Here is a 72,089-nt window from a genome sequence, read left to right on the forward strand (position 1 = left end):
AAATTGAGGCGCATTTTTAATATTCTAGTTGATCAATTAGAGATGAATCATTTCAATCCTTTAGCTACAATAATTGGATGCATTGATAGCACTAATCACTATGAAAATCCTATCTTTATCGAAATAGTAACAGTGGTATGTGTAAGTTGATTTTCCAAGTGACACATTGTTAATGACCTATAATTAAGATCAGAACCCTCATTTCAGAATCAATAAGTATTACTAACGGTTGACAAATAGAGAAACTGAAATATGTGTGGATTAGATTTACTGTATATGTGTTTCTCAAAGTAGGTTGAACCTTAATCAGTCATATGTAAACAAGATGAAGTTGAATTTCAGTTGACACGCTATAATTGATATTTTGGAGTATCATACTTCCTAAATTTTACTTCTATCACGCTAGAAAAATAAAATACAGGGAATCAATAATGATCTATACTACTTACCCGTTAAAAATATTAAGCAAAACATATTCACTCCTCTAGATGATAGCTCATCAACCTGCACATCACATATATTTGAGATATTAAAAAGACAAAAACTGCAATCACACAAGCGAATAAAATATATTTAGAGTTAATTAGCAACGCAAATTTAAATGACATAGAGGCATTATTAAAAAAGAGAGTAAATATTCAATTTCAATGCTACCTGACATAAAGTCAAGAAAGGCAACTACTTAAATTAAAACCTCTCAAGTTATCGTTTCTAATTTTCTTATTCCTTTTAAAGAACTTTCCTTCATAAAAAAACATGTTTCCAAGAAAAAAAGTTAGCATCTAATTATTGTTGAGTTAATAATTTGAAAATTGAATAACGTCATAGATTCTTGGCCTCATAAAATCTCCACGGATGTCATAAAAAACAAGGTGTCCTTCCCATCCGAAAAAGATACAATTTTAGTCCTTTTCTCAGCCTTTCTTTCTTTTCTAAATGAATTAAATAAACAACAATGGCATAAATTTCAAAGGAATAGAAACTAATTGAACATCTTCTAGAATGATGATTTTCAATTATTTTCTGACAACGCCATTCGGGATGCGATCAACAATGCAGGGATAGTTAAGTGCAGGGTCCCAATGAGTTTTTTATTAGGAGACAGGCCCAGGTTTACTTCAGGAAATTTTACATGGCATAACTAATTTTAAGAGATATTTATAGTTAATAACTACTAGTTACAACAATTTTATTTTGTAGCTATATTTTCATTTCGTAGCTATATGCAGTTGTATATATGTATTTGAGTGTATTTGATTTTGAATGAGTTATATGTAGTTGTATATATTCTGGAATGTCTTATATCCTTAAATGATATGTTTTTTTTTAATACACTCTCTCTCTCTCTCTCTCTATATATATATATATTGATTAAAACAGCTATTCTTTTTGTCCCAATTTATGTGGCATCATTTCCTTTTGGTCTGTCCCAAAAAGAATGTCACGTTTTTATATTTAGAAACAATTTAACTTTATGGAATAATTTACAGCCACACATTTATATAAGACTTAACTTGTTTTAGACCACACATTTCAAAAGTCTTCCTTTCTTTCTTAAACTCCGTGTCAAGTCAAATGGTGCCACATAAATTGAGACGGAGGGAGTATATTGTATTGAAATTTTGTGTATTTAGTTTGATATAATTCATTAGTATCAAATTCTGATACAGTCAAATACATCAATATACTATATATATATAATATATATTTGCTTTGAATGAGTCAAATGCAGTTGTATTGGATCATTGTTTTGGGAAACGTCTTTTGCAATGATTGAATACATATGTATGTGTATTGATATACATATGTATATGGCTGAATACATATTTTGACTGATTTTATGTGTTTTTTGTTTCATTTATATACATATGTATTTGCATGATTTTATGTGTGGTTTGTTTCATTTATATACTTATGTATATGGCTGAATAGTGTATTCAAATACACCCAAATATACGTGTCTGCTCCTAAAAACTATACGAAATATAAATACATAAAAGGTAGCTACGGGTAACAGCTCTTACGTATATTCCTATAAGTTTATTATTGTAAAATTTTCATAAACAGCTACCTTAGAGCTCCTTCTAACAACCTATAACTACATGTTATATATTTACAATTCGTAGCTAGATCTCTCTATATTTAGCTAGTCGGCGGTATACTAAAATATAGTGCAAATATAGCGGAAATACGGTATTTGGAGCCTAGCGAAATTGCTATATTTATGGAAACAAAATCTGTTCCAATTTAAATTAAAATCGCCTTTATTGTTCACGATTCACGCAAATATCCTCCCATTCCATATCGATCACATTTCGCATTCAAACGGCTAACAAATTCAAAAAAATTTGAATTCAAAAAAGTACATTCATATTTTTAACCAAAAATAAAAGATTCAGCGATTAGTTCATCAAAAATCTTTGAAAAATAACAATATCAAACCAGTGAACAGAGCTCGATTAGAATGACGAATATATATTTGACTTCATCTGTTGAAATATCGAATTCAAGTTGATTTCATAATTGAGGTAACAATGTTTTCGCAAATCTTTATTTTTTTCGCCTTTTGAACTTTTGAATATACGAAAACTCGCATTCATAGATTCAACATATAATTTTATCGGCTAAATTGAATATAACACATTCGTATTCGAAAACAACAGATAATGACAAGCATAATCGCATTGATCCGTCATTCCGTTTTTGGAACGATCGTAATCATGTTTTGTGAATTAAAAAATTGATGTTGTTGTATTCACTGATAATTGCAATTACGATGAGTTAGTTTCTACGATTACAAATCAATTAGGCGTGGATACTGTCAGGAAAACTATTTCAATAAAATATACTGTTGAAGGCGATTTTCAACCAATTGAAATACACAACGATATGGGAGTTCGTGTGTACGTTGAGCTTAAGAGAGAAAACGAGTTTTGGGATGTATCCAATGTGTGTTAGTATTCATGATTTTGATGTTGAAGATGATGCTGTAATCGTATTATTGGAGATGATGTCTTGCAAATTGGATATAGCGAGAATCGGATGGTATGGAAGTTTGTGATTCTACAGGAAAGACTGTTCTTTTGTTTGAGAATGATAACAATTTGGTAATTTTGAAACCGGAAGCGAAAGAAGTTTTGTCGATCAAATTTACCAGGATAAGGAAACTTTGAAAATTGTGATGACGAAATATGCAATTTGTGAAAGATTCAATTTCAAAACAGAGAGATCGAATGCTATAAGGTATGTCTTTCTAAATGTAGTAGCGAAAGTGCAGATGTATTTTTGTTATATTTGTACTATATTTAGATGATTTGTTAACTTGTTTATCAACCGTTTATTAAAAAAAGTCGATGCAATATATTTCGATATATTTTTTGTATATTTCTCGTATTTAATGAAAAACAAGAACAAAAGTCGCAAACCAACTACGCTATTGTTCAACATGAAAATCAAAAACACAAAAGACTTGGTGGCCTAATCAAGATCCTCTTTATCAATGCATCGTAATCAACCGACGGTCTAATTGGTCTTGAGGCCTCGTTATCACTTGATGCATTGTTGTTTGACTTATCCCATGCATAGTCGCATAAAAGGATACGGTGCCACTTTGCATCGAATTCGGTTGGGATGACTTGCTTGAGCTCAAGTATTCAAGAAAGGTACGCCACATACACACCACAATCCTCGAAAAAAATGATCAAAAACTTTACTGATCAAAACCCAAGAAAAAAAAATAAATGTATTTATTGTGTTTTTTGTTGGAAGAGAAAAAAATACGAAAAAGACAAACATATAAATTTTGTAGAAAAATGAATGATTTTTTCAAAGGATGAGAGCACACTTGTCAGTGAAAGATATCACAACCAAAATCCAGTGATTTTCCTCTTTTACGTTGATAGGAATTAGTACGTTGTCAATGTAACGGTATACCATGGTACATTAGCCAACAAATTTCGTGCCCGTTAATGTACTCACACGAGCTCATCTTCCTATCGCGACGCATGTGGATGAATCGGGGTTTTCCCAAGATTTGTAAATTTCAGCAACTAAAGTGTGAAAAATACAGCTGGCAGTGGTGAATCTATAATTGTTGTTATTGTGATACTTCCCCTTCTTGCGTAGGTAGTAGAAAATAACGTCAATATGCTGTAAAAACATCAATTCGAGTGACTATAATCAATACTATGTTCAATAAAACTATTCTGCCGTATATATATTAACTATAGTGAAATATACTCTTGAATATAACAAAAATACAATTCCGTATACATAATCGCACTCCACACCTCTAATAAAATAATGGCTCAATATTAAATATAGTGCAAATATAATGATGAAAATATTTTTAAAATACAATACATCTTAATGTAAGTACAAAATTGTGATATATATATATATATATATATATATATATATATATATATATATATATATATATATATATATATATATATATATGTCAAATATAGTAAAAATATACTCTAGATACATCACAATGTAATTCTATTATAAAACATAAAAAACTTAAGTAACAAGCAGAAAGACATCAAAACCTCATCAGTCCAAATTTGCCCATCCATAGATAACAAGTAGAACCAGTTTTTGTCGGATACGGCTGTAACTCCTAAATGTAACCGAAGTTCGGCATCCGCAGGATCCAGTCCTTCCTTGTTCTTTCTGTAATGATAAAAATACAGATCTGGTGAATTGAAAAAACAGGAATAAACTGAAGTTCAAAACACAAACTAATTGAAATAATAAAAAATACGACAAAAATATAATTAAAATGTATGCAAAATATAGATCCGTGAATTGAAAAAAACGGGAATTAACCGAAGTTCATCAAAAAATACGATAAAAATATACTTAAAATGCAAGTAAAACACATATCCGGTGAAGTGAAAATGCATCTCCTTCCTCACGTATCTCCAACATTTATGTGTTCGAACCAAAAAATTTCTATAATCTTCGGACGTGAGTTCCTTTTCCACTACCGACTTCGAAAAATGGAATCTCCAAAACAAAAAAAATTGGAAAAGCCCCGCAATTAAACTCCAATGCTTCGATTTTTACCAATTAAACTCAATTTAAACAAGTAACTCATCATCAAATTCGAGCTTATGAACTACAAATCTTATTGTGTATTTGAGTAAATACCAATTAGACCCAAATTAAGCAAAGAACCCATAATACTCTAATATGCAATCAATCGATTTTGTAAGAAGAAATTTCCAAATTAATAGCAATATAATCCTTCACATCATAGAGCTAATAGTACCCTAATATTTCAATATGAAATAGGATATGTAAGTAAATAATGAAGAAGAGAAAAAACGCCATACCAGAAGAGAATCGACAACACCAAAATTGGAAGGTCCGCAATGAGGGAGGCGAGTAGGGTTTATGTTGAGCAAAAGTAGATTAGGAGAGGGAGCGAAAAATTTTAGATTAAAAAGGAAAAGGGAGAAATTAATGAGCAGTTAATACAGAGTAAAAAAAGGTAGTGAAAGAAATCAGAAACTGATTTGAAAAGCACGAAATTAGGGGAGATGGGAGTTAGAAACGTATATTTAGGAAAAGGGGAGAGAGAGAAAGTGTGTAAATTAAAAAATAGGGGTGTGGGGAGTGGTAAGTTAATTGGTAGAAAAGTGGGTAGCTATAAGTTGTAAAAATATAATATTATAGCTACTAAACTTAATTATTAAAAAGTATAGTTATGTTCCATAAATATGTAACATAGTAAGCTATGCCAAGTAAAAATTCATTTATTATTTGGAAAGGCCCAATTTGGATCTGTGCTAATTAAATCCTTAGAAGTTAGTTGACCTTCAAAATCAGGCTCCCATGTTTTTAAAATACATTTTGGTCTAATGTAATAAAAAGTAAATTACTATAATAAACATTTTCCACCCATCATCTCTTCCCCATTCCCGCTTTGTTTCTGAGAAGTCAATCCTCAAGCTCTTCTCCGCTCTTTCAATCTTCACCTAGCAGCTTTCTTTCCCCTTTTCTCCTCTCGTTCATTCTCCCTCTCTTCAGCTGTCATTGTTGTACCCTTGAAGCTTTTTAAAACAAATTCAGATTTTGGCGGTGCTTTATGAGTTTATTGGCTTGGGCATTAATCGCTCGAGCTCTAGTTTATGATTTTTGACCTGGTAAACTTTAATTCTTGTTTTACACGGAGTACGCAAGTATCTGTTCTTCAGATTTCTAATTTTCGATAATCTGCGTCTTGTATATATAATAGACAATCCTTGGTTTTGTCTGCTGGGCTGAATATTATTATAGACCACTCAAAATTTATAGACGGTAAAAAGGTAGCAACTGCTGATTATGGTGGTTAGTGGGTTCGTACTAAAAAGGGCTGGAGGTGGACTTCTCCATAAAAATCCAAACTGTAAAATTGGATAATGATTACACCTGTAAAGATTTGGTGCGCCGCGTGATTTTGTCTGTAGATTCCGAGTTGTAGGACGTGTCCATTAGCTACATAGCTGGTAGTGATGCTCCTAAGAAAAATATAGTTCCTACCTACATCGAGAATGATGTGCATATCGATGAACATTCCAATGGACATGAAGATCTTGGGGAATGTCCCATGGACAATGATTGTCCGGATGTTCATGGAGATGATTTGGAGAACTATGTTTCCAGCTGAGTCCTCCAACAACGGCCATAGCTTTGATAAAGAAACAGGTTAGAAGTTTGTCTCGCTTCCCTGGTTTGTCTTTCAACCACAAAACGAAAAGGAACCAATTTCGAATACCCTTCAACCGCCGCTGACACCTTCACCATTTCCTTAGCGAGTACTAGTGCGTACCCTTCTAGATCAAGATTTCCAGTAGCTAATTTTACAGCCAAAATACTCATTAATATCCTTCTGGATTTCTTTGGAAGAGGGCCCTTTGCCTTAAAAAATTTACTCATCACGTGCTTACTATTACTTCAGCTGTTGCATTTTCATGATTGCAAGTAATGTGTTGTATTTCGCATGCAACCACACAGATATGTGATTTGTTATTCACAGTCTTAAAATTGAAGTGTTCTTTCACGGGACGCTAGCCCAAGTGCAATGGCTAGCGTCTTCTTATTCTTGAAACTATCGCCACTCTTCCAACCCGTTCCATCATAAAAGTTATGGCTGCTGGAGGACTTTTGCTGCAACACAATTCTCCAAATCATCTCCATGAACATCAAGACAGTCATTGTTCATTGGACATTCTCCAAGATCTTCATGTTCATTGGAATGTTCATCGATGATTGGTGAGGCTGCCTTTGATGGATTTGGACTTCCGACAGACCTCTCGTTCACATTTACATATACCATAGGCGTGGGACCATCCTTAGCAAAATCCATAAGGTATAGACAAAGATGCACATCATTCGGGATGTAGGTAGAAACTTGTTTTACTTAAGAGCATCATTACCAACTATGTAGCTAATGGACACGTCGTACAATTTGAAATCTACATTACCTGCCAAAATCACACTATGCACCAGATCATTATGTGTAATCGTATCCAATTCAACAACTTGGATTTTTCGTGGAGAAGTCCACCTCCAAATGTTTTTAGTACGAATCCACTGACCACCATAATCAGCAACTTCTACTTTTTTACCCTCCATAAATTTAATGTGGTCTATATTAATATTCAGCACATCAGACGTAATCAAGGATAATCTATTATAGACTCAAGAAAAGAATTATCAGAAATTAGAAGTCTGAAGAACATATACTTACAAACTCCGTGTAAACAAGAATTATAGCTTACAGGATCAAAATATCACCAAATAGAGCTCTAATGCCAAGCCAATAAACCTAGAAAGCACCACCCAAATCTGGTGTGTTTTCAAAAGCTTCAAGGGTTCAACAATGGTAGCTTCAACAATGTCAGTTGAGAGAGAGAGAGAATGAAGGAAAGGAGAAAAGGGGAAGGAAAACTGCTAGGGTTAAGATCGAAAGAGAGTAGAAGAGCTTGATTTGGGAGAGCTTGAGGATTGATTTCTTAGAAAAAAAGCGGGAATGGGAAAGAGACAATGGAGAAAAACTTATTATAGTTAATATATTATTATTTTACTTTTCATATTTGTTATTACGTTGGACCAAAATGTATTTTTTAAAAATTTAGGGACTGATTATGAAGGTCAGATAATTTTTAAGGATTTAATTAGCACTAATCCTAATCGAGGTCCTTCCTGTGGAGTCCATCCCCATGATTGCAAAGAAAGAATTTGGCACAAGCCAAATTGCAAGTTTTGTCAAAAATAGTTGCAAAAGTTGAATTTGGCACCAACCAAATTGCAACTTTTGTCAACAATAGTTGCAAAATTTGAATTTGGCACCAACCAAATTGCAACTTTTGTCAACAATAGTTGCAAAAGTTGAATTTGGCAACAACCAAATTAAATGCAAGGATGAAAAATGGCACATTTCATCCCTATAAATAGCAAGCTCTCCATCATCTTTAAACACACCAAAAAAAAAAAAAGGGAGAGAAAAAATTGTAGAGAGCAAAGTGAGGTATACCATAGACTGTGTAAGAAAATAGTCTGTGAAGAAAAATATAGTGTGAGTGATATTGTAGTGAGGTGGAAAAAATCAAAAGAGTGTTTTTTTTCTTTTTGAGTGTGTAGTGGTCTTTGGAGTATTTATACTCGTGACTACACAGTGTAAAATTCCTTACTATAGTGATATCGAGTACTCCTCTTCGGGCCGTGGTTTTTCCTTATTCGGAGAAGGGTTTCCACGTAAAACCTTGGTGTCATTATTCTTTGCATTTATTCTTGCCGATTTAACCAAAGCTAGTGTTCCACGTTTATCACTAATACCGTGAATATTATTTTTACGGGTTTATTTTATTACCTAACAAGTTGTATCGAGCCAAGGTTCTCGTCTAAGTATCTTTCTGTGGTTGCGACGGTACCGAACTTCCACATCGTAAAAGAATTACTTTGGTCTCCGAATAAATAGTATTTGTATTTGTGATAAACGATGGAAGCCAATACTAGTAGAATGGTTACTTTGAGTGGCGTAAATTATGCCATTTGGAAGGGCAAAATGGAAGATTTGCTCTATGTCAAGAATTTTCATCAACTTTGTCTTTGCCACTAAAAAGCCTGATAATAAATCAGATGAAGAGTGGAATTTGTTGCATCGGCAGGTTTGCGGCTTTATTAGACATGGGTTGACGATAATGTGTTGAACCATATTTCGGGGAGACACATGCTCGGACCTATGGGAGCATCTTGAAAGTTTGTATGCTCGGAAAGCGGTAACAACAAAATGTTTTTGATAAAGCAAATGCTGGGTTTAAAATACCACGATGGTTCTGCAATGACAGATCATCTGAATATTTTTCAGGGGATCATGAACCAGTTATATGCTATGGGCATTAACTTTGATGAAGAAATTCAAGGCTTGTTTCTACTTGGTTCCCTACCGATTCTTGGGAAATTATTAGAACTTCATTATCAAATTCGCTCGGATGGTGTGATCTATGGATCTTGCCAAGAGCGATTTTTAAATGAAGAGATGAGAAGAAAATCTCAAGGTTCCTCCTCATCGATGTCTTGGTGACCGACACTCAGGGGAGAGGCAAGAATCGTGGTTCTCAAAATAGAGAGCATCATAGAAGCAAATCCAGAAGCAGACTTAAAGATATTGAGTGCTATCACTGCGGGAAAAAAAGGCACACAAAGAAGTTCTGCCGGATTTTGAAAAAGGAGAATAGAGATAAGGAGGAAAAGAAAGAAGATGGCAATCGTGTTGCCGCCGTCACTACAGAAGATCTTGTTACTGTCCTTGATGCGGATCTGATAAATATTGCTTGTGATGAGTCAAGCTGGGTTGTGGACAGTGGTGCCGCATCTCATGTGACATCAAGGAAGGAATTTTTCTCATCCTATACTCCGGGTGACTTTGGAACTTTGAGTATGGGTAATGAGACTGTATCTAGGGTGGCTGGTGTTGGAACGATTTGTTTGGAAACTAGTATTGGAACTAAACTAGTTTTAAACAATGTAAAGCATGCACCTGATGTTCGTTTGCACTTGATCTCTGTCGGTGTTTTGGATGATGAGGGATATGTCGGTACCAATGGTCTTTGGAAAGTGGAAAGCTCACTAAGGGTTCCATGATTGTGGCTCGGGGGCGAAAAGCGTCGTGGTCTATACCGGACTACGCCTCTTACACTCGTGTTGATATAGTGAATGCAATTGAGAGCAATAGCTCTTTAACATTATGGCATAAGAGGCTTAGCCACATTAGTGAGAAAGGACTAAATGTTCTAGCCAAAAAAGAAATTATTGTCAAATTTCAAAAGTGCTAAATTAGAAAAGTGTGAGCCCGCCGGAAAACAAAATAGAGTTTCTTTCAAGTCTCATCCTCCTTCAAGAAAGACGAGTTGCTTGAGTTGGTGCGTTGATTTATGTGGTCCAATGAAGACAAGGACTTTGGGTGGTGCACTTTACTTTGCTACCTTTATTGATGATTGCTCAAGGAAACTTTGGGTCTACGTCTTAAAGACTAAAGACCAAGTGTTGGGTGTCTTTAAGCGGTTTCAGGCTTCGATTGAAAGAAGCTGAAAGAAGGCTGAAGTGTATTCGTACAATAACGGTGGTGAATATTGTGGACCGTTTGACGAATACCGCAAGCAACGAGGTATCGAGACACGGAAGACTCCTCCTAAGACTCCTCACCTTAATGGTTTAGCGAGAGAGGATGAACAGGACCTTGATGGAAAGAGTTAGATGTTTGCTTTTTGAAGCAAAGTTGCCGAATTCCTTTTGGGGTGAGGCATTGTTGACCGCCGCACATGTTATTAATCTATCCCCTGCGGTTGCTTTGCAAAGTGATGTTCCAAACATAGTTTGGTATGGCAAGGATGTTTCCTATGACCACTTGAAAGTATTTGGTTGCAAAGCTTTTGTACATGTGCCTAAAGATGAGAGGTCAAAATTAACTGCCAAGACAAGGCAATGCATCTTCATTGGTTATGGCCTTGATGAGTTTGGTTACAGGCTATATGATCCAATTGAGAAGGAGGTCGTGAGAAGTCGTGATGTTATCTTCGTAGAGGATCAAACCATTGAAGATATTAACAAAGCGGAGAAGATAAAATCTTCAAGTTCTGAAGGTTTAGTTAATCTTGATCAAGTCTCTCATACAAATGTTGATGATGTTGGTGGGCTCGATGACGATGGTGATGCCCAGAATCATGTCCCAGATCAGCATGTTGATGATGATAATAATGTTGTTATTGATGAGGTAGATGCTCCTACTCATGAAGTCGTGGATGACTCAGATATTCCACTTAGAAGGTCTACTAGACAGCATGTTCCTTCTTCCCGTTATTCACCTAATGAGTATGTATTACTCACTGATGGAGGAGAACCTGAATGTTATGAGGAAACCATGAAAGATGAGCACAAGGATCAATGGATTGAAGCCATGCAAGATGAGATGAAATCTATGAGAACCATACTTATGAGTTGGTGAAATTGCCTAAGGGCATGAGAGCTTTGAAGAACAAGTGGGTGTTCAAAGTTAAAGCCGAAGAACACAGCTTGAAGCCCAGATACAAAGCTAGATTGGTTGTTAAGGGATTTGGTCAAAGGAAAGGTATTGACTTTGACGAAATATTTTCTCCTGTCGTGAAAATGTCCTCCATTCGGACAGCTTCTTGGTTTGGATGCTAGTCTTGATTTGGAGATTGAGCAGATGGATGTAAGACCTTTTCTTCACGGTGACTTAGAAGAGGAGATTTATATGGAACAACCTGAGGGCTTCAAGGCAAAAGGTAAAGAAAATCTTGTATGCAAACTTAAGAAGAGTCTATATGGATTGAAGCAAGCTCCCAGACAGTGGTACAAGAAGTTTGAATCTGTTATGGGGGAGCAAGGCTACAAGAAGACTTCTTCAGATCACTGTGTGTTTGTACAAAGATTCTCTGATGATGACTTTATCATCCTTCTACTATATGTGGATGATATGTTGATTGTAGGCAGGAATGCTTCCAAGATTGATGAGTTGAAGAAACAGTTGAGTAAGTCTTTTGCAATGAAAGACTTGGGTCATGCTAAGCAGATTTTGGGCATGAGAATTACTCGTTCGAGAGATGAAAAGAAGCTTTATTTGTCGCAGAAAAAGTACATAGAACGTGTACTGGAGCGCTTCAATATGAAGAGTGCTAAGTGGGTTAGCACACCTCTTCCTGGTCATCTGAAACTGAGCAAAGAAATGTGTCCTACAACAACGGAGGAAAAAGAGAAAATGGCCAAGATTCCTTATTCCTCTGCCGTCGGAAGTTTGATGTATGCAATGGTATGCACTCGACCAGATATTGCTCATGCAGTCGGTATTGTTAGCAGATTTCTCGAAAATCCAGGGAAAGAGCATTGGGAAGCTGTGAAGTGGATACTCAGGTATCTAAGAGAAGCTCGGATGAATGCTTGTGCTTTGGAGGATCAAATCCAATTTTGAAGGGCTATACGGATTCGATATGGCGGTGACCTTGATAACGTAAAATCCACTCCGGATATCTATTTACTTTTTCAGGGGGAGCTATATCATGGCAGTCGAAGTTGCAGAAGTGTGTCGCACTGCATGTCTACAACTGAAGCGGAGTATATTGCGGCCACTGAAGCTGGCAAAGAGATGATATGGCTCAAGAGATTCCTTCAAGAACTTGGATTGCAGCAAATGGAGTATGTTGTCTATTGTGACAGTCAGAGTGCAATAGACTTGAGCAAGAACTCCATGTACCATGCGAGAACAAAGCACATCGACGTCAGATATCATTGGATTCGTGATCAGGTAGAGAATGAATTGTTCCAGTCGAAAGATTCACACGAGTGAAAATCCTGCAGATATGTTAACCAAGGTGATTCCCAGAGACAAGTTCGAATTGTGCAAAGAACTTGTCGGCATTAACTCTATCTGAGAAGACGGAGATGCCTCCTTCAGTTAAATGGGTCTGGAGGGGGAGATTTGTGGAGTCCATCCCCATGATTGCAAAGAAAGAATTTGGCACAAGCCAAATTGCAAGTTTTGTCAAAAATAGTTGCAAAAGTTGAATTTGGCACCAACCAAATTGCAACTTTTGTCAACAATAGTTGCAAAATTTGAATTTGGCACCAACCAAATTGCAACTTTTGTCAACAATAGTTGCAAAAGTTGAATTTGGCAACAACCAAATTAAATGCAAGGATGAAAAATGGCACATTTCATCCCTATAAATAGCAAGCTCTCCATCATCTTTAGACACACCAAAAAAAGGAGAGAAAAAATTGTAGAGAGCAAAGTGAGGTATACCATAGACTGTGTAAGAAAATAGTCTGTGAAGAAAAATATAGTGTGAGTGATATTGTAGTGAGGTGGAAAAAATCAAAAGAGTGTTTTTTTTCTTTTTGAGTGTGTAGTGGTCTTTGGAGTATTTATACTCGTGACTACACAGTGTAAAATTCCTTACTATAGTGATATCAGCTGCTCCTCTTGGCCGTGGTTTTTTCCTTATTCAGAAGGGTTTCCACGTAAAACCTTGGTGTCATTATTGCTGCATTTATTCTTGCTGATTTAACCAAAGCTAGTGTTCCACGTTTATCACTAATACCGTGAATATTATTTTTACGGGTTTATTTTATTACCAACACTTCCACCTAAAAAAAAGAACTTGGAGCCTTGTCTCGCAATAAAAAACTGTTCCATAAAAATGAACTACGCCGAGAAAGGCGAAAGTGTCTTCACAAATTTTAAAAGAAACCATGCTACAATCATTACACAAGCAATAAGGCTAACTAAACCATTCCAAATTACAAAAACATCCCTGGTTGGTAAGGTTAACAAAAGTGGTGCTTGCTTAGTATAAAGTTTAATATAGTAAAGTAAATAGAATAGAAAATAGAATAGGTTGATTTGGATTTTGGATATGCGGAAAGGTTATCTGCACTAGCTGTTAGAATAGGTGATTTAGATTTTGGATGCTGAAAGATTATCTGCACTAGCTGTTGTCTATAACATCCATGTGACACATGTGACATTATTATAAGTACCAATAAGGGTTGCGGCGAAGTAGTAAGCACTTCATCTTAATTAGAGATTTCAGCTTCAAACTTTTTGTGTATGCAGCCGCTTTTATTAGGAAGCGATTTATCCCCCAATATGAAATTTTCCAGTATGAATTCGAATTTAATTGAGTCTCAATTCGAATATCAAATACCGGATGTGAAACCAAATATAAAAAGTTAAGCCATGTGAATGTAGATGTAGCACAGCTAATTTTTTCAATTCAACGGGGCCCTTTAATTTCCCTTATATTAATAAATTAATAACTAGGTCCTTTGACATCACACGACATAGAGTAAGAATCCGCGACTTTTGTAGGAAAAAAAAAAAAAAGTTGAACAAAACTAACGAAAAAAAAAAAAAAAAAAAAAAAAAAAAAAACATAAGTAGGTTTCATGCACTAATTTAGTACGTGAAAGAACCAAAGTGCAAAATAAAAGTTTGGCCTTTCACGCACGAAATTTGTGCGTGAATGCCCAACAAAATATTCAAGTCTATATGGATATGTAACCCACATCTTCAATGTGATAACAAGCTACAAACAATAAATTTTATGGTATATAGCAAAAAGAACGATAATTTCTATATCTATAAACAATTTAATTTTAAACTTTTTATTTTATCTTTAATGAGATTATTTGTAACTACACAAGTATATATAGCTTGTTTTAGAGTACAAATTTTAAAAATTCTCCTTTCTTTCTTTTTAAAAATTTTATGTCCAGAAAAAATGCATCACATAAAATGAGACGGAGGGAGTTGAAATTATTATATATTTTATTGTTCTCGATTACTATATATGATGATAAGCATTCCACGAAAGACTTTTACGACGACATCGTCCATGTTAATTTTTCTTAACCACAACTTGGATCATTTTAGTTGTTGTGTTCAGTAGCTTCGACGAATTAAAATGCGTATAAAGCTATTAATTTAAGGATCAAGGTTGAAATCTTGGAATTCAGCGGTAACGTATTCATAGCTTATCACCATCTCCATGCATGCTTAAGTTTCTTAATTATTTTAATACATCAATCAACATTCAAAATTAACTTGATTGATTCGCGTGTCATCATTATCTTTAATCTTCATTAATTATGATAAATACAGCAATTACAAGTAAATCTCTCGCTTTAAAAATTAAACTCAGCAAACTTAAATCCTAAATTCGCCTCCACAACGTATATTAATATAAGAGTTAGAGGTTGATGTGGTTAGGAAAAAATGCAGGCTTGTGAATTAGGTGGATACTGAAGTTGACTTGGATTTGAAGAAGCAAAGGAAAGGGACCATTTGACACTTATATAGCTTGTTATCACATTGAAGATGTGGGTTACATATCCATGTAGACTTGAATATTTTGTTGGGCATTCACGCACAAATTTCGTGTGTGAAAGGCTAAACTCTTATTTTTGCAGTTTGGTCCTTTCACGCACTAAATTAGTGCGTGAAACCTACTTTTTTTTTTTTTTTTTTTTTGTGTTAGTTTGGTTCAACTTTTTTTTTTTTGACCTACAAAAGTCGCGGATTCCATAGAGTAATGGGTAATATTAGTAATTTATACGAAACTATGATCCATGTGGTGGCTTTAATTGTTCTAAAAAGGCAACTGGTTAATTTGGTGTTCCAAATCCATATTGGGATCCGACTGATTCAAATTTGCGTTGGAAAATCTTACTCTAGGGTAAAAACTTTCCTACTAAAAGCAACTTCATTCCCAAAGCTCGAATCCAAAAATTTTAAGTAAGAATGGAGGAGTATACTTACCACTCCATCACAACGTTCGATAATCTGATCCTTGCTATGTTTTTAGCTTTCTTTATTTTTCCTTTAAAGTAACCTCTTGAGTCATTAGAAGCAACCATTTCATTACGTCCATTAAAGTAACCAATACACTTTGTGAGTCTCTTAATAAAATTAAAGCTAATGGCTTTAGTGATTGAGCAGTGTCAAGTTGCACCACCTCCGGGCAGTGCATCTGAACTAAGACTTCCACTCACATATTTTGATGTTCAATGGTTATCTTTCCACCGTATGCGGCGGATTCATTTCTACAAGCTTCCCATTTCAAAAACAAGTTTGATCCGATCCATCATTCCTAGTCTAATAAATTCGTTATCCCTCGCTCTCAAACACTGCATACCCCTTGCTGGCTACGTTGTTTGTCCACTAAATTCATACGGTTATCCTGAGTTACGATATGTTACGGGAGATTCTGTATTCGTTACTTTTTGTGAAACGGATATGGATTTCAATTTCCTTGTTGGAAATCATCCACGAAATGCAAAGGATTTTTATCACCTTGTGCCCCAGCTGGCGGAACCTAAGCATGCACCGGGGGTTCAGTTAGCCCCGGTCTTGGCCATTCAAGTGACACTTTTTCCGAATCATGGCATATCCATTGATTTCACTCACCATCATGTCGTTGGTGATGGTCGTAGCCTTGCAGGGTTCACAAAATCATGGGCTCTTCTCAATAGATTTGGTGGAAATGAGCAATTTTTAGCCGATGAGTCTCCGTATTATGATAGGTCCATAGTCAAAGACCCTTATGGAATAGGGATGTCTATATTGGATGAAATGAAGAAAAAAAAGTTGGAGATGTGTGATATTGTGACTCCTCCTGATGATAAGGTTCGAGCTACTTTTATTGTAGTACGGAAGGATATCGAGAAGCTCAAGAATTTAATATTGTCAAGACGACCGAGCCTCACTCATGTAACATCTTTTACAGTAACATGTGCTTATGTATGGACTTGCTTAATAAAATCAGAGGCCGCAATAGGGGAAAAGATAGACGAGAATGGGATGGAGTTCTTCATGTGTGCTGCAGATTGTAGAACGCGGCTAGATCCGCCACTTCCTCCAACTTTCTTTGGAAATTGCATAATGCCGTACATTGGGAAAACAAGACATGCTGACTTAGTTGGAAAGGAAGGCTTCACAATTGCTGTGGAATTAATCGGAGAAACCATTAAGAAAAAGATGAAGGATGAGGAATGGATCCTGAAGGGAGATTGGTATTTTAAAGATTATAGTACGTTAGATGAGAACCGAGCGCTTTCAGTTGCCGGATCGCCAAACTTTGATTTATATGCGGTTGATTTTGGTTGGGGAAGGCCGGAGAAGTTAGAGTTCATTTCTATTGATGGTGATACAGGAATATCGATGTCCCTAAGTAAGTCCAAGGACTCTGACGAAGATTTAGAGGTTGGTTTGTCTTTGCCCAAAACTCGAATAAATGCTTTTGCTGCTATATTCACTCATGGGCTCAGCTTTATGTAACAACCCCGCCCAAAATTATAATTTCATCACAAAATAGAGTTGCATTTACATATTCTAGTGGAGTGATTAAAGACGAAGTACTTCTAGTTGTAGTTGCAATAGTTGGGTATTTTGGTACCAGTAAAGAAAATAGTACTTTATTGAAAAGCTATTTGTTTTATCTTGATTTCGTCCAAGTGTTACTTTGTTACTCAATTACGTGATATTCTCTCTTTATTGAAAATTTTCAGTTTAACTTCTTGAATATAAAGTCATGTTTCATTTTGTGATAAAACTCTGGAGTAAAAGATAAATTGGATGGGCTTGGATCTTGAATGAAATTCTAAACGGATTTGGGCTAAATAAAAAACAGATTTGGGTAATAAAATAGAAAAAAATTAGACATGATATAGATAACATCTAAGAGATATTTACCTGCAGTAACTATAATTTAATTTATTTTAATTACCTACCGTAGCTATACTATGTATTTAATTACCTACCGTAGTTATACTACATATTTAAAGAAGAGTACTACACCAGATAAAAATTGCATTGAGAACAAAGTCTCCTTCCCCCTCCACCGCCGTCGTCATCTCCTACATGAAAACTCGAGTTCTAGCGCTATCGTCATCTCCCTCCACCGCTATCATCTCCTTCTTCTCCCTCCACCGTGTTAGAAAAAAATATATATATTACTTTTCTTTAGTATCTCAAAATAATACCAACGGTAATTGACAAAGTTTTATTAGTATTTTATTAGCCTTAAATGGCATCATTCATTTGATAAAATATGATTGTTGACCAAACGGTCACATCATTTGATGATCACATCCTTTTTGGTCAAATGTATTTGCGCCAACGTATGTTGCAATTCAATTTGTTGCTTTATGGCTTTTACTTCATATTATATATTTGGAACGTTGGCAGATGACAGAGGACAATGAGAAATCATCTCTTTCTTGGAGTGTATATATATATGATCTTGTGTCATCATATATGGCAGAGAAAAAGACAAAAAGCAAATAGTTCTTTTTATTATTATTTCTTTTCTTTGGGTTATTACTTTGTGAAATCTTTGTTGGATTCTGGCTTCTAGTTTTGTACTAGAAGAGCTTGTTGAATCCTGGGGGATATACCTATACCGGGTGAATTATCCTTAAGGACAGTGTCTTCGACACGCCTCAAGCTTTCAAGAATTTCTTACTATTTCCGTGTTTTTTACAACAATTTATAACAATTTTAAGGATAATTCTTGTTGTCATGAAGCACGGAAAATCTAGCCTTGGTTTGTTAAAGGAAGTCTGGTTTATGTTCTTGATGATTTTGATACTTTATGGTGTATCCCAGAGTGAAGTATACAAGATTAGTGATGTGATCGGGTGGACATTTACTTGTTGTTGTGATTAAAAATCATGGATCGCTGGTAAAACTGTTGGTGTTGGAGGTTCTACTCTTGTTATACTTTTAACTATAATTGCTTTGCTAAACTACTCAACTTTTGGAATTATGCTACTAAAGTAGGTAAGTATATCTCTACTCTTTTTAATGAAAATAAACATGGTTACGAGCCCAAAATTATTAATAGAACTTTCAAGGAAATTTTTGGGAAAATTGACAATCCTGTTGAATCAAAAATTAATTTGGATAAAGTAGATGATATTATTTTTGCGGTCATTTCCCGAGAGAACATTGAAATCAATGTGAGTGACTGGGTAATAGACTCTGGTGCTACTAGGCATATTTGTGCCAATAAAAATAATTTTATGTCTTTGTCACACCCCTACCAGGAGTATGACGGGCTCCGACCCGTAGGCCGGGAACCACCTGACTTATCCGTTACTTTGAACATTATAAACCATAACTCAAAGAACACCTGCACGCAGAAAAGGCCCAACATAGAAATATCCGATCATTCAGCACATATGTACATATGCGGACCGACAAGGTCGCCACAACACAGCGTATATCATAAAGCCGGCAAGGCTAACAGTAAAGTATCAAGAGCTCAAAATAAGGCTGACAAGGCCACCAATATATTATACCATAATATGAATTGGTGGAGATACAAAACATCTAACTGTACACACACGTCTACGAGCCTCTACATAGATTTCAAATGATTATAAGGACAATACCAAATAGACTGCAGCTCCGAAGAAAGTGGAGTGCTCCTGAGAATCCGCTGATAGAAGACCTACGGGTCTGATCCGTCTCCCTGCCTACCTGCGGGCATGAGCGCAGCGTCCACAAGAAGGGACGTCAGTACGAATAATGTACTGAGTATGTAAGGCATGAATAACAACATAATATAGATATGAAAGGTAACATGGAATATGAGAGATAACCTGTACATCTGGATGCCTCATCAAGCGAATATCATACATGCTCAGCTTTTAAAAAAAAACTTTTTCTTACATACATATATATAATATCATCAGAGTAACGTACCCGGCCCTTTCGCGACTCGGTGTGTAACGTACCCGGCCCTTTCAGGACTCGGTGTGTAACGTACCCGCCCCTTTCAGGACTCGGTGTGTAATACCAACTGATCAGTGGTTGCACAATAGGTGCCGTACCCGGCCGACTATACGCGGCTCGGTGTAGTAAAATACATATATATATATATATATATATAAAGCATGCATGAGAGCCAAATAAAAGCTATAACTACTTCGGAGTGACGTAAGGTCGGTAACCTCCGATTTTCATTATGGAATTATCATCATCGCTATATCTCACCTTGAAGGAACAATTATTATAAGGTGAGATCAACAACAATAAATAAAATCGATAAAATCATGAAATAATCTCAATATACTCATAATAGTATTAACATCATAAGCTTTGGAATTTCTAGAATTAAAATCATCATCATCATAATCATCATAGAAACATTCTCATCTTTAACATCGTTATTCATATTGTAAAAACATGTCCGTTGTTGTTATCATAAAAGCTTATAGAATCATAAATCTTTGACTCGGAAAATAGGGACATTTTGGAAAATATTTATGGATTATCAAGAAAGAAGTCATGCCTTTGAATCGTGAACTCTATGAATCATGAATTTCTAGCTTTTGAGAATAAGAATATTCTTGGAAAACATTTATGGATTCACATAAAGGGATCATGGGACATTTGAAAATACCTATTGGATTCATAAGAAAGGAGTCATGCCTTTAGAAGAAGGGGACTAGCCTTAACATACCTTTGGAGCTTACTCTCCAACTTTCCAACTTGCTTCCTGTCGCGCGATTTATTTAGGATCGTTCGTCATCTCATAATCTACATAGGCAACCTTTCGTATTATCATTACGCTCATTGTCACGAGTCTTATCTTAAGTCTCTAAATAAATTCCTTTTAAGTGCGAAATTCGAATGATCTCCCTATTTATATGCCTAGCCCAAATTCTCAATACCAACAATCAACAACCAATAACAACAACAGAAACAACAACAACCTCATTACTACCAAAATATTCCATCAAATACTCCACATGATATTTTCTCCAACTCCTCCACAAACGAATTCGCTACATAATTATTCCATAAATTTATCTCTCGTAAATAAGCCTTAAATGATACCAAAAGAGAAAGATTCATACCTTACTTCCGCTAATACCGCGATATCTCCAATACTTGCCTTACTCCCAAGCCACAAATTCACCGCAACACAATATTATAATCGTAACTATACGCGGCGGAACCGAATCGGGAAATTTTTACTTAACTCGTGTTGAAATTTAATGGAGGGAAGGTTGGAGAACTCTCTAGAATTTTTGGGAAATATTTTTGGGCTGGTTTCTTGGCTGAAAATGAGGGGTTAAACCCCTTTATATAGTTGCTCCAAGTCGGCACTGTAGCAGTACTGTTCACCGCCTTACTGTAGCAGTACTGTTCATCCGCGGAAATTATTTCGAGACCTAAAACTTTTATACACCGATCTCTTTATTTGCATACTTGGATATGTCCAAAACTCCATACGATCGTATAACTTATTCAACATCCCAAACTTAGCAAAACTTATTTTATTTTTTTCCCATTCGTTTAACCTCCAACCTTTGCGGCACTTACTTATCACTTGTTGAACATAACATAAACACTTATAACTTCAAATATAATCCTGTCCTTTGAGCTTATGGGACTAACCTATGATGCAACTTAACGCACGAAAATACGGGGTGTAACAGTCTGTATAACTTACACCCAAGTCAATAGAGGAGAAGAATTTATATATCTTGGTGATTCAAGAACCACTAAAGTTTTTGGAAAAGGAAAAGTTCTTCTTAAACTCACCTCTGTGAAAACTTTGGCTTTAACTGAAGTATTGCATGTTCCTAATATCCAAGCCAATTTGGTCTCTGTGGGATTATTAGGAAAAGCTGGGATGAAGGTTTTATTTGAATACAATATGGTTTCTTTAATAAAAAATAATGTTTTAGTGGGCAAAGGATATTGTAACCATGGTTTATTTGCACTTAATGTTTCTCATGTTGTGAATGGAAAAAATAGTACTTCGCTTATTTGATTGATTCTTTTGATTTATGGCATGCTAGACTTGGACATGTTAGTTCATCTTATATTAAGAAAATGCATTACGAAGGACTTATTTCGAATGTTAATTTTTCAAGTATTGATAAGTGTGAAATTTGTCTTTGAGGCTAAACAATTTAAGAAATCACATGCTTCTGTGTTTAGAGAATCTGATTTATTGGATTTAGTGCACACTGATTTGGGAGACTTGAAACAAACTATGACTAGGGGAGGTAAAAGATATTACGTCACATTTATAGATGACTTTTCTAGATATACAAAGGTATATTTGTTGAAAAATAAAGATGAAGCTTTTGAAATGTTTTTGTTGTATAAATCTGAAGTTGAAAATCAATTGAATAAGAAGATCAAAAGAGTAAGATCTGATAGAGGTGGAGAATATATTTTGTTTAATGATTTTTGTGGAAAGGAAGGAATTATTCATGAAGTTACTCCTCCATATTCACCCGAATCGAATGGAGTAGCTGAACGGAAAAATAGGACTTTAAAAGAAATGATGAATTGTATGCTTGTTAGTTCATGTGCACCTGACAATCTTTGGGGTGAAGCTATTTTATCTGCTTGTCATTTGCAAAATAGAATTCCTTACAAGAAATCCGGAAAAACTCCTTATGAATTGCGGAAAGGTTATTCTCCTAACTTGAAATATTTGAAAGTATGGGGGTGTCTTGCCAAGGTTATGTTAGCAGACCCTAAGAAAAGAAAAATAGGGTCCAAGGCTTATGATTGTATGTTTGTTGGTTATGCTAATAATAGTGCTGCATATAGATTTCTTGTAATCAATAGTGATGTGATTGAACGCAACACCATAGTAGAAACAAAAAATGCTTAGTTTTTTGAGAATATTTTTCCTTTAAAGCGTGATAATATTTCTCATGTTCCTATTTTTCAAAAAGAAAGTACTTCTAGTGTTCCTGTTCTCCAAAATGATTTTGAAAATGAGGATTTGAGGAGAAGTAAAAGGACAAGGATAGAAAAATCTTTTGGTAATGATTTTTTCACTTATATTGTTGATAATGATCCTTTAACCTTTTCTCAAGCAATTTCTTCTCCTCATGCATCTCATTGGAAAGAAGCTATCAAATCTGAGATAAACTCCATTTTACAAAATAATACCTGGGAATTAGTTAATTTACCCCCGGGATCTAAACCCATTGGTTGTAAGTGGATTTTCAGAAGGAAATATAATTCTGATGGTTCTATTGATAAATATAAAGCTAGACTTGTTGCTAAAGTCTTTACTCAAAAACAAAATATTGATTATTTTGATACTTATTCTCCTGTGACTCGAATTTCCTCTATTCGTGTTTTATTTGCATTGGCATCTACTCACAAATTATTTATTCACCAAATGGATGTTAAAACTGCGTTTTTAAATGGTGATTTAGAGGAGGAAATTTATATGGAACAACCCGAAGGTTGTGTAGTGGCTGGTCAAGAAAATAAAGTTTGTAAATTAATAAAGTCTTTATATGGTTTAAAACAAGCTCCGAAACAATGGCATGAAAAAATTGATCAAGTTTTGTTAAGTAATGATTTTACCTCTGTTGACGTAGACAAATGTGTTTATACAAAACTTGTTGATAGTCATTGTGTTATTATATGTCTTTATGTGGATGACATGCTTATCTTTGGTTCTAATCTTGATATAGTAAATGAGACCAAAAAGTTTTTGTCTTCAAATTTTGACATGAAAGATACGGGAGAAGCAAGTGTTATTACTGGGCATGAAAATAATTAGAGACAATGATGGTTTGATTTTGACTCAAGGACATTATGTGGAAAAAATTCTTAAAAAGTTTGAAAATTTTGATGTGGTACTGTGAGCACTCCTTTTGATTCTAATAGTCAATTGAAAAAGAATCATGGAGAAGCGATTTCTCAAAATTATTATGCTCAAATTATTGGTAGTTTAATACATTTGATGAATTTTACTAGACCGATATAGCTTATGCGGTGTGTAGATTGAGTAGATATACTCATAATCCTAACAATGATCATTGGAATGCATTAAGAAGGCTCTTGAAATATTTGAGAGGTACTATGAACTACGGTATTAAATATAGTGGGTTTCCCGCTGTACTAGAAGGATACAGTGATGCTAACTGGATCTCAGATTCAGATGAGACAAAATCTACTAGTGGCTATGTGCTTACCCTTGGTGGGGGTGCCATAACATGGAAATCGACCAAACGAGACCATAATTGCTAGATCCACTATGGAATGCGAATTTGTTGCTTTGGAGTTGGCATTAATGAGGTGAGTGGTTGAGAAACTTCTTAGCAAGTATTCCAATAGGAATAAAACCAACACCTTACGTGTCATGCATTGTGATTGTCAACGGCGATAGGCACGTAGCAAAAAATAAATCTTTCAATGGGAAAAATAGACATATACGTTTGAGACATAATGTGATAAAGCATATGCTAAGAGATGGAATTATTTCCATAGATTATGTAAAGTCGAGAAATGAATTTAGCGAGATCCTCCGACTAAACCTTTGCAAAGGAAATTGATAATCGAAACATCGAGGGGAATGGGACTTACTATGTCAACTTGAAAAGATCAACAATGATGGTATCCCAACCTATGTGATTGGAGAACCCATGAATTAGGTTCATATGGGTAATAACAAGTCATTAGTTGATCGAAGGTGCACTATTAAATCATGTCCCTTCATATGGTGTGCGACTATAGTGCAATATCTTTGCAAGACAAAGTGAGGTTGAGCTATAAACTCTTAATCCATTACCATATCCTTTATAGGTGGTGTATTACTCTGCAGAATATACTTGATGGGTGGACCTACATGAGTGTGAAGTGGTGCCGCTTCTATGAAATTGTGACGGATTTCTAGAGCACTCATGAATACCAGGGCACGCGCATGGCCTCTTAGCGCAAAACCGCGATAACGACAAAGATTGTGCGAGTATAATGTGATAGAATAAGACCATGGGCTTACAAAAGAATTCTTGGTTCATAGAAGTTCAAAACTTCACCAATTATTCTGTAAAGCATATTCTTATTTTGTCTAGGTCTGGTTCATAGTCTACGCGACACCAGATTCGACGCATTATATTTATATGTGAAAACCCAGCAAAACTTTTTATTTTATTTCTTATTATTATTTTGATATATATGGGGGATTGTTAGAAAAAAAAAATATTATTTTTCTTTAGTATCTCAAAATAATACCAACGGTAATTGACAAAGTTTTATTAGTATTTTATTAGCCTTAAATGGCATCATTCATTTGATAAAATATGATTGTTGACCAAACGGTCACATCATTTGATGATCACATCCTTTTTGGTCAAATGTATTTACTGCCAACGTATGTTGCAATTCAATTTGTTGCTTTATGGCTTTTACTTCATATTATATATTTGGAACGTTGGCAGATGACAGAGGACAATGAGAAATCATCTCTTTCTTGGAGTGTATATATATATGATCTTGTGTCATCATATGGCAGAGAAAAAGACAAAAAGCAAATAGTTCTTCTTATTATTATTATTATTTCTTTTGCTGGGTTATTACTTTGTGAAATCTTTGTTAGATTAGGCACAGTTTTGTACTAGAAGAGCTTGTTGAATCCTGGGGGATACACCTATACCGGGTGAATTATCCTTAAGGACAATGTCTTCGACACGCCTCAAGCTTTCAAGAATTTCTTACTATTTCCGTGTTTTGTACAACAATTTACAATTGCCAGGAAAACTTGGGAGTTCCATCGTCGCCGTCATCTCTCTCCACCGCCGAAAAACTCGAGTTCCAATGCCGTCGTCATTTCCTTCTTCTCCCTCCATCCCCATCGTCATATATGGTCAGAATCTATGGCCAACTGATCAGATTTTTCTCAGATCTAAGTGTATTTCTTAGATCTAGCCAAACTTGAGTGTATTCATCATTTTAGTGTAAATGCATTGCATCTTTTTGTATTTTCGCCTGTATTTTACGTATTTCGAAGGAGATTTTTTTTTTTTTTTTTTTTTTGTGTTTTCACCTATATTTTTTGAATTTTTGTAGTTTGAATATAGCTAAATTGAATACAGCGTAAAAGTAATTACAAATGAATACAACAAATTGAACACAACTGAATATCCATGTATTTTTATTTTTAATTTTTATTATTTGATTATAGCCAAATTGAATACAGTGAATTAAATTATATATAGTGTAAAAATCATTCAATATTGCAAGAGCTATAACTTTAAACTTCATGTCGACGATGGACATACATTATTGATGATGCGGCAATCGGTTAAAAACTGAAGTAGTTGAAACATAGCCTATTTAATTAGGGCAATAACTCGCGCGCTTTACTCCACATAATCGAGTGAGCGAATTTCGAATACAAATAATTTTAAAGAAAGAATAAAAATATTTGGGGAGAAAATTATTGTGAAGATGTGGAATTCTTGAATTTCCAACAACCACCTGGTAGATTTCATCTGGCATGGATTAGCTTGGCGTCGGTGATAAATGCCTATTTGCTGGAGTATTTGTTGTACCACATACCTGTCACATTTCGCTTCGAATTCAAATTATTTATGAATTTTGATTAATATATTAAGACTTATTTTTTCACAATATGGATATATGGGAAGAATTGCCACTAATAGTACTTTTGGTTTCGAATATTTTTGAATATCTAATATTTTAATTTTAAATAATTAAATTAATCTAATCAAATTTAACTATTAAAATTAGTCAAATTAATTCTAAAAATACAAAATATGATAAGTATTTCGGGACGGGAGAGTGTAACATATGATTGACCAAAGCAACAAATTAAAGAGGAAATTGAAAAAGGAGCTCATGAAAATACTATTACTAGTACAATTAGAGGCGGAGCCAGAATTTGAGATTTTGGGGTTCGAAATTTTGAATTAAAAGAGAATCTTGCTTAAATAGCCCAAAAAAAAAAAAAAAACACTGGCACTAGTGGGTTTTGAACCCACATCTCGGGTTGAGAGAGAACTTCGCTAGCCCCTACTCTACCACCAAACCATCCATTCATTTTGTATATGTGGGTTTGCAAATAAACAATATCTATCTTATTGAATTTTTCTAGTATAAATACAGAGTTTTCTCAAAAGCTACTGGTTCGCCCGAACACACACCCCCCCTCCTTAAACACTGTAGCTCCGCCCCCGAGTACAATAATATGTATTACTAATAACTGCTTACATCTCAAGTCCCCATAATTCTCTTTATTTTCTGCAGGTAGTGATAGGGCTAATCCAATATCAACCAAAAATTCTTTCACGTTTTGTCTGGAACAAGTAAGGTACAGATATTTTTTTGTTTTTTTGTTTTTTATGTCGACCAGTAGGTACATATCAGAGAAACCTTATATCAATTCAATTCATCATGTACAATTTAATTTCTATATATTTATAAGCAAAACTTCTCTCTTTTCCTAACCAAAAAATACAGCAATGGCTTCGGTTATTGAGAAATGTCAAGTTGCTCCACCTACGGGCAGTAGAGGTGAGCTGACACTCCCTCTTACATACTTTGATATTTTGTGGTTAGGTTTCCACCCTATACGGCGGATTCTGTTCTATAAGCTCCCCATTTCCAAAAATAGTTTCGTCCAAACAATTATTCCTAGTCTCAAAAATTCACTTTCCCTCGCTCTCAAACACTATTTACCTCTAGCTGGCAACGTTGTTCGTCCACATAATTCGAGCGGTTATCCTGAATTGCGTTATGTGACAGGAGATTCTGTATCTGTTACCTTTTCTGAGACTGATATGAATTTTGATTATCTCGTTGGTAACCATCCCCGTATTGCAAAGGATTTTTATCCTTTTGTTCCTCAATTGGCGGAACCTAAGGATGCACCCGGGGTCCAACTAGCCCCGGTCTTAGCCATTCAAGTGACACTTTTTCCGCATCATGGCATATCCATTTGTTTCATTAACCATCACGTCGCAGGTGATGGCGCTAGCATAGTGGCGTTCATAAGGGCATGGGCTTCACTCAACAAATTCGGCGGTGATGATCAACAATTTTTAGCAAATGAGTTCATTCCGTTTTATGATAGGCCCGTCGTCAAAGACCCTCATGGACTAGGGGATTTGATATGGGGTGAAAAGAAGAAACATAAGTTAGAGATGCGTGACATAATAATTGTGACTCCTCCTGATAGCTTAGTTCGAGGTACTTTTATTATAAGACGAGATGACATCCAGAAGCTCAAGAATTTAATATTATCAAAACGACCAAGCCTAGCTCATGTAACATCTTTCACCGTAACATGCTGTTATGTATGGACTTGTTTGATAAAATCAGAGGACGTGATTGGAGAAAAAATTATAGATGAGAATGTAATGGAGTTCTTCGGATGTGCAGTTGATTGTAGAGCGCGATACGATCCACCACTTCCTTCATCTTACTTCGGCAATTGCATCATGGGGTACATGGCAAAAATAAGACATGCTGATTTAGTTGGAAATGAAGGCTTTACAATTGCTGTGGAATCAATTGGAGAAACTATTTATAAAAGGAACAAGGATAAGGAATACATGTTGACTGGTGAGTGGTTGAAAGAAGTTGTGGCCGCGGATAAGCATCGGTTGCTCTCAATTGCTGGATCTCCAAAGTTTGACTTATATACTGCTGATTTTGGTTGGGGAAGGCCCGAAAAATCGGAATTCATTTCTCTTGATAGTGATGATGGTTTATCGATGTCCCTCGGTAAGTCCAAGGACTCGAATGGAGATTTAGAAATTGGATTGTCTTTGCCCAAAATGTTTATCCCGAATTCGGATAATCAATTAAATTTGTGAGTAGGTATAGGATATGTGGTTAAGCCTCAATCTATTCGATGGAAAATATATATATAGGTATGATACGAAGAAAGTAATAATAATCGAGATCCATTTTGTAAATTCGTGTATCTAATAACATATGAATATTGCTTGATTGGATAGATTTAGGATATGAACACAATGAATCCGGACCAAAATCCGATATTGAGGGAGAGATTTGTATATATTTGCTAATACAAAGTGTTCTTTATCTCCCGGAGCCAGCCCTTACAAAGGAGGGGGATGCCCCATATTTATAGTGTTGCCTCCATGGGCTTCGTACAACGTGAACTAATAAAATAATAATAACAAGGACAGCTCTGAACGGATTTGGTGGGATTAGGCCCGGCGGCGCCGTCTGACACACGCATGGTTGGTGGTTGACCATGGCAGGACGCTACTGACGCGTGGCTCACGTGCAACGGCTATACCGGACCAACGGCCACACGGACCAACGGCCACACGGACCAACGGCTACACCGGACCAACGGCCCTGACCGTCTCGGCGATAAAGGTGGTGGACCAAATGGTGTCCTTGCTCAGCTCCGGTCCAAGCGCTCCTCCGGTTTAGCTCGAATGTCATCAGGCACGTTCCTCTCTTCCTTCCCTCGGTCCTCGTTTCATCGGTTTACGTTATATCCGGTTTTTACCGTATACACAAAACTCGAATGAGTGCTTTTCTTTGTTATATTCAGCCAAGGGCTCACCTTTCTGTAGCAAGTTTAAACTAAAATTATATTTTCACAACAGAATAAAGTTGTACTTACATGTTGTAGTCGATTCAATAAATATGAAATACTGTGTTTTTTTTTTTTTTTTATGTTTTTTTTAACAAAGGCCACTAGGGCTATTCTATTAAATTAAATAGAGTCTACTGAAGCAAAAAGGAAACAAAAGAGTAATGTGGAAAGTGGAAAGTACTACAGCATTGCATAGACATGAGTCGAAGATTGAATCTCCGTGCGTCTTGCTCGAGAATAGTTTCGATTTGTACTTTTGTTCATCTGGTACGTTCTTTTTTTATCCCAGTTGTTGTAGCAAGGAAATGCCATTCGACTTTTTTATCCTTTAAAAATAATTTCACATTAGATAAAACTGTAATTTTATTATTTTCTAAATTTAGCTTCAAAATCAACTAAAATTTTGGTTCTTGAATATTTCCTTGTTTGGATTATATAGGAAGTCTAATACTTAGGACTTTAAAATCAACTAGAATTCTTCTTCGTAATATGTTCATCGTCAATTTGTATTTTTTTTAGATTTGCTATGGTAGAGTTATATATTTATTAATTATGTTTACCCGTAAAATGGTTCAGTTGAATTTATAGACTTGGTCAAGGACACGCGGAGCAAAGTGACCAATAGAGATTAAATAATCGTTACTAGGCTAATGAAACTTGGTAAAAGCAAAGTAAAGAATTAGAAGTAGCCTGGGCTGTAGGTGTCAATGTCGTGACTTAAGCTCGCCGTCCCGGTAGGTCCGGTGGTCCGGGGCTAGTATCAAAGCAACAATGATATTAAAAGCAGTGGCGGACCCAGAATTTTAAGTTCGGGGGTCTTTCTATCCCAAGATTTTGAGTTGGGGGCTCTATTAACTATTTATATATGTTTCCTTTATATTTTTTCTGTTTTTCCTTTATGTTTTCTATACAGTTATACACTCCGTGACTGAGTTTAATGGGTCTTTGGAGCACCCAAAATTTCTACATGGGTCCGCCCCTGATTAAAAGTAAGACAAATAGTGAGTGTAAAATGCCATGTATATTCTCTTGTATATCGTGGCCTTTACAATGGGAATAACAATCCCTATTTATACTTGAGGCTAGGGTGCACGTTCCATGGATCGTGGCCCTGTCCAGAATGAGCGTTGAATACACAGTAATAATGAGCAATAAAGAGGACCATTAAGCCTATTTATACCGTACAGGTAACGCCTGAGTCAATCCGTAACGGTAGACCGTTGGGCTCTCGTTCCGAAGCTACGTACTCTAACGATCTACCGGGCCTGGCGCTACCTCTGTTACAACGAGATGACCACCGGGGTAACCATGCTGACTCATTCATGTGTTATCTCTTATCCCACGCGTCTTCGTAGCATTGGTCCAGCTGTGTAATCTGAATTTTGCCCAATACAAATTATAGTCGTAAATATAAGTTAGAGTTATTTTTTAGAACTCTAAAAACTATGGTTAATAAATTATTACACTACCGAAAGAAGAAAGAGAGAAAACCCAAATATAAAGGAAATATTATTTACACATTCAAAGTCCTAAGGGCCTGTTTGGAAAGCCACCCAGGTAATTGGAATTGGGTGTAATTGAGTGTAATTACACAGTTTGGCACGTTTGTTTGACCAAGTAATTACACAGTTAGGTGGGAATTGGGTGTAATTGACGGGGTGTAATTACACTCTCCAATTCTCGGGGGGCGAGAGTGGGTGTAATTACACCCTGTAATTACAGGGTTACTTTTTAGTTTGTTTATTTGTTTACTTTAATTTCTTTTTATTTTTAATTTCTATTATTTTAGTTTTTTTTTATTTCTATAATTTTAATTTCTTTTTTATTTTTACTTTTGAATTATTTTTATTTTTTAAAATGTATTTTTCTTTTTATATTATTTATTATTCATTTTCTTTCTTCTCATTCACAACCTTTACTTCTTGAGGTTTCATGTAATTGCTCGTATTTTTTTATTTTATTCATTTAGCATAACCTTATTATTATTCTAATATTTGAAACTACACCTCTTAATATTGGAAAGAATGAGTCATTAACAAACTTGACATACAACGAGTGACGTTATTAAAGTAGAATTTCATTGTGAATGAGGTTATAGACTTATATTTTTCCTTTCTTTTGAATTATTTACTTAAGTTTCGTTGGAACTTACTTATGTAATGTTGGAATTTGACATAAGAGTATTATGTTGAATTTTTTCTTTTGGATTTTGAATTTAGGTTATATTTCCAATTTTAAGTTATTTGCTTTCACATTGCATGTTGTTTATTTTTCACTTACATTGTTGGATTTTTTGTGTCAAACATTTGAATAATGTTATGACATTATATTTATTAATATTTTTTTTTTATCAAACATCTAATCCATGACGTTCTCACAAAAAAAAGTCTTCTTTTAAGTTTTATAATTAATTAAAATTAAATATTAATTTGAACAATATATATCAATTATTTTTGTTACAATATTAGTTACAAATATATGATTATTAATTAATATATTTTCAAGAAACAATGTGTTATTAAATAACTAATTTAATATCATTTATAAAGGCAATATTTTTTAAATATTAATTTTAAACTTTTTATAATTAAATTTTATTTTTAAATTAAACTGATTTGTGTAATTACAACGGTGCAACCAACAAACATACTTGTAATTACACTGTAATTACGTCATGACAAACAAACAGGTCATTGTAATTACACTACTGTGTAATTACTAGGCTGTGTAATTACTACCCTAGTAATTACACCAATTCCAATTACCAGGTGGCTTTCCAAACAGGCCCTAAATGTAAGCTAAGGTTATTCGTTTATTTTGAACTTTTATTATGGTTATTAAAGTCCGAAAAGTTTTTTCCAACACAAAGTGCAGCAAACAAAACTGGGAGTAACTTATTTATATATGATAGAACTTTGTATATGAAACTAAACCTCTGCCCATCGAAAGAAATATTTTCTGAGTTTAAGTTGGTTTCAAAATTTCAAAATATATATAAAAAAAAAAAAAAAAATTAATAACGTTTATTGTTTTCAACTTGGCTTAAAGAGTTGTCTCAATTTCAATAGGAATCTATTGCAACGTTACACATCTAACTTAATTTGTATAAATTGTTCTTATGCCACTTTCTTTTCTCCACTCGTTGACATTTTTTGGGTTCTTGAAAACCAACACTTCAAATGTAGGTCATTTTTGTGTATTGAAGTTAATGGTGGCTTCATCCGAAAAAAAAAAAAAAAAAAGGATAACAGTGGCTTTATGCCAATATTTTATGGATACTTTTTGCCCCTTTTACTTTTTTTTTTTTATTTATTAATTGAAAACTGTAGAAGAACAATCCTAACTCTTGATAGTTGTAAAAGTCTATGTAAGTTTTGCTGTCGGAGTTTAAGCTGATGAAACTAGCTTATAAGTAAACACCAAAGTGCAAATATTATATTATGTGGCAAAATTTCATTCTTTGTTGAACTAGCTAGATGGATGTCAAGTCATTCATCATTTTTTAAAAATTAGGGTATTTCCTTATATAAATTATTATTATTTTTAATTATATAACCTAATTATAATGCCTGTCATATTAATTCGACAAAATATATTCATTATAAAGTAGACGATAATTACTACACGTTTTCAATATGGAGTTATATGAAGTTGGCACTTTTCACTGAGGAATTATATTGAGATTAACCTGTTAAAATATTTTAAAAAGATGCTAGGTCAATTCAACAAACGGATATAAATTAAGTCCTAAAGTAATAGGCATTTTTCAAGAGGGAATTATACTGAAATTCTCCAATTCAAACTAATGTAATGATAAAACACTTAACTTTTATCGTAAATTTAGTCAAAATCAAATTATTTTTTTGAATAAAAGATTGACTTTTGAAGAGTATAAATGTCGCCCAACTTTTTGGGATATTTTCTTCAATCAATATTTAATTTTGTAAAAGTACAGAGCTTTATCACGCATGTTGATCGACTTTTTTACGCTTTAAAAATAGATTTTATGTTGGACAAATTATAATTTAATTTTTTTCTCATATTTAGAACTTTTTAATTGATTAAAATTATGATTATTAATCTTTCGTTTACAATAACAGTCCGACTATTTGTGCGAGACACGAACATTAGAACTAGTTAATCTAAAAAGCTGATTCAGGCCAATTCGGCATACGGTATCTGCTTTGAAACTTTACTAATTTTGATTTGTGTTGGGAAATATTATTATGGGGTAAATCGCTTCTTAATAAAGACGATTTCATTTCTAAATTTCGAATCTGAAACTTCTTATTAAGGATAGAAGAATACCTATGAAAAGTTTTATGTTAGGTTAGGCACAAATATGACATGGCATGTGAGGGTGACTTTTTCATAAAAAAAATAGTGCGTGGGTCCCACCTCTCTTACCTACCCCTTGCTTTATCCTTAGAATTGTTTCTTTCTCCAACCACGGTAAAACTCTACCGTCCTTTTCCACCCATCAGACGTACCCCGTCCTCCCCGCGAGTCCGGAATTTAATTGACCCAATAAAAATTCAAGTGAACAAAAATATTCCCACAAAAATATTCCCAAAAAAAAAAAACAAATTTGGTACAAAAGTATCTTTAACGCAGTATTCTACTATCGAACAGGCCCAATATTTTATCTTTTCCATGTGACTGTGGAGCAGGCTCAGTATTTTACTGCGCTAAAAGTACTTTTGTAACAAAAAAATTTTTGGGGGTATTTTTGTTTACTTAAATTTTTATTGGGTCATTTTGGTTCCGGACTCTCCTGCCTCTCCACTTTAATCTTTTTCTTTTTTCTCTACCATTGGAGGGACTATATATTAGACTCCAACCATGATTTTCTCACTTTTCTGCCTTTGGTCGTGGTTCTTTTTTCGGCTTATTTATTTATTTATTTCATGCATATATTAATTTATCTTCTACATTTGATACAATTGAACGCATAATTTTATATGAGCAATAAAATTTATGTGTAAGAAATTATTAAATTTAATAAATCGTATAGATGAATTTATTTAAAAATACAATGTGTTCAATGTTAATAATCATAAAATTAAACTTATAAAATTCTAAATTCTAAATTCACCTCTCATAATTGGTACAAGTGGTACTTCCGTGTCAGGGAGGTTACTTTAATGGGGTTCTCGGATACAATTTATACTTAACAGATTAAATTTAACATTATATTTTATTCTTATCATTAGCTTTCTCCATTTTAAATGACTTCAGCTATATTCCAGAAATTCTAATCATGAACATTACTTATTCTTTCATCTTGCCTTGTTGTGTTATTAACTTGTGCAATCAGATGGCTGTAAACAAACCTGGAAAAATAGTACGCAGTTGTCAAGCTTCCGGATGGTAGTGTAAGTTATTTGCGTTTTGGAAAAGGCCGGGAGGCGAGGGGGGGGTGGGAGGGGTTTGTTGAATGGAAGAAGCGGTGGTAGCCTGGTAGGTGAACAGAAAAAGAGAATTGAAAATGGAGAATGTGGGACCCATATTGTACACTTGTCAATCAATTGAGGCCCTCAGTGCCTCACACCAGTATGACATGACATACCTCACACAGAGTAAAGTTTTTTAAATACCTACTAGTACTCCACCACAACATTTGGTGGTATGTTCTTTACTATATTTTAGCTTTCTTTATTTTCTTATGGCCAAAGTCATAGATGGACCACTGAATTTGTCCTGATTTTCCATCTAGACCCCCCAACTGAAACGTTGACCATCTGAACCCCCAAACATAAAATAAACTGTGCCATTTGAACCCCCTCGTGCCAGCTGACACACGTGTGAAGCTCACTACTTTAAACAGAGCGTGAGAGACCAATTTTTTTTCTTTTTTTGAATTTTTAATCATTAAAAATTAATTTTAACAAAAACTCTATTTAAAAATCTATTTAAATAATTTAAAAAAATTTAAAAACCCAACCCATCATCTCCGATAGCCCACTTCACCGCCGCTACTGCCGCCGCCTCCTCCTTCGCCGCCGTCGCCGCTTTATTTTTTTAAATTTTTAATCATTAAAAATTAATTTTAACAAATACGCTATTTAAATAGATTTTGAAGCGGCGGCCGGGGGGGGGGGGGGGGGGCGGCGGTGAAGTGGGCTATGGGAGAGAATGGGTTGGGTTTTTCAATTTTTTTAATTATTTAAATAGATTTTAAAATAGAGTTTTTGTTAAAATTAATTTTTAATGATTAAAAATTTAAAAAAAGAAAGTGGCAGCGGCTGCAGCGGAGGAGGCAGCGGTGGCAGTGGCGGAGGCGAGGTGGGCTATCGGAAAGGATGGGTTGGGTTTTTCAATTTTTTTTTAATTATTTAAATAGATTTTAAAATAGAGTTTTTGTTAAAATTAATTTTTAATGATTAAAAATTTAAAAAAAAAAGAAAGGCTGGCAGAGAGGAGCGAGTACAATAGCGGTGATGGCGGCGGCAAGGTGGGCTATCGAAGAGGATGGGCTGGGTTTTTCAATTTTTTTTAATTATTTAAATAGATTTTAAAATAGAGTTTTTGTTAAAATTAATTGTTTTTGTTGACATGGCTTATTTAAAAAAAAAAAAAAAAACAGGTAACATGACATGACTCCATGTAACTGGTCTATTTTTTCATGTCACAGCAAGTGAGCTTCACTCGTGTGCCCAGCTGGCACGAGGGGTTTAAATGACACATTTTATCTTATTTTTGGAAATTTAGATGGTCAACATTTCAGTTAAGGGTCTAGATAGAAAATCAGGATAAGTTCAGGGGTCCATATATGACTTTGGCCTTTTCCTATAAAGTAACCTCTTGAGTCATCAGATGCAATCATTTTATTGCGTTCATTGATAAGCCATTATTGGTAATATAGTAGTAATTTATTAAAGCCGACACCCTTTGTCAATCAACAGCTAATGGCCGCTTTAATTTGAAAAGCCAACTCAGATCAATATGATGTATGGTACCCGTAGGGATCTAGTAGCTCAGTTGATTGACTACCTGAATTTTTATCTTATTGGTGAGGGTTCAAATCCCCACGTTATAATTCTCTCTCTCATTTCGCCTTTTCCAACACCCTATGTAATTAAAAAAATTTTAAAAAAAAATGTATGATACCCGCTTTGAGAGCCAACTAATTCAGATTTGCATTCAAAATTTTCATTATAGGGTTAAAAAGCTCCCTAATAATGGTGATTCTATTACCAGAACTCGAATTTGAAACTTTTGATTAAGGATGAAAGAGTACTTGCAACTCCACCACAACGACTCTAGTTGTGAGATCTTTACAATGGGTGTGTTTGGTATAAAAGAATGTTTTCCAATTTTTTCCATGTTTGGTTGGTCAAATTATTTTGGAAAATATTTTCTCTAGTAAAACAAGTTCCTTAATTAAAAATGAGGAAAATGACTTCCCTAATGGAAGTAGACAAAACAAGTTTCATAAGTGATATTTCAGGTTCATCCTGAACCCTCATTCCCCAGCCCATCTCACCTTCGTAGCATTGTGCTGGATTACATATAAATGCTCTTGGGATAATATTTTTTTTTTCTTACTCACCAACCAGTAGAAAATAAGTAAGAATCACACTTGTTTTCCAAGAAAATATTTTCCTACATACAAACACCCTATATTTTAGCTTTCTTTCTCTTTTTTCCAATAGAGTAACCTCTTGAGCCATCAGAATCTCTTAATCAAAACTAAATGGCTTTAGTGATTGAGAAGTGTCAAGTTGCACCACCTCCGGGCAGTGCATTTGAATTAACACTCCCACTCACATATTTTGATGTTCAATGGTTAGCTTTCCACCGTCTGAGACGGATTCAATTCTACAAGCTTCCTATTTCAAAAACAAGTTTTATCAGAACCATCATTCCTAATCTAAAAAAATCACTTTCCCTCGCTCTCAAACACTATATACCCCTAGCGGGCAACGTTGTTTGTCCACTAAATTCAGACGGTTATCCTGAGTTGCGTTATGTAACAGGGGATTCTGTATCTGTTACTTTTTCTGAAACAAATATGGATTTCAATTTCCTTGTAGGAAATCATCCACGAAATGCGAAGGAGTTTTATCACCTTTTGCCTCAGTTGGCTGAACCTAAGTATGCACCGGGGGTTCAATTAGCCCCGCTCTTAGCCATTCAAGTGACACTTTTTCCGAATCATGGCATATCCATTGGTTTCACCCACCATCATGTCGTTGGTGATGGTCTTAGCCTTGCAGTGTTCACAAAAACCTGGGCTCTCCTCAATAAATTTGGTGGAAATGAGCAATTTTTAGCCGATGAGTCCATACCATATTATGATAGGTCCATAGTCAAAGACCCTTATGGACTAGGGATGTCTATATGGGATGATATGAAGAAATATAAGTTGGAGATGTTTGATATTGCGACTCCTCCTGATGATAAGGTTCGAGCTACTTTTATTGTAGCACGGAAGGACATCGAGAAGCTCAAGAATTTAATATTGTCAAGACGACCGAGCCTGACTCATGTAACATCTTTTACAGTAACATGTGCTTATGTATGGACTTGCTTAATAAAATCAGAGGCCGCAATAGGGGAAGAGATAGACGAGAATGGGATGGAGTTCTTCATGTGTGCTGCAGATTGTAGAACGCGGCTAGATCCGCCACTTCCTCCAACTTTCTTCGGAAATTGCATAGTACCGTACATTGCAAAAACAAGGCATGCTGACTTAGTTGGTACGGAAGGATTTACAATTGCTGTGGAATTAATCAGAGAAACCATAAAGAAAAGGATGAAGGATGAGGAATGGATCCTGAATGGAGAGTGGTGTTTTAAAAAACGTAGCCCCATAGATGTAAATCGATTGCTCTCCGTTGCTGGATCGCCAAAGCTCGATTTATATGCTGCTGATTTTGGCTGGGGAAGACCAGCGAAGTTAGAGTTCGTTTCTATTGACAGTGGTAGTGGAATATCGATGTCTCTTAGTAAATCCAAGGACTTTGATGGAGATTTAGAGGTTGGCTTGTCTTTGCCCAAAACTCGAATGAATCCACGGGCTCAGCTTTCTATAGCAAGCCTGGCCTGAATTATATTTTCACCAAACAATAGAGTTGCATTGACACAGTTCAGTGGATTGATTAAAGATGAAATAATTCGAAAACGCTATTTGGTGTATCTTGATTTTGTCTAAGTGATACGTACTTTGTTATTCAAATTGTGTGAGATCCTTTCTACACTGAAATGAGTACTTTGCATTTTTCGCCCCCAGTATATGCTCGCTTTTGTGATTTGGATTAGAGTTTCCACAAGAGAATAAACTTGAGAACTGAAAACCTTGTATTTCATTTGCTTATTCATCATATCATATCATCATATAATATTAAAAGTGGGAAGATTCTAAGACCAAAGTTGAATTACCAAAATGTTCATGAAAAGTTGAAGAACCATTTTACTCTTCACTTAAAAATTATCCACATAAAATTTTTGTATTAAAAAGTAAATGCACCTTTCAATAAATAATAAATTAGATAACAAAATGTAAAATATGAATCCAATCTTACGTGGTAATATGCTCCAGAAGGCTACTGCATTTATTACAATTTATACAAGTCTTTTTATCTTCCCACTGTTTATTGCAAATCTACGTTTATATCACCCTTTGGAATGTCTTTTCAATATTTAATTTCCTTTATCTTTCAATAATAATTACAGATTCATGTATGTCAGTCTTATAATCTTTTCTTTTCCTTTATTTATTTGTTAAATCATCATTGAACAACAAACTCAATTACCCAATTTTTTCTCCCAAACCCATTGTTTATTGAAAAAAAAATCTTTTTTCATAAGAAAATGATGTTATTCTAATCCTGCATATCTGGTGTCTGGTCACCATCTCAACACACCAAATCCATCTAGAAGTGTTAATCAGGTACATCTATTTTCTATTCTTATTACTTTTTGTTTATTCTATACCTTAATTTTATCCTCTCTAATCATTTGCTTATACACGTTAGTAACATAAATTTTAATATTTCAATGTACTAACATGTCAAGTTTGGACAATATTTTGGGATACAAAAAACTCAAAGTCGGAATATTTTTTTTACACCGAATTAGTAGAAGAAAGATTAATCAATCATCCTTTTAATATTGCCTGCCATTAGAAAACCTGCAAAAAAATAAATTGGGCTACCATAAAAGTAAAAGTTGGACTAAGCTTTTTGTAGTAAATTATTTAGTAAGAAAATATTAATTTAAATATCGGATCCGTCATATATATAAATTTGTTGTACCTCCCACGTTCTCTTTATTACAGTTCAGAAGTTTAACCCAGGTAAGTTATGCTAAATGTTATTTTATTTTATTTTTGTCTTTTCTTTGGTATTATTTGTACATTTTAAATTATAGCTTTTCTATTTGGTTATTTTTATTTAACTATCTTCATCATATAGGGATGACTTTAAACTCTAAATTTTGTAGGTTTACAAGTGTTTCCAAGAGATTCTTCCAAATTCACGCATCTCAAACTGTTCTTTCTAGAAATATTGGAGTATCCGTCGAAGTTAAAGTTATTGAAACAAGCTCTCAGAATTTTGTTGGGTCGTCAAAGAATTTATATTCTTAGTACGAGGAGCATTAGTTATTTTGGTGAAAAAGGTGACCATATCTTATTTTATCTTCTTTCTTGCTAGAACTTAAGAAGTCTAGCATATCATTGGTTTCTAAGGCAACTAATATAGTATTGTATTTCAGTTAATTGCTTCTATTTATTTAAGAAAGTATTGATATATTATTCATTTTCCTTTTACTGAGAGGTATTTGTTATTGCTTTTCGTAAAGTAATTAGTCTCACAAGGATATTTATTTTTAGCTAACATGAAAATATTTAAACAAAAAAAAAGTTTAAAAGCAGTTTGCCATCAAAACATTTGAGAAGACGAACAATCTTCCTAACAATAATTGATTGAATAAAAAAATAAAATAAATGAATTGACTCAAATTTCATTAGAGTTAATCATAAAAGTGTTTTTTTTTTTTTAAAAATGATAACCTAATAAAATTTGTAGTTTATTCTTTTCTTTGAGACCAATCAACATTCCTCTTCCACCAAAAATGAAATATTTTAAAAATAAATTTAAGTTTTCAAAGATTGTCATAAAAACTCTTTATTCAAGTTTATTGATAAATGAACTATGACCCGTAGTCTCAATTTGATTTCGCCAAGGTTCACATCTTATTCAATCTCATTACATATCGTACAAGCGAGTTGAACAACTAATTATTTTATAAAAGAGCAACTTATGTGTTTGTACTTTGTATGTCTAATCAACTGGGCCCTATGGTCTAAAGAAAAAATGAACTATGCCCACGATAGGCGAAAGTGTCTTCACAATATAATTTAAAACAAACCATGCTATAGTAAAAACACAAGTTGAACCAATAAGAATAACTAAATGGGTCATTTGCTCGATGGCCCGTCAAAGGCACTGGTGTTTAATTTTTGTCCGTCAAATTTGTGGTCTTTAATTTTTGCCTTTTGCCTAATACCATGAGGTTTGGGGTTTGAATCCCGTCTCAGGCAAAATACATCAAAACACCCCTAAACTATACCTAAAATGTCGATATCACACTTAAACTTTACTCGTGACCTATTACACACCTAATATATAAAAAAGTGATATAATTTACCCCCTCAGAATTGAGAACCGAGTCTCGGTGTGTGGGAGTGTTCCACACGCGCGCGACACGTCGACGACACGTCATTGCTAATCTTAGAAATACAATAAATTTTATTTTATTTATTCTTTCACAATCTTTCTTTTTTTTATTTATATACAGGTTTTTTTCCTTTTTGTTCTTGTCTAACCACCGTCAGCCACCACCTAATATCACCACCATCACTGCAATTTCACAAATCAAAAATAGTTTGACGGAGACTCACAAATGGACGGAAAATACAAGCTCATTTATATGAAACAATAAGCATAATAGCAACATGAAATAAAGTGACCAGGTTGCTTAGAGAAGATGAGAAGGAGCAGTAGTGATGCTACGTTGCTTCAATGGTGCCCAAAAAAAAAAAAATCTTTTGGATCAAGCAATTAAAAACTAGATTAGTACTAAATCTCACAAACTCCATTGGATTTTTGGATCTATGAGTTAAAATAAATTCTTCAATAGCAAAAGCAGTTTTAGCCATCAAAGCTTCGACCACGTCACCCCCGCCCCGATGCCCCACACCTTCTTCTTCAACAATAATTTCAACAAACAATCTCTTCCAATTTGCTTCTAGTTCTCATTCAAATCACCAATTTAAGGAAACCCACAAATATCCATTTGCTTCATCTTCTTCTTCTAGACAATCCGGACTTGACAAATTTATTCAAAATTCCACCAAAAGGTTTTCATGGAGTAATAATGGTGGAGGTGCTCAGAGAATTAAAAAGTGTTCTAAAATTTTGGTTTATGTCTTTGCTATGGAGGAAGGAAGGAAGATGGAGATGGAAGAAAAAATGAAGATGAATTTGGTGGGTGGGGAAAATGAGGCGTGGGGTGGGGGTTAAAAGAAATTGAATTTTACAATTAAAAAAAAAAGAAAAATAAATAATATATAATTAAAACACGCCTCTTTTTTTTTAATTTTTAAATATTGTACATCACCTCATTTCAGAGGGGAGTAAAAAATATCGATTTTAGATACATAAGGTGTGTAATGGGACGACATGATAGTTTAAGTGTGATATCGACATTTTGGGTATAGTTTAGGGATGTTTTGATGTATTTTGCCATAATTTAAAACAAACCATGCTATAGTAAAAACACAAGTTGAACCAATAAGAATAACTAAATGGGTCATTTGCTCGATGGCCCGTCAAAGGCACTGGTGTTTAATTTTTGTCCCTCAAATTTGTGGTTTTTAATTTTTGCCTTTCGCCTAATACCATGAGGTTTGGGGTTTGAACCCCGTCTCAGTCAAAAAAAAAAAATCGCAAGGCATAGTTTCGTAGCAAAGTTAGGCCTCAGGCAGAGTTTTGAATGCAAAAATCTACCTCAGGCATGCAAAGGCAGAGTTTCAAACTCTACCTTAAGGTAGATTTTGAAATGCAAAACTTTGCCTTGCGAATTCAAACCTCTGCCTTGCAATTTTTTTTTTATTTATTTTTATTTTTTTAGCCAGCTGGGGTTCGAACCCAGAACCTCAGGGTATTAGGCGAAGGGAAAAAATTAAAGACCACCAATTTGAGGGGCATAAATTAAAGACTAGTGCCTTTGAAGGGCAATCCGCACAAAAAAATGTAACGAAATCATTTCACATCACTAGTCTACCCATTTTTTTAGTAGACATATTTTTTTGTGAAATGATATTTACTAAACCCTACAAAAAAAGCGTTGAAACTTCTGATTAAGGATGGAAGAATACATATCACTCCGCCACGACATTTTGTGGTAAGATATTTACTAAATCCTAGCTTTTTCCTTTTTTCCTGTAAAGTAACCATTCTATTGGGTTCATTGATAAGCCATCACTGGTAATATTAGTAATTTATTAAAAGCTAATAGCAGTAGTGATTTAGCAGTGTCAAGTTGCACCACCTCCGGGCTGTGCATCTGAACGTTCACTCCCACTCACATAATCTAAATTGAAATCCACATCCGCTTTAGAAAAAGTAATGGATACAGAATCCTCTGTTACATAATGCAACTCAGGAGAACTGTCTGAATTTAGTGGACAAACAACGTTGGCAGCTAGGGGTATATAGTGTTTGAGAACAAGGGATAGTCAATTATTTTTCCTGTGCTATGTTTCTGGTAGGAAGTATTGCCTTTACTGGATATGGCTTGATTTTCTTCCTTTGTGCTAATTTGTTCAATTTTGCATTTGCTGTTTTCGGCAGTGTCCATGACGGTAGATGGCAACAGTGAGTTTTACTCTTTCCCTGTCGAATAATGACGAAACAAAGAACTTTCTTGGAACGGTATAGCAAAATTGAATAAAAGCCCAGGCCTTTTGCTATCCTAATTTTCCCGGTCCGAGTTGGAATTCGTTTTTAAAAGCCCAGGCCTTTTGCTACCCTATAAATACATATTTTACACGATTTTTACATAACTTTGGACCTAGAGAGAGGTTGGAGCTGCCGTGGAGGCCGTAGTTATAGGATTTTACCTTCTCTTCTCTGTATTGCTCGTTTTTACGTTTTTATTCGGGTGATTTGTAGTTTTTCCTCCATGTCTATGTGGAGCTAAACTCTTTAGTTCTAGGATTTTGGCCAAAACATAAAAGTTGACGTTTGATTATCATTTATATCTATTGATTTTCCATCTTTGGGTTATTTATTTATTCTTGATCTTAATTGTTTGATTATTTGACGAAATAGTTGAACACTATCTGTGGCGTGTGAATTGAACTAGGGATGGGGAATTTGCATGCTTAATAAGAATAAATAGAGCTTGTTCAATTAATTGTTTCGCTAATGAGGATAATAATATACACTTTAGCCTCGCTTAGTTGAATACGGAGATATAAATGCGTTGTTTTCTGATGACCAAAGGAATGTAGGCGTTGGAGTAACATTTACAGGCTTGTGAGCAATTCGGAAGATACTCATAAAGTTAACATCAACCTGTCAACTAGTAACCCATAGGTAGAACGATTTGAAGACTCAACTGGATTGTTTTAGCTCTGACAAAATTAAAAGGATCGGAGATGGGAAAATTTTCTCTTGTATTTCTCTACTGAACACTGTACATTGTGTAACGTATTTATACAACTATGCTAAGGACTACAATGCTAATATAAGACTATAGTACTAGTATGTAAAAATAAATAAAATCCCTAACAAACTAATCAATTATGTACAGCTCATAAGATGCCTAGAAGGGTCTAGAAGAAAACTATACAAGGTGTCATTATTCCTGTGTAGTGCAGTGTATGATAAAATTAGAAGTGTGCTGATTTGGACTTAGATACTTGGGCTGCATCGGGAAATGTCAATAGGCCCAAACTGTGAAGAAGCCCAAAGTAAAAATGAGTCCAAGTCTCAAATCTGTAGGGCCATAGAATTAATCACCGACAAGGCTATGTTGAATGGGATGTGCACTATACTTTGGTGAAGTCAAAGAGTTCTTATTCACTTGTGTTTTCTCTGTTTCTTCTTCATCGTCCATCAAGGATTTCTCACCGGAAACATCCCCCCTCAAGTAGGAGTCCGGTGATCGGACTCCTAACTTGCTCGTAAAATGCCGGCGAAGAGGACCAGCCAACGCCTTTGTAAAAAGGTCAGCGACTTGAGATGAAGTTGGGACGAAGTTCAATGAGATGAGTTCGAGGAGTAGTTTTTCAAGAACGAAATGGCAATCGAGTTTGATGTGCTTAGTTCATTCGTGAAAGACTGGATTTTTAGCAATATGGATGGCGGCTTGGTTGTCACAGTGCAAAGAGACCGGAAGAGAAGGCGACACACCAAGATCTGATAATAGAAGAACTATCCATGCAATTTCTGCCACAAGACGACGCATAGATCTGTACTCCGCCTCAACGGAGGAAAGGGAGACGATGGGTTGTTTCTTGGATTTCCAAGAAACGGGAGATCCACCCAAACTGAGATAAAACCCGTTAACAGATCGGCGAGTATCGGAGCAAGACGCCCAATCCGCATCACAGAAACCAAAAAGTTGAAGAGAGGGATAAGAGTTCATGAAAAAACCAAGTTCTGGGTTTGAACGGATATAACGAAGGGTGTGATATGCAGCTTGAAGATGACCTGTCCGAGGAGATTGCATATATTGGCTCAAAGATTGTACGGTGTAGGACAAATCTGGGTGTGAGTGAGTCAAAAAATTCAATTGCCCCAAAAGGCGTCGGTATATGGTTGGGTTAGAAAGAAGATCACCAAAATCAATGGTGAGTTTGATTGTGGGGTTAAGAGCAGTGGTGGCATTTCGAGGACCAAGATCTGGATGTTCAGCAATAACATCTCGAGCAAATTTTTGCTGTGTGATGAGAACACCTTCAGGTATTTGCAACATTTCCATTCCAAGAAAATAACTTGCATAGACCAAATCTTTGATCTTGAATTCTGAGTTAAGAAAGTGTTTCAAATCTATTATCTCTGCTTCATTGTTCCATGTTAACAAGCTATCATCCACATAGACTGCAATGATAGTAACAAGTGTGTTTGTGGACTTGTGAAACAGAGAATAATCATTCAACGAAGAAGAGAAACCTCGTGTACCCAAAGCTGCTGAAAGTCAAGCATACCACTGACGAGAAGCCTACTTAAGGCCATAAAGGGACTTGTAGAGACGACATACATGAGAAGGATGAGATGGAGTCAAACCAGGTGGAAAACGCATAAAAACCTCTTCATTAAGAACTCCGTGAAGGAACACGTTATTGACATCAAGCTGGTACAGAGGCCATTGACGCTTGACTGCAATGCTTACTATACATCGAATGGTGGCCATTTTAACGACAGGTGAGTAAGTTTCGGTGTAATCAAGTCCTGCTCTTTGAATGTCCCCCCTCACTACGAGTCTGACTTTCAGTCTCTCTAAACGTCCATCTGATTTCAATTTAACTTTATACACCCATTTGCAGGGTAATGGCCTCTTACCAGGTGGTAGAGGGACAACTTCCCAAGTGGAGTTGGACTCAACAGCCTCTATCTCATTATCCATGGCTGCTCGCCAACCCTCATGAACAACTGCTTGCTGGTAAGAATAGGGTTCCTAAATCTGATTAATGGAATCAGTAATAACTTGGTTGTGCTGGCTAAGTAAAGAGTAGCAAAATGAATGTAGAGGAAATTCAGGTGGATTAGGAGATAAAACAGAATTAGCATTACCACAAATAAAATCAGATAAATGTAAAGGAAAATTAGATTGTCTGGTTGATCTGCGCAGCACTTGACCCTGAGGCAACACATCCATTCGAGGTTGGTTAGAAGGAGAGGTAATGGGAGTACTAGAGGGATGAATTATTGGACTATTTATAGGAGATGAGGGTGTAGAATAGACTGGATCAATAGAGGGAGTTGGAGAGGAAATAAAAGGAGTAGGAGATGATAAAGTTGAAGAAAGAGGTGGTGAGTGTGTGGAAGGAGGGAGAACCAGAGGTTCTGCACACTGAAAAGAACCAGGAAACAATCTAGACATAGGAACTGAGTTAGTGAAAGGAAATATAGATTCAAAAAATTTAACATTCCTGCTGATTATGACTTCCCTGGACTGTAAACTTTGGACTTTGTATCCCTTCTTACCAAAAGGATAACCTAAAAATACTCCTGGAATAGCTCTTGGTGCTAATTTATCCCTATTGGCTGAAAGAGTAGATACAAAACATAAACTTCCAAATGGTTTGAGATGAGAGTAATCAGGACTTTTTCCAAATAATTTTTCATATGGACTTGAATACCCAAGCAGAAAGCATATTGTGCTTAAAAGAAGGAACATATAAAACATTTTGTAATTCTAAATTGGGAGTCAAAGAAGTTGTTCCTATTTGGTTAACTGTAACCTTGTAGGAATTTGGTAAAGTGACAGTAATAGGACTAGAGAGAGACTTTAAATTATGTAGTAATGCCTTTTCGAAAGTCATATGTTGGGTTTCCCCTGAATCTATGATCCAAGGATTGGATAAAAGGGAATAGAAACAGGAAATGAATGAGTTACCAGCCATGTTAGCAAATTGATTTCCATCTGAATTCTTAACACTCTTCAGATTTTCAGAATGTACTGTGCGGAACATCTGAAGCACATGATCACACCGATCTTTGGTGTATCCATGGGAACTCAGCATAGCAGAGATCTTGTTTTCCTCAGCATTCTGCACTGTAGGTACTTCCTTTTCTGTAGTTGTTGTATTTGGCTTAGCATTGTACTGATTTCTCTTTGGCGTATTAGTGAATTTGAAGTCCTGTGGGTAACCTATCAACCTGTAATACTTCTCTCTGACATGGTTGGTCCTTTTGTAATAGGTACAAAATTGGTTGTTTCTGGACCCAAAGTTTTCCTGCCTTGGTGATATTGTGTTGGCTAGATTATTGTTCTTTTGTTGCCTCCACCTTGCTGCATTGAAAGCTGCTGAATCTGGTATAACTAGGTTCCTAGCATGGACTTCCCTTTAGGATTCATCATGTAAAATAATGGAATAAGCTTGACTAATAGAAGGAAGTGGCTTAATCATTAAGATGTTCCCTCTGCAACCTGAGTAAGCTTCATTTAATCCCATCAAAAAATTGAACCAACTTCATATCTTTATTCATCTTGTGATTGTGTGTTTTTGCTCCACACTTACAATCACAACTACAAGTCAAAGGTATTAAGAATTTTCATCTGATCCCATATTTTTTTCAGTTTGTTAAAAGAACTAGCCACATCACTACTACCTTGTGACATGTTGTTCTATTCCCTTTGTAATTGAAAAAAGTTTTGCCCTATCAGGCTGTCTATACCTCTCTTGTAATTCATTCCACAAATCTGTCGTTAAACAGCAGATTACACTTTCAGAGATCTCTTTGCTAAGAGAGTTGAGTAGCCAAGCAATTACCATGTCATTGCACCTCTGCCACTGTTCGAACCATGGTGAGTCTTCCTTTGGTATTTCAGCCTTGTCATTAAGAAAAACCAGTTTAATTTTTGCTGATAAAGAGATGAGAACTCCCCTCTTCCAGTTTCCATAACCAGATCCGTCAAAACTAACATTTATCAGGTTGTTTCCAGGTGAATCTGAACGTGTTAAATAATATGGGTGAGATGGAGGTACAACAACCTCACTGGATTTCTCACCAGATGAAGCAGATATAGAAGAAATTTCAGTTCCAGTCATATTCGAAAATACTGAGAAAGAAGATGTAGTCAGCTTGAAAGACGAAAGAAGATTTGAGAGAAACCTTGGAAATTTCCCTTAAAACTGCTCTGATTCCATGACAAAATTAAAAGGCTCGGAGATGGGAAAATTTTCTCTCGTATTTCTCTACTGAACACTATACATTGTATAACGTATTTATACAAATATGCTAAGGACTACAATGCTAATATAAGAAACTATAGTACTAGTATGTAAAAATAAATAAAATCCCACTATTCAATTATGTACAGCTCATAAGATGCCTAGAAGGGTCTAGAAGATAACTATACAAGGTGTCATTATTCCTGTGTAGTGCAGTGTATGATAAAATTAGAAGTGTGCTGATTTGGATTTGGATACTTGGGCTGCATCTGGAAATGTCAATAGGCCCAAACTGTGAAGAAGCGCAAAGTAAAAATGAGTCCAAGTCTCAAATCTGTAGGCCCATAGAATTAATCACCGACAAGGCTATGTTGAATGGGATGTGCACTATACTTTGGTGAAGTCAAAGAGTTATTATTCACTTGTGTTTTCTCTGTTTCTTCTTCATCGTCCATCAAGGATTTCTCACCGGAAACAGGCTCCCAAACGCACACGCAAGTATAAGCGATCGTACAAGTATTATAGGATTTAAAGTCCAGATATCGTACCTACAGAGACTTATGATTAACCGTCAACTAAATTAAACTAATGCTAATTATCTAAACAAGAAGTAAAATTCAAATTTATATTTATAAACTAAATAAAAATAAAAGATAGCAATAATGAACTTTAACCAAGAAAGAGCGGATTTTTATCGGAGAAGAGATAGATCTAGGGCTATGACCACTAACAATCCATTTGAGTCTTCAAATCATTCTACCTATGGGTTACTAGTTGACGGGTTGATGTAAGTTTATGAGTATCTTCCGAGTTGCTCACAAGCCTGTAAATGTTACTCCAACGCCTATATTCAAATGGTCGTCGGAAAATAGCAAGAACGCATTTATATCCAAATTTATATTTATAAACTAAATAAAAATAAAAGAAAGCAATAATGAACTTTAACCAAGAAAGAGCGAATTTTTATCCGAGAAGAGATAGATCTAGGGCTATGACCACTAACAATTCAGTTGAGTCTTCAAATCGTTCTACCTATGGGTTAGTAGTTGACGGGTTGATGTTAACTTTATGAGTATCTTCCGAGTTGCTCACAAGCCTGTAGATGTTACTCCAACGCCTATATTCCTATGGTCATCGGAAAATAACAAAAACGCATTTATATCTCCGTATTCAACTAAACGAGGCTAAAGGGTATATTCCTAAAGGGTATATTCCTATCCTCATTAGCAAAATGATTAATCGAACAAGCTCTATTTATTCTTATTACACATGCAAATTCCTTATTCCTAGTTCAATTCACACGGCATAGATAGTATTCTGCTATTTCGTCAAATAATCAAACAATAAGACCAAGAATAAATAAATAACCCAAAGATGGAAAATCAATAGATATAAATGATAATTAAACGTCAACTTTCATGTTTGGGCCAAAACTCTAGAACTAAAGAGTTTAGCTCCACATAGACATGGAGGATAAATAACAAATCATCCGAATAAAAACGTAAAAACGAGTATTACAGAGAAGAGAAGGTAAAACCCTATAACTACGGTCTCCATGACGGCTCCAACCTCTCTCTAGATCCAAAGTTATATAAAAATCGTGTAAAGCATGTATTTATAGGATAGCAAAAGGTCTGAGCTTTTAAAAACTAATTCCAACTCAAACCGGAAAAATTAGCGGGCTCGCGCCACCTGTGCGTCGAGACGCGCAGGTGGCGCACAAGGAAAAATTAGAATCAGAGGCTGATATTTCATGCGATTGTCCCGCGACGCGCACTGATCGCACGTCAACTGAAGCCTTCAGGTACGTTTTCTGCCAACTTTCTCTTTTTTTTTTTTTTTTTTTTCTTCTTTGTAATTGTAGACACTTGGGTCTCATTAAATGCCAAAATCATTAGCAATGATGCCCACCACCATTAGCCACTTATTCTTGTCTCCCACTATTTTCCTTTCTTTCCTTCTTCCCCGTTTTATTCAATTTTGCTCCAAACCTTTCCAATTTTGAAATTCTTTATTTCTACACAATAAAATATAATATTAAGCACAACTTATTATCATTAATACTCAAAAGTCGATTAAAAGTACTAAAATGTGAGGCAAACAATGAGTAAATATATGCATTTTAGGCCGAACATCAACGCTTCTTAACAAAAGCGATTTCACTTCTAGAACTTGAATTTGAAACTTCTGATTAAGGATGGAAGAATACATATCACTCCGCCACGACATTTTGTGGTAAGATATTTACTAAATCCTAGCTTTTTCCTTTTTTCCTGTAAAGTAACCATTCGATTACGTTCATTGATAAGCCATCATTGGTAATATTAGCAATTTATTAAAAGTTAATAGCTCTAGTGATTGAGCAGTGTCAAGTTGCACCACCTCCGGGCTGTGCATCTGAACGGTCACTCCCACTCACATAATCTAAATTGAAATCCATATCCGTTTTAGAAAAAGTAATGGATACAGAATCCTCTGTTACATAATACAACTCAGGATAACCGTCTGAATTTAGTGGACAAAAAACGTTGCCAGCTAGGGATATATAGTGTTTGAGAGCAAGGGATAGTCAAATTTTTTCCTGTGCTATGTTTCTGGTAGGAAGTATTGCCTTTGCTGGATATGGCTTGATTTTCTTCCTTTGTGCTAATTTGTTCAATTTTGCATTTGCCGTTTTCGGCAGTGTTCATGACGGCAGATGGCAACAGTGAGTTTTATTCTATCTCTGTCAAATAATGACGAAATAAAGAACTTTCTTGGAAGGGTATCTTGATTTTTTGTACATAACCTCTTCATTTGGATGTCGATATCTTGCCCATCAATTTGTTTTGCACGTTAATTAGCTAGGGGTAACAATTGTTTCTGTAAGAATAAAAGTGCTAGGTATGGATCAAAACTGAATATAATATCTAAGTTAGTAGATAGTATGTTCAATTTAATAACTTAGCTTATAGTCTTTTTAAATTCTAATATTAAAAAGAAGGATTAATACAGGATAAAAAATTGATAGCTTACTTTAAATAAAAGTATAAGGAGTCAAAGAATTTCAAAAAGTGATTAGGATATAGCTTACTTTAAATAAAAGTATAAGGAGTCAAAGAATTTCAAAAAGTGATTAGGATAAAAAATTTATAGCTTACGTTAAATTAAATAAAAATATAAGGAGTCAAAGAATTTCAAAAAGTGATTGAGATAAAAAATTGATAGCTTACTTTAAATAATATGTAAGGAGTCAAAAAGTGATTGATATCATGTGCAGTGTTAAAACGACATCAACTAAAGAGGTTCCCAGGGCCTTTTAGCTATTGCATTGTTGCTCAACAAATAGGCTAAGGATTTGTTGGATAAAAACTGGGAAATCAAGATACTTTAGTAAAAAGAAATTTTACACGTCAGCTTATATTCATTGAACTAAATAATTATCCAAACACACGAAGGCATAGGCTGTATACATGGCAACATACAACTTGACACGTGTCGGAATAATACTGGAACACGTGGCAAGGGAAGATGGAACGTTGAGAATTGTGGCATTGAATGTGAGTAGGAAGCCTCCGTTAATACCCAGACTAAATCCGCGAAGGAAATTGTACTAGGTATTAATAGCGGAATAATGTTTCAAGACCGGACCAGATATGAAGTAGACGTTACGATTTAGTATCAAGGCAATATTCATTCCCCATTATTGTTCATTATTAGGATTAAATTACTAGTTTAAGAGTTCATATACTTGTATTATAAAAGGAGCTTAACAGCCCTTAAAAAAGATCATTGATTAAGACTGATTACACACTATTCTTACAAGCTTAGCTATTTACATTTATTCTCTTAAATTGCTCTTTTGCTTCGGAATACTATATTTGTCCTTAGAAGTCCAAGCATTTTAACTATTCCACCGGAGGAAGCCTACCTAAGGATTTGCTCCTAAGATCAACCAAGCCTAGGCTCAATCGCTTAATTATTATTCATTTTAGTCACTCAATTAGTCTATTATCACGTTAATTTCTACAAATCAGTTTTATTTCTTTACTTATAACAAATCAAATCACGTATCCTTTAAACCACTAAATAAATTTAACTGTTCTCTTTTTTTTTTAGGGTAACCAGTTTGCCGCCCACCGTGGGGCTAAGGATAACAGTGATAAAATTTTGTTGCTCTAACCATTAAACTTACAGATCTTACTTTTTTGTCACCGGATAAGTCTTGAAAGACGACGAATACTGGAAATCAGGCTGATGGAGTGTTGAACAATTCAAACACTCAGGGAATAAATCAAATTGTAGAAGATGACCCAATGAGGGACGAGCAGATCCTGGAATCACCTCATGGATCCAAGCACACTAGAGATGATTGATGAAGAGGTGGTTGCAAAACCAGATCCGGGGATAGCAAAAATAATGGAGTTGTTGGAAAAGCAACAAAAAGCCATTACAGACCTACAAGCAGGAAAAAGCAATGTTGGAGATGATCCACCCAATGTGGAGGCGTGGCAAGGAGAAGACAATGGTAAAACCCGTGGAAATGGGGCAGCACCCGAAGTGATGGAATACTTGGATGCTCTTTCCAACTTGTTAGAGAAAAATGAGAAGGAATTAAATAGCCGGTTGGACAGAAGCGAAAAGGAGTTCAAGGTGTTCAATTATCGTATAGATGAAATTCCTGGAGCCCCACCGGTTTTAAAGGGACCAGATTCGAAAAGATATGTGCAGCTGCCATACCCACCAAGGGCAACTCCTAAATTAATTCCAAAGAGGTTTAAGATGTCGGATCTGCCCAAATACGATGGGACTACTAATCCTCAGGAGCACATAACTTCATACACGTGTGTTGTCAAAGGAAATGATATGCAGCCGGATGAAATTGAATCCGTACTGCTCAAGAAGTTTGGTGAGACTCTATCCAAAGGAGCAATGACCTGGTACTCGTTGCTTCCGGAGCATTCCATTCACTCTTTCGAGATGCTTACGGATGCCTTTATCAAGGCACATCTTTGGAGCGAAAAAGGTATCTGCGAGGAAAGCAAATATATTTAAAATTGTTCAGGGAGATGATGAGTTGCTCAGAGAATTCGTTATCGGGTTTCAAAAGGAGTGTATGCTGCTTCCAGCCGTTCCAGACAAATGGGCAGCAGAGGCATTTGCCAAAGGGTTAAACCCAAAGAGTTCAAGTGCTTCGTTAAAATTGACAGAAAATCTATTAGAATTTCTTGCCACAATATGGGCGACCGTTCACAATAGATATGAGTCGAAAATCCGAGTGGAGGATGATCAGTTTGGACTGTCAGCTGGTTTAACTGGTCGAAGTCGAAACTACGTCAGGCCAAGAAAGAATGATGATTCTGATTCTAGATTTGGAAAGGATAGATATCAGCCATATGGTCAACAAGAAAAGTCTCGAACGAGACTAGAATGCACCCGGGGTAGTCAATATGAGAGACCGGTTCCAGATAGGAAGGGCGAGTCTGGTCAGAGTAGACTCAGATTGTATCCCAAGGCAACGACGGTTGATTCAGTTACGAACAAAATTGAAAATCCAAGGTTATCAGAGTACAACTTTAACATTGATTTAGTAAAGTTGATTGCGGTGATAGACAAGATAGACGGAGTGAAGTGACCCAAACCGATGAGAACGGATCCAAGCCAGAGGGATGTGAATTTGTTTTGCGATTATCATGGAACCCATGCTCATCGAATGGTCGATTGCCTACACCTCAGGGATGAAGTTGCTCAATTGTTGAAAGATGGCTTTTTAAGAGAATTCTTAAGTAATAGGGCTGAAGATAACTACGGGAAGCACAAGGACTGGTTAAGCAGGAACCTCAGGCTGAGCCCCATCATGTTATTAACATGATAGCTGATGAACCCGAGCAATCCCAAAAAGTGCCAGAAAGTAAGCGAATTTCCCCTTCAAATCGAAAATCGAAAAGGAAGGTATGCCTGGGCACCGGATTACCCCCGGAGCTCAGGTTTAGAGTTTGTAAATTTCTTTTAGATAATGTTGATTATTTTGATTGATAATGTTCAGGCGAAGCAGGATCTTCATCAAAAAAAGTGCTTTCAGTTGTAAGGAATGAGACGACGGAAGAACTCAAGCAAAAGACTACAGAATGGGGTTGGAAAGATGTGTTATCAATAGGTGATAAAAGTATAAGGAAAATTTTGCCTCGCCCAAGTGATTTGGTGGTATGCGCTTTAGTCAATGGTATTGTGGTTTCTAGAATAACGATAGCACCAAGGAGTGCAGTGAATCTTATTTAGTGGGATGTTATAGAACAGCTAGTGGAAATGGGTAGAATGGAGTTGTCTGAGGAAGGAGTCGTTGACTTACTTCAATCTGGAGTTGTGGAATTAATGGTAGCCACCGGAGGCGGAGAAGGAAATGTAAAGTTTCGAGTAATTGATGAGGATGAGGGTTTCAAGGCTGTACTAGGGAAGCCTTGGATTCAAGATGCAAACGTCGTGATATCGGCTCCCCTCAAACGGTTGGAATTTCCAAACCCAAAGGGAGTGTTGTATGTCCAAGCAATAAAATTTTAATGAGTGGAATGTCCGATAGGGGAACATTTAAAGTTGCAAAAAAAAAAAAAAAAAAAAGAAGAAGAAGAAGAAAAGGAAGGTCTGATGGATTGGAGAAAAGGAAAAATAGGGTTTTCAGGCCAAGATAGTTTGGAGGTAAGTTTAAAGTTTGAATGGATCTTTTTCTGAGAAAGTTTTGATATTTGTTGCAGAAGCAAAAGATTAATTCCGGAGCACTTCCCAGTAAAGATGGAGCCCGGAAGTAAAGGATTGATTTCGGGACATTTCTCAGTAAGGATGATTGATTCCCGGAGGCAAAAGAAGGTCGTAATAATGATTCGGAGGACTTAGCAAACACATGCTACACTCTTTTTTCCTTCGCCCAGTTTTTACCCTAAAAGTAGAGAAAGGATTTTTCCGGCAAGGTTTTTAACGAGGCAGTAACAAGCGTGTCGCTCCAAGTAAAGGCTAACGATTGATGATGATCTCAAGAAAGCTTCCAAGGAGACTAGTCAAAGAAGTTTGGTTGGTTCAGAAGTCATATCAATAAATTTTAAAGTTAAGTGTTGTAAGAACTGGGGACTATGTTCCAGATGCTAAGTCGAAGTTTGAATGATTGCAATAAATTTGTTTATCACATGCTTAATTTATAGCAAAAAGAGAATTATGTTGATCAAATAGACTTTTTCAACCAGAAACATTTACTGAGTGTTATTCATACTCAAGTTATATACGAAATTATAAGTTTGCATTCAAGAAAATAATACCTAAATGAATCGGAGATGTCTGATTCATCAGCATAATTATAAGGCCTTATTCATAAAAAGACAATTAAACTGGATGATTGATTCTCGGTCAGTAGCTCAGATATGAAGGTAATAAACCTCATAAAATTTAAATCGAAGTTACATAAAACCCGATTAAGTCAAATCTAGAAATGATAAAGCGCGAATCGACAGACTCTTGGGTATGTAAATCCAGAAAAAATTAGGCTCATAGTCAATTGAGTCCAAAATTATCGAGAAATATTTTCAGGAAAAATACAATTTTATCCCGTACAAACAAAAGGATTATTTAAAGTCAAATGAGTAAGAATTTGTTATTCGCCCAAGGTTCAGCAAAAATCATTGCACGAGCACAACTTCTAAAAGGAGTGAAGTAAAGGAGGCGCCTTTGGGAACAACGTATCCGGGTAAGTGGTGAGTATTTACATAGTTTTAATTTATCCTACATCAGAATAATGAAATTTCGGAACTATAGAGAAGAGCATGACAGTAAGATATGCATAGAAGTCATGTTTATTTAGTCAGAAACAAAAGATATCCATTGAATAAAACCAAAAAACCCAAGATAAGTACACAGGGGTTGCAATGTGCTACTATCAAACTTTAAAACATCTATTGTGCTCAAAATTGAGGGAAGAAATTCTTCTTACATGATTGTGGTAAAACTATACTTATGGGATACTCTTTCTGCAAAGAACTCTTTTTGATGGAAAACTTAAGTTTATGGGTTTCTCCCTCTTCAAACCTCTCTGGAACCTTCTGCAGGACGAGCAGGGCAAAGCTTAACAAGCTCATCAGTAGACATGTCAAGCAGAGCATCGAGATCACCTCCTCTGTAACTGAACTTCTTGAACGTTCTCTTCTTTGATTCTTTGTTCGGCAATCTAGCTTTCATACTCTCCTGAGAAGCTTGAGGAGCGAAAATAGCTAAGGTGAAGGGAATGTTTGTTCAAGAAGCAAAATAGAGAGAAAGCAGAGTATGGAAACAAATCGACTCAATATTTATGTTGCAAAACCAAAGCCGGTCTCAAAAATCGGAAGGATTAATGATCAAAGTATGATAAAAATATAGCAGGGATTGCCAGGTAATCAAAATAAGAAAGAAAAGAAAAAAAAAAGGTAAAAATTCTGATATTGAGGAGTTCAGAGCAAGTACAAGCACTAATTGTCTGGAGCAATCCCAGCGGTAGGTGGTGACCCAGAGTCTTCACTTCGTGGTTCATTTACTTCAGGTTCCTGGATGTCCTCTAGAGCCATTTCTGCAGCCTCCAAGTAATTTTCGCTTCAAGAAGCGACGTGGAAAGATCAAAATCAGGAGCGCCCGCTTCTTCAAGCGTATCCCTTCTAGTCCCAAGAATAGCCAAGTCACATCGGAGTTGCAGTTTTTTGACATCGGGCTCTACGACGGTCACGGGAAACTTCCACACTAAGAAGCTGACTCCGAAGATTGTTCAAATCATCCTCAAGCCTGGCAGCTTTATTCTGAATACCTACATAAGAGGAAGTCAGAGTTTGAAGTGAATCTTCCCGATCCTGTAGCAAGTTGGCCGCATCTTCCAAGAACATTCTTAGTGAAGCCTAGAGGGAATCGGAGTCCCGGATCTCAGCCTGCAATCACTCTATTTCCGCCCGAAGGAGATTATTATCTTCCTGAAGTTTTACCTCCCGGCCAAAAGGAGCAAGGGAACATGCAAGCTTAGCAGTAGAGGAAGCAGCAACATGAGCCTGAAAACATGATTGATTGAGAGGTTGTTCAAAGATACTAGGGACTGACGGAAAGGTTAGAAGAAATGGTGAAGTAGGTACCTGGAGGAACAGATTAGCAAGGTGTGCTAGGGAGGTTTCCAGATTAGCACCGGAGGCTTGGGACGTAGAGACGAGCCCGAGGTTCCAGCTTCAATTGTAGGAATGAAGCTTTTTTGTGATGGCTCATAGACCGGAGGAGTCGGACTCTTTGGGCGTTGATTTATGGGAGGAGTCTTGGCTTCACCGGATGCATTCTTTGAAACCATCAGGAAATGGACCCTGGGCACCATCAGCTCGCATTTTCTTGTCATCGTCTTCAATCAGAACTACCCCGGGAAGAGCGTCTTTGTTAGGCTTTGCTCCAAGCTTCCATGAGCAAGCGACGGCTACTCACCCTGGAACTAATTCCCACTGCAAAAACAGAGGCGTCCTTTGGTTTGCGCTTTCGGCAGGAAGAAGCAGCGTTGACAATGTTTGACAAAACGGCTTTCTGAGGTTGGACTCTCTGGGGTGTGGGCTTTCGTACTGGAAGGCCTGTGAAAGATAACATTTGCAAAGTTAAAAAGAATGGAATGAGAATTCTTTAAGAGATCATGAAAAGTAAATCTTCCCGTGGTTTTTTCCTCTCCACCAACTGGATGTCATACTTTTCCACGATCGAGTCAAGTTGGGAGAAGCACTAAGTAATGCTACTACCTATTCAAAGATCCCAACCAAGAGTTCGGGTTCAACATGAGCCGCTAAGGAAAAATGAAAATGTCAATAAAATATAGCTTATAGGAGGAACGTAAGAAAGAGAGCAAGGCTTATAGGAAAACTTACAGGTCGGATTCCAAGCTTCCGAAAATGGCTCAGGTTCAAATCGATGGAGATAGCTGGTCCGGATCATGATGAACTGATGCATCCAGCCCCGGTCAAAATCATCCTCAGGCTTAACGAGACAACGTTTTCCTCGAGGGTATAGATGAACTAACCCTCATTAGAAACCCTAGGAGCATATAGATGCATTAAGTGATGGAGGGATAACGGAACTCCAGCCTGATTGGCCAGAAATTGGATGCAGATAAGGTACCAGATTTGAGGAGTGACTTGGCCAATACACACCCGATATCGGGGGAAAAAATCCTTGGTTATTTAAGAAATAGGGAGATTGAAGCCTATCGCGAAGGGATAGGTATAAGTCATGGAAAAACCCTCTGTATGGTGATTCATCCTGACATCAGGTTCAACAGCAACAATAGCAACTTCTGGAGCAAAATTGCAGTCAGTGCGAACTTTGGGGATAGTCTCGGTGTTAATAAATGACTCAACTCCTTCAATAGATTGGTGATTACTAACAGTACCAAAATCATCTTGGTACTTATTATACCCTATTTTAACCTAAGTCAAAATAGTTTACAACATCCGGGTAATTCCGGGGTGATTTAAAGTTAAGAGTCGCCACCTAATTATTTACGGTGAATTAGGACACCTAAAGTTAATTAAAGTAATTATCTAAAGTTGATTTTATTTTAAAGTCTACGAAACCAAAAGATCTGAGTAAGGGCTCAACTAACCTAGAGGGAAGGTATTAGGCATCCTCTAAGTTCCATCAATAATGGTTAATCCGACCAGACTTACAATTAATTAGGCTAAGTGTAAATATAGTATTATAGAAAAAAGACGTAGCTTTGTGAATATGACTAAAGTTGTAAATAGCCATGTAAGAGTGCTATTAAAAATAGGACTTGTAAAATATAATTTGTGTAAAAGAAGATTCTAAATGTTAAATGACACTTAAAGATATTGTTAAGGCCTTGAATGAAAGATATAGTAATGTTATTCAAAAATAAGATTTGTAGAAAATAGGATAATTTGCCTATGAATAATAGCTTTTTTTAAAAAAATGACTTGACAGATGTGATCTTTAGAAAAAAAAAAAATATTGTATGACTATGATGGTGTAGAAATGCCTAGACTTATATTCTTAAATATGATGAAAAGGCTATAAGTTTCTTTCTATTTTTTTTTATCATTCTTTATTTAGCCAATTTCGGCTAAAATTTGTATAATTTGGGCAAATCTTGAAAATGTTGATAAAATATAATCGGATTCATATTTTGTGTGTTAGCGACGTTTTTGAAATTCCTAAGATGGTAAAAATGAAAAATGATTCCTTTAACTTAAAAAAAATATGTAGGCATACTATTTGAAAATCAATTACTCAAATAAATGTTATAGATATTATAAATAGTTTAGAGCATAAATAGAAATGACGTAATTAGTGGAATTAACTACCATTATACTAACACTAAACCACTAGGTCTACTAAGGTTCATTCTAGCTAAGAAACCCAAAACAAAGTAAAATGTTAGTTGTATAATACAAGTTAAACACACAAAGTAAAAGAAAAGAGGGGAGGAAAATATAATTAATGGGCTCAGCCCATTTGTAGAACTGCTGCTGCACCACTGCCACTGTTATGGGCCTCGGCCCAGATTTTTTTTGCTGCGGGTGGGCTGACTTGATAGGAGGATTTTGTTGGGCTTTGGCCCAACATCGAATACGGAGGATGACGAGTCCCTCGGACTCGTGTGCGAGATGGTCATGCACAAAATAAAAGAAAAAGGATTAGTATATAATAAAGGAATAAAGTTAAACATACAAATGTAAACTCAAAGTAGATCCGTAGGTTGCGCATATGCCATGTATGTTAAAAAATGAAATAGAGACGGGGGGAATCCCAGCAGTGAACAGAGGGACTAGGCAGCACATTAAGCTGGGTAAGCCAAAGCAGGGATACGACCATTGTAGCTAAACATGGTGAACCCAACAAACAATAGCAAGGGATAGGCTCTAAGGTCATACAGCTCAATTCAAACAGAGGCAAATTAGAGTTTCTAACATATTATGAGGCAATTTTTTTTAAAAACCTTCGTTCCTTACTAACGTATGAACTGCCTCCTTTCCCTTAACAACACACAACTAATAAAGTAGAGGAAATGGGACTCATTAAGTTAGAAAAATGCAGCATCGATTCTTTGAACCGACTAGCAACGCATCAGTGGCTCAGTAACTCCATTCAATTCAAAGAGACCAACAAATTTTGTCAACAAACTGGTTAAAGAAGGCAACAGCCGTTTGATCAAAGACTTTCACAATGCAATATCTAATTTTCAGCGAATATGGCAACCCTTAGCGACACGCAAGAATAAGAAGTAACAATCGTAACAGCCGCAAGGAGGCATTAAGTTCCCTCTGAGAACCAGCTTCCTACTTGTTCCCCATACGAAAGGACCATCATTGTCAAGGCACCTGCAATATGTTAGCAACATAATACAGCTTTCAGTTCTTCCCTCTTAATCACGGCGCATGTTCAGTTCACTTCTTCACTACACGGATATATAACTTCCCCCTATCAAAAAGAAAATAGACTACAGCCAATAAGAGGTACGAGCAATAGCGCACGAGAAAATAGTAATGGACAAAAAATAAATGGTAGTTCAAACAGTGCAAACATATGTTAAATAAACTACTATTGTGCCAGTCAGAAAGAGAAAAGTCAGACATGGGAGCTGGAGGGAAATGCTAGGGACTGATTACTGGGGTTGATCCAGATCGTGACGAATTTTGTCAATTTTCTCAATGTGTGCACCATGATCCTGGAGCAGGTGATTCCTAAGATCTTCCACCTTAGCTTTCTCGATCCTTGAAGAGTGTTCTCGACCTTCATTTCTTTGAATTTACGTGGCCGCCCTTAGTGTTTCGGTTAGGATAGGAATGGTGGAATCCGCTCCTCCAGCCACACACTCACAGTATTTCAGCCTAGCTCTAGAGAGAAAATTCTCTTCTATTCCTAAGGTAGTTTTCCGATTCTTATATTGAAATGCCCGAACACTTTTGTCAAGAGAAAGCCATAAAGAAGACCAGGCTGATTTTCCCCCGTGCTCACTGCATTGAACATATGTTTGATCATGATAGCTAGCAGATTGATTGGTTCAAAGGCTGATAGGGCTTCCATGAGAACCAGATGTCCCGTAGTGACACTGTCATTCCCTCCAACTCTCGGTATGAGTACCTTGTGCACAAATTCAAAAATCAGTTGGTAGGTAGGCGCAAGCTACTTTTTGGAGAGTTTTCTTAGGAAGGATGGCATTCCTTCTTTGATGATCGCATTTTTGAAGAAGGTGGACACCCTTCCAATCACATCGCCTTTCAGCTTTTACTCCTAAGATTTCGAATAACATTGATTTAGTCAAAACAAAATCTGTCACGTTCATGGTTAGAATCAAAGTACTGTCATCAAGATGACATAGATTTGTAAACAATTCAATTACTTCAGCTTCATACACTCACCGAGCCCCGGAGTAAGAAGATGAGTCCAATCTTGAAATTTCACCATTTTCAACAGTTTTTTCATCCCATTCTCCTCTCTTAGGTCTACACTGATTATCATACCAAAGAGAATCTTCTGTGTTTGGAGATGTCCCTTTCTCAGTCCGCTTCCATGTCTCATAGAGACACTTGGTTCTTTACTTTTACTTATCCTCCTCGTCTTTTGAAAAGCTGACGCTCCTCTGATCTCCTTCTCTCTTCCTGTCTTTCCCTTTGATTTCCTTTTCTTGTTTTCTCTTGAGGTACCTGGTGCTTCAGCACAGATGGCGCACCAGGTTTTCTTCTCAGGGGGAGGATTTCCTCTATTTAGATTTTTGATATGTTGTCTTGCAGGGTTATCGATGTTGGCTATTTCCATTTTAACCCCTTCAATTCTGTCGTCTGTTTCTCTCAAAGAAGATTCTGACGATAGCAGGTGTACATCTGCATCACTTCCCATGAGGTCAAAAAATTTTCTTTGGTCAAGGAAACCAGATAAGGATGTAGATTTTCTGGAAACTCTTTGACTACTAATTTCTGGAGGGACGAGTATGGGGGATTTTGGAATTGGTTCAGAGGTACTTTGGTTAAAGGAGATTGAGTGCTCTGAGGATGATAGTTTGGAGACCATTTTGATTTTGTTTGAAAAGAATTTTGTGATGCTTGTACTTGAGTTGGTTCAGACAGCCTTTTACGGTATCCGAGATGGCGTTTGAGGACAGGTGTAACAGGAGGGACATATTGGTTCAGAAGTGAAGCATCGATTGGAAGGTTTAAAGTTTAAATTTTGAATTAGGAGATGGTTGATTGACTTGACACTTAAGTAATTCAGAACATATGAAATTCGAAAGGACTACTAACTTTGAGTCACGGAGAGGCAGGGTCTCCGGACAATTTGATGGTGTCGAGCAACAATTTTGAAAACTTGTTCACATGCTGTCCTGTACCTCCCATGTGTATACCCGTTCTCCTGTTACATCCATTTTTTGACCCAGCATTTGCATTTTCTGCTTCATCATTTTATTCATCTTCCTTTCTTACTTCTGCCTGGAGTAACTTTGAACTTTGAACTGCAGCATCTGACATTGAGATGTGTCCTTTCCTTTAGATACCAAGGGCACACATCTTGCCGTGAAGTTCTTGAGGAGAGACCTCTTTGACTAATCCATGAGATTTTTGCTGTCCCTGTTTGCCAATATAATTGACAGCTTCCTTTCTTCTCTCTCCCCTCAGCCTGCACACGATGTCAGTGATTGGATTTGGGAACCTAAACCAGCTTGTTACACCTCAAAAATTTTATGTCGTTGAGTCGTAAATAGACTAGCTTAAGCTTAAGACGAACATGAAGCTCCCACGACTATGAAAGGGTATTCGGCGACCTTAAAGTATGTGCGATGATATTTTTAAGTTATATGACTTGGGGAAACTAGGTTCGTCAAGGGAGCAAAGTATAAGTCGCGTTTTGGGGAAGATTTTATAGTTATTGAGCTAACGGATATTTAGCAAGTTTTTGAGGATAAGTTATAAAGTTCTTTAGATCGTTAATGAAGCATTTAACAAGTGCCAAGAAGGTTCCATAAGGATTTGAGATCAAACGAAACGATGAGGACAAATCCGAAAAAATTGTGGATTGTACAGTCATATATACGGACCGTATAATTTATACGGCCCGTCTATCTGTCCGTAGAACCCTTCCAGAGAGGGGTGACATTTTGGAGGAAATGTACGGTCCATTATACGGAACGTATAATTAATACGGTCCGTATAGTAGGCCGTAGATTTCGGGTCAGGTCCGAATTCCATTTTTATATATATACGCGATCCCTTTTATTATTTTTTTTTTTCATTTTCCACTTCTCCAACATTCTCTAAACCTCTAGAACCCTCTCCATATCATACTAACACATATCTAAGGGAAAAATCAAAGATCAAATATCAAAAGTTGGTAGAACTAAGGGTGTGAATGCTTCCTAGGGTTGATAGAAGTTGAGAATCTATTTGGTATTAAAGTTGAGCTTTTCTCAAGAGGAGTATTTCTATCCAAAGATCATCCCTACATAATCAAAGGTGAGTTTTACAATTGTTTCATATCCTTGATGGTGTTGAGTAGTTGAAGAATTTGAATTCGAACCAATATGGAATATGAGCTCAAATATGCAAATAATGGTATGTTGAGTTGAAAGGTAGTTTGAGTTAGGATTCAAGGAGTAATATGGGTATAATCTTGTTACGAATGACGCTAATGATGTTATTACAGATTATGTATGATATGTTTAAACGGTAAAAGCGAGCATGCATGATTTTGCCTCAAGAGGCACGCAGTTTCAGTTATTTCTTTTATTATGCTTTCTGTATTTCTTATTATGTTACATACATGCCTCACATACTCAGTACATTGTTCGTACTAACGTCCTTTTTTTATGGACGTTGTGTTCATGCCCACAGGTAGACAGGGGGATGACCCAGATTCCTACGAGATTCATTTCAGTTGCTGACTCAGTTAGTTGCCGCCCAGGCTCAGCTGCAGAGTGCGGGTCCAGGTGATAGGGCGACTAGTGCCCGAGCCCGTGATTTTATGAGCTTGAACCCTCCAGAATTTTTTGGGTCAAAGCCGGATGAAGACCCGCAGGGCTTTATTGATGAGGTGTTGAGAATGCTGAGAATAATTCATGCTTTTGATACTGAGTCTGTGGAGTTGGCTTCCTATAGACTCCGGGATGTAGCTGTTCTATGGTATCACAATTGGATTTCTTCAAGATGGGAAAAAGCACCTCCCCCGAAATGGCAAGAGTTTGTGGATGCTTTTATTCGTCATTATTTGCCACACTCGAGGGTCCGTCGGGCTCGCGGCCGATAAATTCTTGAATCTCAAGCAAAGAGGTATGAGTGCCCGGGAATATAGCCTTCAGTTCAATTCATTGGCTAGATATGCTCCGGCCATGGTAGCGGACATGGGAGACTGGGTACATCGGTTCGTGAGTGGCTTAGGGCCACACTTGTTTAAAGACTGTTTGACAGCTTCATTTCTGGAAGGAATGGACATCTCACGTATTCACGCCCATGCCCAGAACCTAGAAGAGCAACAACAACCACAGAGGGGTGAGCGATATGTTGAGAGGGGACATGGCAAAAAGGGCCAGATCTGCAGGCACTAGCGGTGAATATAGAGGGGGCCAGAGACCACAGCATTCCAGATATTTAGGCTAGCCTGCAGCTGGTGCACCTCCTCGGTTCACGGGTAGAAGATTTAATCGCCCTATTTATTCTGGACAGGGCCAGAGCTCCAGATTTTTAGGCCCCCAGTTTGGAGGCGATTCTAGCCAGAAGAGACCCTCGGTACCACAATGCAGCTAGTGCGGCAAGCTACATTCGGGTCAGTGTCGCCGAGGCTCGGATGCCTGTTGGCATTATGGCGATTTCCCCTCGATGAGTGCGGCAGGTGGGGCCCAACCTACGGTTGATCGCGGAGTTCCGGTCGTCCATGCGCCCGTAGGTCGGACTCTCCGGGTTTTTGGTGGGCCGTGGCGGGGGCGGAGGAGAGGCCTCTAGTTCGGCGGTCCCTGAATCATATTCATACATTGGCGGACGACGGGATCTCGAGACCTCCCCCAATGTTGTTATAGGTATATTGACAGATCTTCTCTTATGATGTTTATGCATTGATTGATGGGTTCTACCTTGTCATATATCACTCCTTATATTCATTGGTCGTATTGGAATAAGACCGGAGCCAATCAAACCTTTCGAGGTATCTACTCCGGTTGGTGACCCCGTGATAACTAGACAAGTGTATAAAAACTGTGTGATTGCAGTGTGTGGTTGACACACCGTAGCTAATTTAATCGAACTGGAAATGTTGGATTTCGATGTTATTATGGGTATGGATTGGTTGGCTTCCTGTTATGCCAATGTAGATTGTAGAGCCAAAGTGGTTCGATTCCAATTTCCGGGAGAACCAGTTCTAAAGCGAAAAGGTGATACCGCATCTCGAAGAGGCAGGTTTATTTCCTACCTCAAAGCAAGGAAGATGATCGCCAAAGGCTGTATTTATCATTTAGTTCGGGTTCATGACACTAAAGCAAAACCTCTGGTTCTTCAATCTGTCCCGGTAGTAAATGAGTTTCCAGATGTGTTTCCAGGGGAGCTTCTAGGTCTTCTACCGGAGCGGGAGATCGAATTTACTATCAATGTATTGCCAGATACCGAGCCAATATCTATCCCTCCTTATAGAATGACTCCTGCAGAATTGAAAGAGCTAAAAGCACAATTGAAATATTTGCTCGAGAAGGGATTTATTAGGCCCAGTTCATCACCATGGGGAGCACTGGTCTTGTTTGTAAGAAAGAAAGATGGGTCCTTGCGGATGTGCATCGATTATAGGCAGTTGAACAGGGTGAGAGTAAAGAATAAATATCCGCTCTTGAGGATCGATGATTTATTTGATCAATTGCAAGGAGCCAAGTGGCTTTCAACGATAGATGCGAGGTCGGTACCGCTGATTGAGGTCAAGAAGAAGATATTCGAAGACGGCTTTCAGAACCAGATATGGTCATTATGAATTTTGGGTGATGTCGTTTGGCTTGACTAACGCTCCAGCAGTGTTTATGAACCTGATGAATGAGGTGTTGTGCCTTTTCTAGATCTATTTATAATTGTGTTCATCGATGATATCCTGGTATACTCTAATTCAGAGGCAGAGCATGCGGATCATTTGCGTACTGTCCTTGGAATTCTTCGAGCTCAAAAATTATATGCTAAATTCTCAAATTATGAGTTCTGGCTGAATTCTGTAACTTTCCTGGGCCATATCATCTCAGTTGACGGTATTCAAGTTAATACTCAAAAGATTAAGGCTGTGAAGACTTGGCCAAGGCCTACAACGCCTACGTGTCCGTAGCTTTCGGGGGATTAGCGAGTTACTACGAAGATTTGTGGAAGGGTTCTCTATTTCAAAGACCACCGACTAGTTAACGGCTAGTCGCTAAATTTCGCCGAACCGATGCTTGCAGCGTAGCTTCCGGAGCGAAAGACAAGTTGACTTCGACCCCCGGTCCGACACTTTCGAAGGATCAGAAGGCTATGTTGTCTATTGTGATGCCTCCGGTGTCGGGTTAGGCTGTGTACTGATGCAGCACGGTAAGGTTATTGCCTATGCTTCTAGGCAGTTGCGGAAACATGAGAAGAACTATCCGACCCATGACCTTGAATTAGCTGCGGTTATTCATGCTCTAAAGATATGGAGGCATTATTTGTACGGTGTCCATGTGGATATCTACACAGATCACAAAAGTCTCCAATATATTTTCAAGTAAAAGGAATTGAATCTGCGATAGAGACGATGGTTAGAGCTATTGAAGGACTACGATGTAAATATTCTATATCATCCTGGTAAAGCAAATGTGGTAACCGATGGTCTTAGCCGTAAATCCATGGGCAGTCGAGGTGATGTCCCACCGAAAAGAAAGGAATTAGCCTGTGAGCTCCACCAGCTAGCTAGCCTAGGAGTCCGCTTAACGGATTCGGGCAATGCAGGAGTTACTGTTCATAACCCAACTGTTTTATCCCTATACATGAAAGTAAAAAGGCGCCAATATGAAGATCCCAAATTGAGCTATTATAGAGATACACTTCCCCAAAAGGAGAAGTCACCATTTGAGATCTCTGCAGGTGGGATTCTTAGGTATCGAAGCAGGCTATGTGTTCCGGATGTTGCGAGATTACGCCGTCAGATTCTGGAAGAAGCCCATTACTCTCGTTATTCCGTTCACCCAGTAGCGATAAAGATGTACCATGATCTCAAATTAATGTATTGTTGGGAAGAAATGAAGAGAGATATAGCGGAGTTTGTGGCTCAATATCCAAATTGTCAACAAGTAAAAATTGAGCACCAAAAACCAGCGGGGCTCTTGCAAGCAATGAAAATTCCAACCTGGAAGTGGGAAGCGATCAATATGGATTTTGTTGTAGGCTTACCTCGTTCTCGGCGCAAGTATGATTCCATCTGGGTGATTGTTGACAGACTCACAAAATCAGCACACTTTCTGCCAGTCAGATCTACATATTCAGTAGAGGACTACGCCAGATTGTATCTTAAAGAGATAGTGAGACTTCATGGCATTCCAGTGTCCATCATTACTGACATATGAGCACAGTTCACGGCCAAATTTTGGAAATCCTTTCAAGAAGGATTGGGCACTCAAGTGAAATTTAGCACCGTATTTCACCCGCATCGATGGACAAGCGAAACGCACTATTCAAACCTTAGAAGATATGTTGCGGGCATATGCATTGGACTTTAGAGGAAATTGGGAGGACCATTTGCCACTTATTGAATTTGCATATAATAATAGCTATCATGCCAATATCCAGATGGCCTCGTATGAAGCCTTATACGGGAGGAAGTATAGATCGCCCATCGGTTGGTTTGAAGTAGGGGAGACACAGTTAATAGGCCTGGAATTGATCCAACAAGCGGTTGAGAAGATTAAGCTTATCCGAGACCGGTTGTTGACAGCCCAAAGCCGCCAAAAGTCTTATACGGACAATCGCCGGCGGAATTTGGAATTTCAAGCCAATGATTGGGCATTTCTGAAAGTGTCGCCAATGAAAGGTATAATGAGATTTGGTAAGAAAGGCAAGCTTAGTCCTCGATATATTGGACCCTACAAGATTGTACGCAAAGTGGGCCAAGTCGCCTATGAATTAGACTTACCCCCGGAGCTTAACTCAGTCCATCCTGTCTTTCATGTATCGATGCTCCGTAGATACATTGGGGATCCTACCAAAATAGTGCCTGCAAGTGATATTCAAGTCACCGAAAGATTGACCTATAAAGAAATGCCTATTGTCGTACTAGATAGGCAAGTGCGGAAACTCAGAAACAAAGGGTGGCCTCGCTAAGGTTTTGGAGGAATGATAACAAGAGAGAGAAATGACTTGGGAGGCAGAAGAAACTATGAAGTCCAAATATCCGCATTTATTTCCACCCCCAAAGGAGGCTCAAGGTGAAACGCTAGTGTTCCCAGGTATGAAATGTTTTTCTTTATCGTTTTGGGTCGTGTGTGGCCATTGTTCTTGTTGTTAATGTTGTAGCCCTATGTGGCGATGTTATTTTGGGTTGTTGCGACTGGATGGTAGTGCCAAATTACAAAGGAAACTCTGGCAAAATTTCTGCAGAATTCCTGAGGACTCAACATTCGAGGACGAATGTTCTTAAGGGGGGGAGAGTGTTACACCTCGAAAATTTTATGTCGTTGAGTCGTAAATAGACTAGCGTAAGCTTAAGACGAACATGAAGCTCCCACGACTATCAAAGGGTATTCGGCGACCTTAAAGTATGTGCGATGAGATTTTTAAGTTATATGACTTGGGGAAACTAGGTTCGTCAAGGGAGCAAAGTATAAGTCGCATTTTGGGGAAGATTTTATAGTTATTGAGCTAACGGATATTTAGCAAGGTTTTGAGGATGAGTTATAAAGTTCTTTAGATCATTAATGAAGCGTTAAACAAGTGCCAAGAAGGTTCCATAAGGATTTGAGATCAAACAAAACGACGAGGACAAATCCGGAAAAATTGTGGATTGTACGGTCATATATATGGACCGTATAATTTATACGGCCCATATATCTGTCCGTAGAACCCTTCTAGAGAGGGGTGACATTCTGGGGAAATGTACGGTCCATTATACGGACTGTATAACTAATACGGTCCGTATAGTAGGCCGTAGATTTCGGGTCGGGTCCGAATTCCATTTTTATATATATACATGATCCTTTTTTTTTTTTTTCATTTTCCACTTCTCCAACATTCTCTAAACCTCTAGAACCCTCTCCATATCATACCAACACATATCTAAGGGAAAAATCAAAGATCAAATATCAAAAGTTGGTAGAACCAATGGTGTGAATGCTTCATAGGGTTGATAGAAGTTGAGAATCTCTTTGGTATTAAAGTTGAGCTTTTCTCAAGAGGAGTATTTCTATCCAAAGATCATCCCTACATAATCAAAGGTGAGTTTTACAATTGTTTCATATCCTTGATGGTGTTGAGTAGCTGAAGAATTTGAATTCCGAACCAATATGGAATATGAGCTCAAATATGCAAATAATGGTATGTTGAGTTGAAAGGTAGTTTGAGTTAGGATTCAAGGAGTAATATGGGTATAATCTTGTTACGAATGACGCTAATGATGTTATTACAGATTATGTATGCATGTATGATATGTTTAAATGGTAAAGGTGAGCATGCATGATTCTGCCTCAAGAGGCACGCAGTTTCTATTATTTCTTTTATTATGCTTTCTGTATTTCTTATTATGTTACATACATGCCTCACATACTCAGTACATTGTTCGTACTGATGTCCTTTTCTTTTATGGACGTTGTGTTCATGCCCACAGGTAGACAGGGGGACGACCCAGATTCCTAGGAGCCGGATCAGCTTGCACAGGAGCACTTCCCTATTCCGGAGGTGCAGTTTTTGATATGTTCTTTTGTGTACATACTTGGGTATGGCGGGGTCCTGTCCCGTCTTCATGACTTTAGTGTTTCAGTTAGAGGCTCGTGGGTACATATGTGTGGGTAGTAGATGTCGTGTGACCCCTCACGTATATTTTGTATATCATTCTTTTGTTGCCGTCGGCTTATATATATATATATATATATATATATATATATATATATATATATATATATATATATATATATATATATATATATATATATATGTTTTTGCGGAATAATTTATGATCAATTTGTAGTAAGCATCGTCTTAGAGGTTATATATATATATATACAAGTTGGGTAAGATAGTAGTATGAGGAGTGGTGCTCGGTAGTCAGCTCCGGGTACCTGTCATGGCCCTCTAGTCGGGTCGTGACACAGCTTGGGTCCCTTATAGTTATAGAAGAGATGAATCAAGCTTCTTTTAGCTCATGTGGGTAGCACTTCTTTTTTCCTTTCTCGAGATCCTTTCTTTTGAGGACCTTCTCCTTTCGTTCCTTTTTTAGAACCCCCTTTTTGAGAACCGGTTCCTCCTATTCAGACTCCCTATTTGACAAGGTCTTTATTCTTTTAAAAAACCTCAGTCCTTGCTTTACATCCTTCCTTTACTCCTGTATATGGAGTCAATCACATCGGAGGACCAGGTCCAATTGAAAGCTTTGTCAAGATCAAACTTGACCCTATTCACATTCTTTTCTAGTAACTCATTCTTCTCAATCTCAGCAATGAAGCTTAGATTTGCTAACTTTAACTTCTTTCCAATCACTAGAAAGGTTTCATTTGCTTCACCTTTTCCCTTGAACGACATTTTTTCCCTTCTCTCACTTGGCTTTCCAACAAAATGTTTTGTTTGTTTGTCTCATGGATTTGTTTCTTCATTTCTCCAAAGGATATACGCAGGTCATCCCTTTCTTGCTCTATCTCATCAATTACTTGATTCAGCTCATCCTTCTCAGCAACTAGAACGTGATACGCATCAATTAACACGCTTGGTAGAGATATCAATTTCTTTTGAGAGTAAGCTTTCAAGTTTTCTTTAGGTCAAGAAAGTTTCTCTCCTTATTCTCATCATCCATGTCAAAATTAGCCATGACCGCACTTATTGACCCATTTTTAGTTGTTTCATCTTCAATGGCCATCATTGATGTGTCCCCTTGGTCATTTTCATCTTCAGATTCACTAGAGGAGTTTTCCTATGCAGTAAGCTCTTGCTTTACCAGCTCGTCAGCAACTTCTCTTCTTCTGAATCTTCTATCAGGGATCTGGTTCTTCCTGACTGTCCTGTCGTAATTGTCCTGCTTGTTTTGAGGACAATCCTTCACAAAGTGGCCAGGTTTCCCACATTTCTGAGTCCTCAGCCATAATGAAGTCATGCAATAATTTCCGTTGAATCTGGGTGGTTTGGTGAATGATTGACCTTCTTCCAGGTTTGGTGGGGCTGCCATTTCACAGGTTCTTTGTAGGTGTTGACCTTTTAGAAAGCACCTGCTCTGATACCAATTGCTGCAGGCCGTGTGTCCACCAAACACATTATGGAGGGACTTGGTTGTGTACCAGTTCCCTTATGCAAAGCAGTAAGTACAGAAGGCAAGATTTTACCGTGGAAAACTCCTTGCTCAAGGGATTAAAAATCACGACCTACTCCAGTAGGATTTCAACTCCATAACCGAGCAACTTCCGATTATAACCTATTGCAAACTAGGAATTAACTCCCATAATCCCTCACCCTTACAATAGTTGCAACCTAGGAACTAACTCTCATAGTCCATCCACCTTTGCTACACAACGATTGCAAGCACCCCCACTTCGCTAACTCTAGCCAAGG

At 36.6% G+C, this 72,089-nt stretch overlaps 5 protein-coding genes and 1 long non-coding RNA gene across 6 annotated transcripts in view; all 6 read left to right on the top strand.

Moving 5' to 3' along the window:
• Positions 1 to 3, top strand: part of LOC132053400 (phenolic glucoside malonyltransferase 1-like) — a 1,560-nt gene extending 1,557 nt beyond the window's left edge. The window contains exon 1 of the mRNA XM_059445421.1: positions 1 to 3. This exon is cut by the window's left edge and continues 1,557 nt beyond it. The gene's annotated coding sequence lies outside the window, so the exon portion shown is untranslated.
• Positions 4 to 15,971: 15,968 nt separating this feature from the next.
• On the top strand, positions 15,972 to 17,350 carry LOC132054807 (phenolic glucoside malonyltransferase 1-like). Its single transcript, XM_059446781.1, has one exon. It carries the CDS (start codon positions 15,992 to 15,994, stop codon positions 17,348 to 17,350), a length of 1,359 nt encoding a protein of 452 aa, XP_059302764.1. The 5' UTR covers positions 15,972 to 15,991.
• A 9,973-nt stretch (positions 17,351 to 27,323) lies between these two features.
• Positions 27,324 to 28,686, top strand: LOC132054135 (phenolic glucoside malonyltransferase 1-like). Its single transcript, XM_059446195.1, has one exon. It carries the CDS (start codon positions 27,331 to 27,333, stop codon positions 28,684 to 28,686), a length of 1,356 nt encoding a protein of 451 aa, XP_059302178.1. The 5' UTR covers positions 27,324 to 27,330.
• An 8,457-nt stretch (positions 28,687 to 37,143) lies between these two features.
• LOC132054136 (phenolic glucoside malonyltransferase 1-like) lies at positions 37,144 to 38,499 on the top strand. Its single transcript, XM_059446196.1, has one exon. It carries the CDS (start codon positions 37,144 to 37,146, stop codon positions 38,497 to 38,499), a length of 1,356 nt encoding a protein of 451 aa, XP_059302179.1.
• Positions 38,500 to 44,101: 5,602 nt separating this feature from the next.
• LOC132053403 (uncharacterized) lies at positions 44,102 to 46,667 on the top strand. Its single transcript, XR_009414114.1, has 3 exons — positions 44,102 to 45,427; positions 45,609 to 45,889; positions 46,012 to 46,667. It is a non-coding gene; the product is annotated as an uncharacterized LOC132053403 (long non-coding RNA).
• A 20,525-nt stretch (positions 46,668 to 67,192) lies between these two features.
• Positions 67,193 to 67,909, top strand: LOC132054137 (uncharacterized). The gene is made up of 2 exons (XM_059446197.1): positions 67,193 to 67,698; positions 67,783 to 67,909. The coding sequence occupies exons 1-2, from the start codon at positions 67,193 to 67,195 to the stop codon at positions 67,907 to 67,909; spliced, it is 633 nt and encodes a 210-aa protein (XP_059302180.1).
• The last annotated feature ends 4,180 nt before the right edge of the window (positions 67,910 to 72,089 follow it).

This window comes from Lycium ferocissimum, chromosome 4 (assembly GCF_029784015.1).
Source record: "Lycium ferocissimum isolate CSIRO_LF1 chromosome 4, AGI_CSIRO_Lferr_CH_V1, whole genome shotgun sequence".
In the NCBI taxonomy this organism is placed as follows: domain Eukaryota; kingdom Viridiplantae; phylum Streptophyta; class Magnoliopsida; order Solanales; family Solanaceae; genus Lycium; species Lycium ferocissimum.

Coding starts and splice junctions, on each gene's coding strand:
- LOC132054807 (XM_059446781.1), top strand. CDS start 15,992: ATGGCTTTAGTGATTGAGCAGTGTCAAGTTGCACCACCTCCGGGCAGT.
- LOC132054135 (XM_059446195.1), top strand. CDS start 27,331: ATGGCTTCGGTTATTGAGAAATGTCAAGTTGCTCCACCTACGGGCAGT.
- LOC132054136 (XM_059446196.1), top strand. CDS start 37,144: ATGGCTTTAGTGATTGAGAAGTGTCAAGTTGCACCACCTCCGGGCAGT.
- LOC132054137 (XM_059446197.1), top strand. CDS start 67,193: ATGGGCAGTCGAGGTGATGTCCCACCGAAAAGAAAGGAATTAGCCTGT. Junction 67,699..67,782: donor ATGAAAATTCCAACCTGGAA/GTGGGAAGCGAT, acceptor GATTGTTGACAG/ACTCACAAAATCAGCACACT.